This window comes from Coturnix japonica, chromosome 3 (assembly GCF_001577835.2).
Source record: "Coturnix japonica isolate 7356 chromosome 3, Coturnix japonica 2.1, whole genome shotgun sequence".
Taxonomy (NCBI): domain Eukaryota; kingdom Metazoa; phylum Chordata; class Aves; order Galliformes; family Phasianidae; genus Coturnix; species Coturnix japonica.
Genome location: NC_029518.1, coordinates 15,562,397 through 15,634,485, shown reverse-complemented (window position 1 = coordinate 15,634,485; position 72,089 = coordinate 15,562,397). Strand labels below are relative to the sequence as shown.

The window sequence follows — 72,089 nt, the reverse complement described above, 5'->3', positions numbered from 1 at the left end:
ATTGTTGGGGAGCTAGTTAGTGATGAGTTAGATCACTTCCATTTGTAAGTTAAGGCTTGGTTTTCCCAGTTTAGCAAACTGGATTATTGATAACTTGAATTTACAGCTGGGTGTTTACTAATATAGGGTGCAGGTAAGTAATAGTAAAGCTGAGCGGTGAAAATAGTTGAAGAAATTACTTGGTTGGAACCTTGATGGAAAGGGTTAGTTTAGGTGAACTTTTTTGGTTGCATATGTGAATTTTTTAAAAACTATTTACTGAGATCATTTCTATCTGTTCACCGTGTTCAACTTGCAAGAACTTCAGGAGAACTGGAGACTGTGAAACAGCTGTGGAGGATACAAACTATCTTGTCAGCTTTTCTGGTGGGGAAGAAAGTACAAAGGTGGTAAATAAACATACATTTTCTGAAAGCCAAATTGACACACAGCTGAGGGTATAGATGCGGGTAAAGGAAACGTAGTCTTGAAAACACCAGTTTTATTTTCTGAAAGATATTATATTTTTTATAAGAATAGGTTCCTTTAAGTAACAAAGACTAAAGGAAGAAGGAAGAACTGTGTTCAAATGAGATACAAAAAAAAAAAAGGTGTTTGCTACAGCTGTTCTGATGACAGAGCCATCGGTAATGGGTTTAAATTGCAGCAAAGATGTGTAAATGGACACTAGAAAAAAATGTGGATCGCTGGAACAGATTGGTTAGGGAGACTGTGGTATTTCCATTTTCAGAGTGCCTTTTGAGGCATGGATTAACGATGTCTAGACCTTGCTTTCCTAATCCCATTCTGAGAGGCTGAATTAGCTGATTTATTGAGCTTCTTTCCAACCATCACTTTATAGCACTAGAATCTCCTAGAATAGTTTCTGGAAAGCAGGGCCATACAAATTAAAGAGATATCAAAATGGTTAATAGCGTTGGGTTATTAATCGCTTTCTCATTTCGTGCTAATGGGTCTTGCTATCTTGCTATCAAAATAGTACATCTGTACTCTCTCATTTCCACTCCCAACCTTCAAAGAAAAGGAATATTGCATAACAAGGGAAAAATACTTTTATGAATCTTCTGGCTCGCTTCCACTCTGTGACTGTAAATATCTTCTAATTGATATGCTAAGCATATACCAGCGGCTACAAACTTCCAGAATAATCTTTCTTTGACAACTTCATACAGAATTTTGGAGACGCGGGTGAAATTGCACTCGTAAACCCCAATGGTAAGTTTGATAGCAAACTCTGAGATTTCAGACCGCTTTGCTCATGACTCTGAGTTAGGATTAAGATATGAAATAAAACATCCCCTCATTAGCAGATAGCAGCCTTTATCTTGCACGCCCTTTTTCCTAAAACTAGCAATTAACGTGCACAAATGAGAGGCAGTGTAATCTGGCAGCAGGAACTTGGACCTAGGAGACAGAATTGTCAGCATCTTAATCTTAGATATGGCGCCGAATTATGGTTTGCTGAAGGGCACGTTTAATTTGTGGCCCTGTTTTCCATGTGCAGCGTGTAATGCAATAAGGATTAATTTTTGTCTGTGGCTGCAGATGTGAAAGTTCTTCAGACACGTATCGCTTTTCTGCATTAAAAGCTAATATGTAAGTCCAAGCATTTTCTCATTCTTGGATTCCCAAGTTGTTTGGATTCTTCTTTTACAGTATCTTAGATTGAAGAAAAGCTAGTTAACGTTTTAGTAGCTTAAAGATATCCATCACAAGTAGAGTCACTGTTCCTGTTTCTCTTAAGCTTTCTATTTGGAATAGTACCATCTCTTTTCTTCCTTCACTCTGTTCCTTCCCACTACTGCTGAAAATCTCTTCTCTCAAAGAGTTCCAACACGTGGCACAGTTGCTTGACTTCCTTCAAGATCTGTAATGACTCAAGTAGTTTGTAGAACTTGTACTTTATTGCAATCCCAGTTCTCTTGTACCACCTCGCCTTTCTAGGTTGTGTCAGTGTTAACTGTGACTTGCACTGTTGGTACAGCTTTTTATTATTATTATTTTTTATTTAATCTGAAGTTCCTTAAGAAGCCGGGGGGCATGCTGCGATGACTTCATTCTGTTTTGACAAACCAGCAGTGCTGAGGAGTGAGAGGGTGTGTGGAGTCTTTAGGGCAATGAAATACCTTTCTGAAAGCTGATGGCATCAGCCTGAAATTCTTGCGGGGTTTTTTTTCTGCAGGTGTGTGTTTTAAGTTTGGACTCTACTGACGTTTGCATTCAGATTTATTACTACTGTGTCACCCTACTGGGTTTATAGTTCCTTCAATGTATTCTCTGTGAAAGAACTGGCATCGTATTTTAAAAGGTTATGTTGAAGTCTGGTTTCCACAGCACAAGTTGCCATGGATATGTCAGGGTCTTAATGTTTGTTTGCAGAGGAATGAAGGAGAGAAGGTTCTTAGGAGCTGTTTTCAAATTAGTGTTTTGCATCCAAATGATGCTGTTCTCACAGGGAGTCACCTGTCCAGTGGGCATTAATTCTAATGTCTGCTTTGAGAATGGATTAAGTTCATGCGGGAATGAGTTCATGCAGAAGTGTCTGTATGTATCTTGATTTTTGTATTAGCTTTTTAGTTGGCCAGGTGCATTTCTAGGTAACTTTTTTTCCTCTGTGGTAAAGTAAGCCTGCTTGTTTTGTGCCCTGCAGTACTTTGGAACCATGTCAATCAGTGTTTAAATAGCCCAGGAACTAAGGAATGCAGTACTGCCACTGCTGTATTAAATACAAAATACCTGCTGAATTTTGTGCATCTTCATGAAGCAAGAGAAGGTCCAAGATTTCCTGTGATGTGGAAGGATGGGGTGGTGATTTTTGTCTTGATTTTTGACATAGCGAGCAAATTAAAGCATGCATCTCCTTCATACTCTGAGATGTGAATAGATTAAATGCCTGGGAGAGACTTCTTCCTTAACACAACACTCAAAGTTTCTTTTTGGTCTGTTCTTTCCTTTTTTAACCATCTGCTTAGTTTCTTCCTTGCTTCTGATTAACTTTTTCCCATTCCAAAATAAGGATCGTGGTGCTGAATGTGTTCGTGCAAATACTCAGATCTTCCAGAGACACAACACACTGACTTCCAAGCCCGTGCAACCTACCTGCAGAGCATGCCAGAGCCTGCTGCTGGGAAAAGTGTGTGACGAAAACAGGAGTCAGATGGTGACTTGCCCATCGCCCAGATCACCTTGGTAGAGGCATGGTCAGGCACGTTTGAAATGCAATGAAAATGAACCCTATCTTTTTCAATAGAGAAGATACAAGTGGACTAAATACTGGTAGTATCTCATCCTTAGTTCTTCCAAGGACATGACTAACAATTCCTACAGGACACATGGCTAGTTTCCTTGTCAGAAGAAGCTGAAAGAGAAGCCAGAAGTCAAGAAGCAGCCCAGTGGAAAAGAAAATACAGAGTGGAAAAGGTGAATGTCTTCACGTGGCTGAGTGGGGAAGAACATGTTTTAAAGACCTAGACCTTTGGAAGACAGTTAACTATTTTAATGAGGCACATAAACAGCAGCGGTTTTCTTTGTAAAATGTGACCTTGCACATGTGCCATGAATAAAATGATTACTCTGGAACTCCACTGTCACAATGGCTTTGTCCCACACCACTTGATATGCAAAGGAAAATGTCTTTAGGGGCAGAAACTTGGACATAGTCTTCTGTTACCAGTGTAGTGTAGTACTGGGTACCAGTCCCTGCCCACTTTAATTCAGCTGTAGACCTTCTTTTAAAATTCTTTTGGGGGTAAAGCTTATTAAAGTTGTTTTTTGAGAAAAGTGTGATAGTCTTTTACCTTGTGTGTATCATAAACCTGAAAAGATTCCACAAAGGAGCATCTAGTGTATTTTACAGTGTGTAAATAAAACACCCTTAGCGTGCTAATGTTAGTGAGGTACATCTGAGCTGCATTTCCAAACTGATAAAACCTGTTCTATGCATTTGGTATCCATAGCAATAGCTGCAGAGGCGTCTGTCTGAAGTGATGGTTACAGAGAGATGTGTTATGGATTGTGCCTTTTATAGAGAGCTTGCTTTACTTTTATGTATATAATGCAAAATATCTTGAGTGATTCATCAAGATAAATACCACTTAGCAGTCATTGCTGTTAATATCTTCCATTTCCATTCAGAATCTGTAGCGTGTGTTCTCTGCTTCCTGTACTTGATTGGAGGTGCCATTAACAGAGTCTTTCCTCTGAGCCAAGCACCCAGTTACTATGTGTGAGGAAAGCTTTATCTTGCAGTACAGCAAGGCAAGCTATAGTTTTCTTGGACAACATTCAACTTCTTTTGGGAAGAGGGTGGATATGAATTGGAGCTTCGGGTAATCTGCTTCTTTGGAGGTTCAGTTTCAGGCCTCTTCTCTTAGCAGATTTCTAGATAAAGCCTTTTTATGTTTGTTTTTTTTTCTTCCTAATCATTCCACATGTCTGTTTTTCCGTATTTGGAAACGGTGCCGTAGTGAGAAAGGCCACTTGGGTTAGTGACAGGGGAAGAAAACCCGAAGAGCAGCATACATCTGCTGGATTACCTCATTTTCCATCGGTTCCCTTGGCCAGCTCCAGCAGCTAGCTGGCTTCCAAAGCTAATGCTACCAGCCCTCCAGATTGGGAATATTCCTAGAGCAGCGTCCCATAACTATTCTCAGATTTCCCTTAACATGCAGTGAGAAACCTCAGATACAAAGAATCATGTGAAGAAGAAAATCCTAAATGCGAACTGAATGCCCTGTTCTTATTCCAGAGGTGTGATTGCTTCTGTGAGCAGGAAAGAAGCTGAGAATGATGTTCTTGAGCTGTGCTTGTCTCCACCTTAGTGCTGCAAAACAATCTGTGTGATATATTGTGTCTTTTGAACCAACTACAGAAGCGAATAAAACTGTAAAGTGAGAACGCTAGATCTATTCAAGGTATCAGGTTCTCCTCCACTGAGGAAGGATTAATAACTATTCATTATTTTCCTTAGTACTTTCACAGATGGTTTCTTGTGTGAGAAACAAGCTTCTTCTATGGGCTGTAAAAATCAGTCTCAGAATTCTTCAGTATTGTTGATTGTCTGTAACCTGCTTTTGATGTGATTCTTTGCCTACGGGTGGGGGGGTGACCATGGAATGCTGGTTGGTGTATTTGCTGTTGAGAAGTTGGTCCCAAACAATAGGCCAGGCTTCAAACTGCCTGAAGTTCCCTGTCTTGCAGACAGGATGTGGCAGCCCTCTGAAAGCTCGTGATTTGCACTTCTAGGGGGAGCTTTTCTCTGGCTGTGTTGAGGAGATTCGTTGTTCTTGATCTCTACGGGTATTGCCTGTTTAATCCAGATGCTTTTTATTAATCTTATGTGCTGAGCGCCTGTAATAAATTAAGATCTGTAGGTATGTTCAGTTTAATAAATGAAGGCATCTTTGCAACTATCTGAGATTTCAAAAGGGGACGTCTTTGCTGGATAGCGTGTGACAGTTCGGTAAGGCTGCCAGGTTTTGAGAAAATATGTGCTGAGAAATGATATTGTTTATAGATACCTTCTTAAAGGGTGCACTTGAATTCGTGCTGCTCGGTCTTGACTTGTGTTATTTCTTCTACGTGGAATGAACGTTGCCTCAATGCTCTTTTCTGAAAATGGCGAAGAATAAATGCATAGACTTAAAGGGAGGAATAATTTCTTGATTCTCCTAATTTTCCATTCACGTTTCAATAGCTGTGCGACTTAATCATGTTGACAGTTGCTTTTGGAGACGGTTTAGCTGAAATTTTGAGAGAATTCTTTGCTTTTGATGTGATCACGATTGTCAGTAGTCTTCAATGTCTTGATGAAAGCACAGAGTCCTAAGGCTTCAGGTGGTTTCTCATACCTTTCTCATGAAACCTTACTGTGGTAGCCTGGGGTCTCCATTTTGCCGCACTATTGCTGTGCATGTTGTCAATGTCTTGAGGTACAGAAGATGGTAAATAGCTGCCATTGGAAGGTTTTGTACACATTTTCAGGCATTTTGAGAGACTTGTCAGTGTGTGTTGATTTTGTTTTTATCAGAACATCAGTATTGTCTGCTGTGGAAAGAATTATGTACAAAGTATCCTAAAAAGAATTGTAGGGGTAAATGGTGCTGAATGATCAATTCGCTATAGGCTGCTAAGAATATATGGAAGAAATCTAACTTGCTGACCTACCAGTAGGGACTGAAGATTAAACCAGCAGCAGAATGTCACGGCTTCTGGGTGAAAGGTAGATTTTAACAAAGCATTTTGTTTTGTATTCTCAGTTTCCCACCTAGGAAATTTCTTTTTGTTGAATGTACTATGTATACATATGTAGAGTTACACTTGCATAATGCAATGTAGTCTTCCTGTGGTTTTACAGACAAATTCTTTGGGGAAAGCTAAATTTCAGGCAAGATCTGTTACTGTGTGCCTTATTTGGGTAGATAAAGCCATCCAGTTTGCAGGAGCTTATCTTGTAGCATTAGCTTTGAGTCTTCAATCTGTTTGCAAAAGGAGCCTTGTAAACTTGCAGCTGAAAGTGCGCTGTAATTGAAGACTTCAGAGGCAATTAATTGAGCCTCCTTAATTAAATCTGTGGCTGAAACACTCTTATAATTAAATCTTTTAAAAGTATTCTCCGTATCTCTGTGCAGTGTTGTGACTAATCTATTCAGCTGGGTAAATGAGGATTGATACAGGCCTCTCTCTTGAGCAAAGTCCCTAGGCCGTAAAGCTGGCTAAAATAAATGTAGACATTTGGTTTTCATTAGCGTTGTAACTGAAACAAAAACATTTTAATGACTGATCCCAGAGTATTTTGAAGTTTGTGCAACTTTGCTGGGAAGGTATTTAAACCACGGTATCAGTTGCAAGTTGGCCATGCGCCAGTTGCTGTTTCAGAGGGTGAGGTTGAGTTTGCTTAGCGTTAGGAACAGGAGAGCTTGGAGAGAGGAGAAATAGTTACAGGAGAACTGGCGCTGGTGTAATAAAGCTATCTGCTGAGAGGAGACAGTGGCAACATTCACGCTGCAGCACAGGTTGCTGCTTTGTTGAAAGGCTCTCTCAGTTGTCTGGAAAAAAAAGAAGTACAATTATAAGCTTCAGTACTTTTAATTTAAGAAAAAAAAAGAAGAGTCAAGGCCTAACCAAAGAGTTTGTGTTTTGGGTTTGTATTTTTTAAATGGATTTTTCTTATTTTAAATCGAATGTGCAAAATGAAATCCTGCAGGCTTAGCCTTTAATAAACTAAAATAAACGCCGGCTTTACATTCATGGGAAGCTGGAGGTTGTTTCAAGTGCCATAAGGTGAGGGTTGCTTATTCTGTGTCATGCTGCAGGTGTTGTGCTGGGAGCTGCTCCTCACCCACAGCGTTTCAGGAGTCAGACAGGTGTCCATATTCTGCTTCACCAGGTTGGAAGTAATTGCTGTGTTTGGCACGGGATGCTCTTGGTGGTACCTACCAAAATGATGTTGTGTTTTGGTGCCTGAGGGGGTTTTTCTTGAGTGTTTCTTAGGGTTAAGTGGCAATTAGGATAAGACAAGTTTACTTCGTGTAGGCTGTTAGAAATTGATCACTAGAGCAAACTAACACTTCTGGCAGCAGCAACAAAAGACAAAACCCAGAAACCTAATCAGGTGGAACGACTGAATTGTTTGAACAGATGCAGATTTTGATGGGTGCACCTTCTTAGTGTAACCTTAATGAAATAATTTAGTAAAAGGAGGTCCTGATTTTCATAAGGCTTGTTGAAATGCCAGGTGTGTATAGAAAGAACAAAAGAGCAAGCATAAAGGAACAGAATAAACAGGAAGAGCGCTTAGTTGAAAAGCTGAAGGAAAAGCAAGTTGAAGAACAACAGGGAAAGTATATAGGTGTCTGAAGAGAAGTTGTGAGAGGATTTAAGTTAGTGGATAACAGTGAATTGGCAGGAGCTGCTGGCTCCCTTGGGGGCAGAGAGGTCTTGCAGAGAGATTTTGATAAATTACAGGGCTGGGCAGTCACCAACTGCGTGAAGTTTAACAGTGGAAGGTGTTGGATTCTGCAGCTGATATGGGGCAGCTCTGGGTGTTGGACGAGCTGAGGGGAGGCCTCATGGCAGCTGCAGCTCCTCACAGGGAGCGGAGGAGCAGCGCTCTGGTGACAGTGACAGAGCCTGAGGTGATGATGTGTAGCTGTGTTGGGAGGGCAGTGGGCACGGAACAGGCTGCTGGTGTTCAAGGGATGTTTGGATAATACTCTCAGGCACAGGGTTTAGATTTTGGGTGGTCTTGTGTGAAGCTGGAAGTTGGACTCGATGATCCTTTTGGGTCCTTTCCAACTCAGGATACTCTATGGAAATAAAATGTGCCCTCAATAGAAAAGGCATTTAAATAAAATAGAAATGAGTGAGTTTAATCGTTCTCATTCCACCTGGCTGCTCCCTAGCTAGGGTTTGATATCAGCGGCTGCCAGAAACTCTGGCAGGGGCTGTGCTGGGGAGAATCTGTTGAGCCTTTTATTTTGCCTGAATGGTTTAGAAGACACCTCCTCTTGGGTAAGTTTGACTACTGCAGAGATTAAGTACCTAGTGAGTGCTAATCATCCAGGCTCCCTTTATAACCAGTGAAGAAACAGTTACTCCTTTAAAACGTTCTGTACAAGGACAGTGGCAATACAAATGTTTTAGCAAGCAGTTAAACTCTAACTTTTCTGGGGTGAAGTAGTGTGTTGCAGCAAAGCTCGTGAGTGTGCACGCCAGCTCTGGCATGTGTGAGATCCACCTTTGAAGTAGTCAAAGCATGACGGACAGGGAGAAATGCAGCGCAGGGTGTTTGTTTGAGGTGAACAGAATGGTCTTCATTGGTCTTTGCTAATATTCCCCTGTATTTGCCAACAGAAGCAGCTCAGTTCAGGGGCAGATGGGCACCAGGGCTGGTGCAGGTAGATATGGGATTGGAATCTTTTCATTATGAATCTTATTGCCTTAGAGTGAAGTTATTTGTTATGGGTTTAGCCTTACGAAGTTTAAACATCTTTAACATCAGACTTGTATCTCTCTTGCAAGTCACTGTCAACATTTACACTATGAACAGCTAAAATGTTCTTGTCAGCTGTAAAAGTATGCGGTGTGCTGAATCTTTCTGTATTCCATGGTTAGCATTGCATGGCAGCACATTCTAAAGGCCAATTGATTTAGAAGATTTCAAAGTGCCAAATTCAGGTTTTACTGAATGTTCCCTTGTTATGAGCAGACAACTTGCAACTCTCTCCTCTGCTAGGCTGCAACTGGGAGCAATATTCTTACTAATGACTCTTGAGCATGTAACTCTAGTAAGAGAAATAACATCTGGCTATAATAAGATGTTGAGTTCTTTATCTTGTTTTGTGATGTCCTTGTGCCAAATGCAGCTTTGGTGGCTTCATCCAGCTTTACCCTGCTTCTAAGATGTGGGAAGAAAATGATGGCAGTGGATGCAAATACATGGGATGCAGACAACTGATAGGGAGAATGGATATAAGGTGAGACTATAAAATGCAAATCTCATGAATGTGTGAGCTTTGACTCTGAGACAGTTGGGAACGAAATACCCCATTTTCAAATAACTACTTTGTGTACTTATCTCATCTAGTTCTTGTCATGTGTGTTATTTTAATGGAATGGAATATCAGACATAAGCATGTTCTATTGTAGAGGTGAGAACACGGTGAGTGTCCATGTCTGATGGGGGTAGGACAGAGGTTCAGTGGAAGCTGTGGCAGGTGAGGTTCTGTAGGAGAGAGGGTGTGTCTAAGGTTGTGCCGATTCCTAACTTAACCACTGAGCACATCCTTGGAAGCAATCTAATTTGCCTGATCTGTGGATGTATTTTTCTTCCCCTTCTGTTTGCTTCATTGCTTGGGTAAGTAATAGGGGAAAGTCTGGTGTTGACTATAGGAATATTTACTTGAAATTTCAAATTAAACTGTTTTGCATTTGGCAGAAGGAAAAATACAGCTGTGTGGGTGAAGATGTTGGCACAGTTAGTCTGCAGAAATGGAAAACATAAGTTTGCTTTTTTTAGGTGACAGAGCATGCAGTAGTGCTTGCGTATATAACTTGCCTCTGTGTGCTTTTGTGCATGCGTGTTCATAGAACCCAGTGAAATGAAAGCAAGACATATTTAAACAGGCATTACTTAAATATCAGGCTAGGAATATTTCCCTTTTACATTTATAAGCAGAACAATATAATAGTACCTTGAGATGAGAAAAATCTTTTCTCCCACTGACCTGGCAACTTTCTGTTTGGCAGCTCTTTCAGTTTGCAGTTTTCATTTGTGGCTCTCCTGCCATTTTCAGCCCTGTCCAGGGAAAGGACAAGAGGCACAAATTGAAATAGAGGAAATTCCATTTCAATGAAAGAAAAAACTTTGTGTGTGTGATTGGGCAGTGGAACAGGTTGCTCATAGATGTCGTGAAACCTTCATTCTAGGAAACAGTGAAACTTGACAGAGCAGTGCTCTGAGCAGCCTACATTAATTCATTGTTCCCTCAACCACTCTGTAGTTCTGCAGCTCCATAAAGTGAGTTCTGATACAAAGTCAGGGGGTGCACAGTAATGGGAGGCTCTAGGATGATATGTTTAGCTTGGAAGTACAGGAGTTAAGAATTAGGGTATTATTGAAGTGTTGTCCCTTTAATTATGTATTTTTTTTTCACTTCACTGTTTATTTCCTTATAAAAATGAGTGTTTTTGCAGATTTTCCTTTCTGCAGAAATGCCAAGGGCTTGTGCTTCTTACTGAGGGCTTTGGAAGCGCAAAGTGCGACTGTCTGCATCCATCTGTGTTAGTACAATTTCATTCATGGCACAAGTCTTAATTGTAAAATTACGAAGTACTGCTACTGTGGGAGAAATGGCCTCTAACACAAACTACTGCTACAAATCTACGTGCTTTATGATACAGAAATTGCAGTTGTTGGTGGAAACTTGCAGCTGAAATAATTTAAAAAGAGAGGGGGGAAAACATTCCTTGCAGGGAAACTGCCCATGCTGTGGCAGTCATACTCTTGTCTCTGAAGAGTCTGATTTTGTTGTCTCGGAATATTTTGAGAAACCCATTGTCTTGTGAGTACATTCAGCACAACCATTCTAGTATTTCAGTCTTAAAATCAGAAGCGCATATGATTGCATATATAATTGGGTATGATGTTGGAGTTAATTTCTGCAAGGGAAATTACTCGATGAGCTGCAGAGAAGAGCAGTACCTTCTCAAATCCACGAATAAATATGCTTTGGCACCATTGCTAATGGTTTCTCATAATTTGGTAAGCGTTGGAAACAAGTATGCAAAATGACTTACTTTTAATTTCTCTGAGTGTGCATATACATGGATTAATTTTGCATATTTTCTACATGTCATTGTAGCCTTCAAGAAAAAAAGAAGTCCCAGATCATCTTCTGAAGCAAGGAAATTGTTAGTTTTTGTTACTGAACTTTAAAAGGTCTGCTAGCGCCACTGATGACATTGGATTCCAGAGACAGAAATTTAACGTGATTAATCTGAGACATTAAGCAGAGATTAGGCTTAAAACTTCTTAAGCATTCTTGGTTTGTGGAAAGTAGAGCAAATCAGCAGACTGTGAAATAGCAGTAGGGCTGCCTCCCAGTTTTAAGCTGGGAATGAGAACATTGGAATGCCAGATTTCTTCATATCCTCCCCAGCTCTTCTGTTACTTCTTGACACTTTGCACTGTACTTTTTCAAAGAAGGGTCACGAGTAGGAACGTAGTCCTGTGCTGTTCCTGTGTGCTCAGATGAAAGCCCCTCTGCAAGGGGAGCCGGGGAAAGAGGAGTGATAAACTGCTTTCCCTGTTTCCATTACCTCATCCCTCCACCTCCTTGTTCCTTTAGTATTAGCCAGTGGTTCCAGACAGGACTTTTTTCAGCCACTCTTTTAGTGAAGACCTGACTGTCAAATTGCATTGTACATTGGTTCAGTGCAAGAAGCCAAGTTTTTTGTTAGTGCTGTGCTGCAAAACTAAATGCACGCTGAGAATGTTGTTGTGTCGCTTAACAGTTAAGGGAGAAAATGATATTTTTGTAGGGCTTAATTTCTTAAGGCCTTGTCTTTCATAGCTCCATTAAGGGAAGAGATGAGTGGGACAACAGAACACTGCTCTTGCACTTACTTTCTGCTCTGTCTAGCGCTGCTGAAGTCTATGAGAGAATATCCTGCGTGGAGAAGGGAAGAGTTTATCAAATACATTTCATCTCTGTGACATTTAGTGGCAGCAGCTACTTCCGTCTGTATGCATGTGCAGGGAGAGAGATGCTGTTGAACAGGCGGCATTCATTTTCTTTTAGTGTGGTATGTGTAATGCTAGCATATGTTGTACATTTGGAAATCCAGAGTATGACATACTTCATCTGAAGCTCACTGAACAAAATATGACTGAAAAAGAGCATATTAAAAACAAACAAAAAGGCCAAACGAACACCACCCTGTATCTTGTTGATGTAATTTGGATACTTGACCTATTTGGTCATCCATCCGTTGCTGAAGACAGGTACATTATTTTCTTTTCTGCGTATTCCATCCTACAAATGAAATATTGCCTTGCGTCGAGATCTCCAGAGACAGAGCCAGAGCTGTTGGCTTGTACTTCCAGTACTAACATTGTACCCAGAGTCATTTTTTTTTGCAACTGACTGACGTCATCTGTGGCACAGGTTCAACCCACTGAGCCTCCACACCTTAGTCCACAAAATATACATCAACGCCCACACTTGCATGAATATATATAGTTGCTATAAATCCAGAATTGCAGATTTGTTTTCTTTATTTGTTTTTTTTTAAATACTCTGAAAAGTGAGAATTCTATTTTAGGATAAAGGCAGGTGCAGTTCTGCTTTGTCTTCTAAAAATCCAGATCCTATATAACAGCTGGAACTTTTGTTAGCTGAGATTGTGGTCAGTTGCCCTACACCTTTAGCTTAGCTGATGCAGCAAAGTAATAACTAACTTCCAAACGATGAGGGCAAACGATGGTGCAAGTCTAACTTCTGCTCCAGACAAAGTAGATGGAGTGAATCCTTTGGCAGCTTGGCTTCTGAGGAGAGGAGCTGTGACTTGCAGTGAGGGAGGCAGTGAGCATGAAGAAGGAATAATCGATGTTTAGGGTAATGTGTGCACTGCACAAAAAAGTGTTTTCTCCTTGTTGTCTGTGAAAGTTTCAAGTCTGAGAATAGAAAACTAGCAAGCAGAAGAAAGAAGCCAAGAAGTTGGTGTGTGATACATCAGTAAATGCAGTGTGAGCTGGAGACGTTAGACATGTGGATTTGACTGGGACTCGTTCAGGTGCGATGCTACCTGAGGTCAGTTAAAGAGAAGATGGACTGGATTTTACTGTACCCTGCAGTCTGCACAGAAGAATTACGAGCCATGGCATAATTGATGATTAAAACCATTCTAATTACATTAAGGTATTTGGAGCCAACAGTTAAGTTCTGTTGTCTGTAAAGAAATACTTATATATAGGCATAAATAAGGTCAATTGAAAAAATGAAAAGCAGGCCTGCTCAAATAGTCTGTCAGTGTTGTGTTTCTTATGCAGCTTTAAAAAAAGAAATAAATCTATATTTTATTCAAATGCTGTTTGAAGTACTGGCTTTTCCCTTCTGCAGCAATACACGTTATAGTGATCAGTGTAGACACGTCCCACTTTGAAGTGGTCTATGCTTAATTACCTCGCTGAAATTCCAAGCAGTGTAGCACTGAGAAGTTTAGTTGAGATTCCTTCCTGCCCTCGTGAGCCTAATAGGTTCAAGCTCTGTTTATTGTCAGGCCAGGTACAGCTACTTCTTTTAACTCAATTCCAAAGTTTTAAGAAAAAATTGGATTTATAGAAAAAAAAAACAACAAAGTGGCATGAAACTGTGATACTGACGATGAGAGACTTTGTTTGGAGCCTGTCTCTCATTGCCCTAAGTATCATTTGTGGAGATGTGGTCTTGGCAAATGCTCACAAACAACTCATATTAAGTTTTCCACCTCAAGTAAGGAACATATAAACATGAGCTCATATTCCTGACATTAATCAGTTTTAAGAGATTAGAAATTTGCCATCAGCTCACAGAGAAATATTTACCTTTTGATCATTTAAATTATAGTTTTGATTACATTCTGGGTGTAGAGTAAGTATTCATATCGTGGGCAAGGGCAGCGTGATGCAGGTTTCTCAGGCTACTAATTCGTGCAGCACCTTCTGCATACTGTGCCAAATACAGCTAGTGGCTTTGGCTGGAATATACCTGGGGGACTTCTGATGAAGGGATTGTCTTCAGGATGTGCTGAAGTAACTTTCATGTGGTATAATTGTTTGCTGGACCATTCAGCATCCAGTATATTTTAGTATCTTACAAGCTCTCAATACTTGTTTTCAGATTAGAAATCATTTAAAATTCTTATTTCTAATAGTATTTAAAATAACTGCTTGTTGTTGACAGCTGTTCTGTTTTGTCTATATTGTCTAAGCTTAATACAGAGAGTAAATGCAGTCTCATTTCATTTTAAGGACCGAAAGTTGTTGAGCTAGTAGTAGTTGAACCCCCTGGATAATAGCAGGGTGAAGTTACTTCTAGCCCTATGACTGGCTCAAAAATAGCAAAAAGAATATAGGTCTTTTCTGTTGAGACACCGTGGGTATGACTGGTTCATTGAGGTGTGTAAAGAGTGACTACAGCTCCGAACTCCTTTCAGAGAACAGCTCTGCTGTTTTTTGCTGTCCAGGTAGTCAGTTGCTCTAACAATTCAAGTGTACAAAGTCTCTGAGGAAGTTTTCTTCAGAAGCTACCAGCCATAAGGCTTTCAGGAAATTAAAGCATCATTTCTTACCTTCTGTTTGTCCCAGTAGCTCCAGGACAGATGCCTGGTCTTCATAGTCTGAGAACTTACCTATTTGCCAGGGCTGGTAGATAAGGGAACTGTTGTATCATGTCCAAACAATGGAAATTACCCTTAAATTTTACTGCTTTAGACAACTTTTCTCCTAGGCGAGTGAATGGCTTTCACATTCTATGCAATGCGTAACCAACTTACATGTCTGCTTCATCCCTATGGGCATAGGTATCGCTGCCCACTGTATGTCTGCTCCATTTCTTAAAGGATCCAGCCAGTGTTTTGCTCTAAATCATAATCCAGATGCGAGTGTCTGCAGTGAACAAATACAAGTTGTAAAACGTACACTGGGCCAGCTGGAGGTAGTGATGTTCTGCAAGCAGGCAGACGTGCTGCTGGCAGCACATTAGATGGTAAGCTCATTTCATAGGAGAAGAGGGCCAAAAGCTGTGCTTCAGGGTGGGCTTGAAGAGATGGGCATCTTCCAAGTCAGAAAGAGCTGCTCTTCCAGCTTAGTGATTTGAAGTACAGGGAGAATAATAGATGCCCTTTGTTCTTACATTCCTAGAGGTACAATGTGGAGGTAACTCCTGGTTTGACTTACTGTAAGTATCTGCAGCCATGTTTGTCTGTTGTTCTGAGAATGAATTGAAAATTCTTCTTCCTTATCGCTCCCAAAATACAATGGATTATATGTGTATGTGCACATGAGGGGAAAGGGAGGGATAATCTGCTGACAGAGGAATTTCTAAACTACATCTTAAGCTTTTCCTGTGCAAAAAGCACCATCAGGCAAGACTAGGCAAAAGTTCATGCTAACACAAACAAGATGCTGAACTTGGATGCAGAATGTTGCATGTGACAGCAGCCTTTTCAACACATGCAGGCAAACAGTGAATCAGCAGTGCCTAGATAACAAATGACAGCAATATCTTGGGACTCTAAAACTGCGTGTCGTGCTGTAAGATTTATGACTTATGAAGTCTCTGTGCTTTAAGGCCAGTTCCAGGATGCAAGAAAAACAACCAACACCCTACCCAAACCAAATGCAGAAAAGCAGTCCCTCTCCTCAAGGTTTGTAGTGTTGTAAAGGTCAACACGTGCCATGTAAACCCTTATTGGAACAGCAAAATTCCATATCGGGAGCTTGAGGCAGTCCATATTCAGAGAGCTTGTTTCAGATACTAAACGTTGTATGTATTTGCCTGCATCCCTGTGCTACCTCAGTCTCTTAATGTGCTGCCTTTGTTCTGTTTATTACTTATTTTAAGTAAAACAACTGTAGCTGGTAGAAAAACTGTTTTCTGTTTGCTCCATTTTGTATTGCTTGTGTTGCAGGAAAGAAGAAAAGTTAAATCAAATATTGCAAAATATTTTTCCAGGCTATGATCTGCAACTTTTGTTGCACTGTTGGCACAAAAAAAAATCCTTCCACAGCTATGGTAAATTAGTAACAGAGAAAGGTACTTTGTTACCTGTGGCCGGCTCCTTTTCTTTCTCCCTTCTAAAGGAGGGGAAGAGGTCATTGTTCCTCTCTGGCAGGTCTTGGCCAGATCCTTGTATTCCAACCTGATAATGATGTTCAGTCTCTGCTGTTCTACAACTTTACTCTGCTTCTTAAGTCACTTCAGCCTTTTAAGTCTTTTCGTGCTTTTCTGGAAACCTTTTGCTTTAATATGTAACTCTTTCAGCATGCTACATCCACACAAGTCTTAAATGTCTCCAGGGATAGTGACTCCTCTGCGCAGCCTGTGCCAGTGCATCACCACTCTGAGAGTAATTTTTTCTTAATATCCCACCGTGTCCCTGTTACTGAGGTTGTGGGTTTTATTTCTTCTCTCTCACCTTAAAGGCTGAGCCAAGCTGCCAAGAGTTCCAGTAACAGTGGTGGAGCTGGCCAACGGGCATCTTCTGCTGCCAACAAGCTGGAGATCCTGGAGGAGAAAGAGATCTTCCTCTTCTGGAAGGAGGAAAGTGGAGCAGTTCAAGGTGAGAACATCGCTGGTGCTCCTGTCTGGGGGTCCTGCTTTGTCATGTATGTATTACTTATTACTTGTCTGATGTGAATGTCTACTCAGCTTTGCTTTATTCTTCTCACGTTATTGAGAGGCTGTCCCGTAGCTGGTGATTTTTTGGCATTTAGCTCTGTTGACCTCCCATCCCAAGCTGATGATGTCTGAGTTTCTGGCTGCCAAGTCATGTTTTGATGCTGAAAGGTGGTAGTTGATTTACTTTCTGTTCTATGTAAGTAGGAATGTACTGAAACTGATGGAACCAAGCGTTTGTATAGGACCGGGTGCTTGAGCTCAAATTATAGCGTTGGTTGGACTGAAAACCTCAATGAGCTTCTACGCAGTGTAGGGAAGACATACCTGTAATAAACCCTGTAGTTTGTGCTTGACAGGAACGTTTGAATGTCACCATTCAGTTCTCTTGATGTTTAGGATTTCTAAGTCTGTGTCAAAACAACAGTGCTCAATTAAACTATGCACTTTTTATTTGGGTTGCCTGAGATCAATGGCTTTAAAACATATTTTTAAAGTGAAACTTTCCATGACACTCTAAAATTGAACAGTGTATTATATCATAAATAATTGTGAAAATTTGCATTTTCCTATCAGTATTATTGATAGTGTTTTGATACTTCTGTGATGAATGATTTGTTATGAAACGCTTTAGAACCACATAGGAAAGAGTTAATAAAGGTTAATCTGCTTCATTTTTCTTGTAAGCTTTTCAATTGGAAAGATGAAATAGGTAAATATCCAGATTGTTTCAGCACTGTCTAGTAGCGGGCAGAAGGATTTCCACTTCGGTGCTGCACTTCATTAAAGAGTTATAAACAGGAATGCTGCAGAAGTGTACTGTGGGCACGTGAGGAGATTTCTAATAACCTCAAGGCTGGCTTCCAAATGATCTTATTAATTCTGTGAGTAATCTGGGGAAAATCAGTAGGGTTTCTCTGACTTTTGCCCTTGAGGCTGCAGTTTTTACAGCTTGGAGCAACTATTACTAACAATAGCTCTTGAAGTGTAGTTTTAAAAACCCTAGGAAATGTGTTCCTGTTTTTCTTTCTGTTGCAGTTACAACTGGACAACTCCACTTCTTTAGCCCCTAACTCAGTGTGCCCCTGTTCCTGGAAACATATTTAGAATGCTGTAATGAAGTTTTTCACTTGCCTGAAGTACATCAGATGTTGTGCATGAGCATGGTTTCCAGTGGAGACTTAAATGTGCAGGCAGCTGCTGCCTGTGAGTCACACTCTTCCCTAGGTAAGGAAGGGAAGGACATTGCTCAGCCCCTGGGAACTTGGTGATTCCAGTTCTTGAGTGTTGGGAAAGTTTCTGTTCTATTCACTGACTGCTCTGAAGGAAGGTCTGGTTTCTAGATGCTGCTTCTCACAATGTATACAGAACTGTTAACTATATCTAAACACGTCTCACTGCAAGGCTGATCATTACTATGCAAATTAACCTTGGTTGCTCTGAGAACTGTTTCTCAGTCAAGGCAAGGGGTATTTTGTACCTTACCATGCAGCATTACAAGCATATTTCTTTGTTATGTATCCACATAACTGATGCGCTTGCAGTTTTCTAATGTTGCCTTATCTGTCTGCTTTAAAAGTCAGATTTTGCTAAAATATGCCCTTTCAAACAAGTTAAATGGAAGAACACATAATGTGATTCAACAAAGTTGTAAAGAAATTATTTGATACTATTTAATCCGAGGTGACTATTTCATTTCTAGCTTAGCATTACAATTCTATGATCTTCTGTTAAGAAGCAGGTTTTATTGAATCCAGGTAGTTGCAATAAGAAAACCTGCTTTCTTTAGCTTGTTCATGAACTAGATACACTGAGAGCTCATTTTTGATTTTTCTGCTAATTTCCATCCATGCGTCTGTCATTGTCCTTCTGATACTGCAAGACATGTTATGTCTATTTCTGATTTCAAGTGAAAACAAAGTCAACAGTACATTTGATACTTATAGCCCAGCCCTGAGCTGTAGGAAACACCACTTTTGTACTTAAGGCATTAGATATCAATGCGTTTTGCTTTGTTCTTTCTGCTTTTCATCTCCAACAATTAAAGGAATATGAAGTCAAGCTGCTTTAGAAAAGTTTCTTGGATACTGCTAGGAAGCATGTTAATGTCTGTGAGTATGCCCAAATGGGACAGTTATTGACATATGCAACCAGTAAGCAAAGGTGTGTTGTGAACTGGGTTTCCAATAGCTGCAGGGTTGAGGTAATTCACAGAGATGTGGAATCTGGAGTGTTTCATGAATATCATTGTGAATTCTGGTACTTGGGCCATCACAGGTGAGTTGGGAAATGGGCCCTTTATCCTTTCAGACAGTTTGAAGTGCAGGCTTCTGAACTGTTCACCTATGTGCACAGATACGCACAACTGTTCTTTTGTCTCTTTTAAGGCAACTTTGTAGATATGAAAAGCATTTCAGAAAAGTCTACATATAATATAGTGGCACATACTGCTATTTCTGAAGTTCTGTGTTTTTGAGGCTTACTGGTTTTCGGTATTTTCTCTGAGTGGTAGGAGCTTTGGTGATGAATGGCTAGCATTTTATTCAGTGATCTTCTGACAGTTGAAAGTAGCTGCCTAGTTTGATTTGATGTTGGTAAAGTGCAGTTGTATTCTAACTTGTTGAATATTGTAGCCCAATTGGAAAAGAATGATTTCAGAATGATTTTGAAGTTGATTTGGGAGGGAAAAAATAATCTATATGCTGACTTCTTTGAATATTAGTTTCTCTCCAGTCTCTAACAAAATTTGATTTCATCATTTGATTGCTGCCTCGCAGGAGGATAGATTGCTTTCAAATCATTTTAACCTAAATTGGAAAAGCGGAGACATGCCTCATAAATGAGCTTTATGATGCCTGACATTTCAGTGTTGTGGAAGATGCAATTGCAATGCAGTACGCTGCAGTGATGAAAAGGCAAAACTGGTTAATGGAATCCACAGAACCCGACTGCCCACAGAAGCTTCTTAGTTGCAGGTTAAAGCTGTCCCGCACATCTAAACTTCTTGCAGTGACAGATAGTGTTTATGCAGAGAGGTATTTTAAGACTGCCTACAGGACAGATCCAGAGAGCTCTCCTTCCTTATCTAGAGACTGCTTGCTGCTTTTAGAAATTAATCTTCAGAGTTTCTGCTTAGAAGATTTTGTAATTAGGAAAAGCCAGGAATGCAGGACATAAACACAGGAATAGAAAATGAGAGAGAAAAAACCAAGGGAGGATTAAATGAAGGAGATGCTGCCATGCCTGGAGCGTAAGAAGAGACGGTTACTGTTAGAGTGGTAGAGCTGTGTGAAATAGACTTGGCTGTACCAACTCTGCCTTTTAAATATTTTTTTTTTTTTTTTCACATTTCACAGAAATCAATCTCTTTTTTTTTTTTTTTTGTTTCCAGAGTTATTTTGCTCCATTAAGGTGAAAGGCAGGTTTTACACTTTGCTTCTCTCTGTTCTGCCTTAGCTATGCATGCACTTCCCAATGCAGAAACCTTGGAGCTGGATGGCAAGGAATTGCACCTCCATGTTCTGCAGAAGACTTCTACTTGTTCTCAGTTTTATTGTATTCCTCTGTCAGTTGTTGCATATGGATTCTTAGGGAATTCCCGGGTTTATGGTGATCTCATTTATTTGCTTATCCCCCAAGCTTTCGGTATCTGTAAGGAAAGGGGGAATCTAACTTTATCCGTGGAATGAACACACAAAGAAGTTTTCACTACAGTGAGGAAGAGGCTTGGAGCACAAAGGTTTTCTTTCTAATTGCATTTTAACTTGACCTTTTTCAAATAAAGGATTCTATAGTATACTGATACTTCACAGCTTCAGTTAAGACTCTCATGCAATGGCTGTAGCGGGTTTTCATTAGTCTCCTGTACCGTTACATTGCAACAGGAGGAATAAATGCCTTAGCAACAGACTGCTGTGAAGTTAGGAGATGGCAATTCAGTGCATACAGAATGAAAAAAGGATAACTGATTTTTGCTTCCAATTACTACACAGCACTCTTTGTTTACATCTTGTTTAGATGTTGCTGTAGCTCATCAAATGTAGCACCGAACAGAAGCTTTGATTGATAAATGGGACGTGGAACAAGTATCTTGGAGGTGGCTGAGCTGAATGCTTGGGGTGTCGCACACACAGCTGCCTGCCCACACTGGTGGCAAAGTTGCCAATGCAGACTCCAGAGCACTCCTTAGCCAGGAAACTGCAGCTTTGTTTTCCATGTGGTTCAGTCCTTGTGTTTTGTTTCTAACCTTGTTGGCTTTTCTGTTTATTTTGTTGTGTGTCTGCGAAGCTTTTACTTCTACTGAATTGTAACAGTTTAATGTTTTTGGAGATAAATTGCAATGGCACGTACAGCGAAACAACTTTTCAACAGCTTAGTGCTAAGTGCTTCCAGATATAGATGCAATTGACTCGCATCTACTCTTTGTGAAAAATTTAAGTCTCCATTTCTCTAAGGAATGTTTATTAATGCCTTCAGTGTTTATCGCTGTATATGAGGAAGGTGTACATAATCCCTCTGTGTTAGAAAGAGCCTTCAATTGGAATTTATTAAAGAGTAGTTTACCCTGTCACGAACAAAGTGTCCTCTAAATCCAATCCCCTCTCATGAAAGCGTGAGAATTTCTCCGCTACTTGTGGTCTGTGCAAATCATCTGCACTACAAAAGGGCAATGTCTCCTTCCATTTTAGGAATCTGGGAAGGGTAAATATTTAAAGTGCTGGCGTAACAATAGCAGGAGTAGAAGGAAATTAAAGCTTGGGATCCAGTGCTGAGATGCATTTGGCTTAAATTGTGGGTGGAACAAAGAAAAGCTTTTCAGTAAATTGGTTAAAGGTTATGATTTTCATTTTTGGATTAAGGAATAAGCAGAACTGCTCTATGTCAAATAGACCACACAATTTCCCAGGCAAGAAATCTATTTTGAAAGGGCAGCCTTTTTAGTTCTTAGTCAGATTGGTTTTGTTGCTTTTCTCTCAGTCGAGCATGTTTTTGATCAGTTACTCTATGATGGTCGCGGGAACTAATATTTTTCTGAGTTAAGGCCAGTATGGGAAATGAACAAGTCACTTTATGGACAGTAACTATGGATATAAAAGCTTTGTGAATATCAGGCTTAGATGATGTTGGATGAAATAAATGAAACAGAGTGAAATCAAGACGATGGTGTAGAAATTTGAAGAGTTTATTTTATAAACTTTTGTTTTTTAAGTTACAAAGCCCTTTGCACACTAATGGATTGTTTTGGATCCTGGAGAATTTCTAGCATCTATTGTTTGTAGCAGCTGTTAGATATTGAGGAAGGAGATTCATCTGTCCTCAGAGTAGGAAGAAAAATGTATTCTTTATCTTGATAAATTCAGTAACTCCGTAGATATTAAAAACAATTTCCCTGGTATATTTCACTTATCTTTGCAAGAGTTTTGGCACAGTGTTCAAGAAGCTGAATATACATGTTGTAAAGGCTGAAGTCTGTTTCTGCCAATATTTGCCATGTGACTTATGAGCCTGTATAAAGACCTTTGCAACTTCAGCTGATATTTGGCTCGTGATTTTGCGAGACAGCTCCAAATAATCCTTTGACTTAATTGTGAACTATGTTACATTTTTCGCAAAGAGACTGTACAGAGTTGGCTGGAGAAAGGTAGCTGTACTTTTGCAACCATTTTAAAAGTTCTGAAACTTGTTGGTTGGTTTTTGTCTCTTTGTTAGGCAATCTGATTTCAAAGTTAAAATGAGAGAATGCTAGATATCCATATAGAAAAGAAAAGGGCTTGTATCCAAGGGCTTGTATCCAAGGCTGACAGCTGCCCACAGGTGAGACAGCCTACTCAGTAGTGTTGTCTGATGCCTCCTGCCCCTTGGCTCTCACTCAGAGTGCTCTAGTGGTACGGCGCATCAGAAAAGGCAGCTTTCCAATTAATTCTCCTGGAAGGCTGTCAGACTTCACCATCATGCTTCAATATTTTATTTGTTACTCTTAATATAATTTTGATTTTTACAGTTTCCAGATGGTAGGTAATTCATTGCAGCCCCTGATGGAGTTAGTTGCGTTTTAGATCACCTAATGACTTGAAGACTAGCAGAAGTTTCTCTTCAGATTCAGGTGACTTTTGTTGCAAAGGGAGCTAGACCCACAGAATGCAAACTACAGTGAAATATATTTTTGTACAGTAATTTAAACTACTCTGAGATTTCAATGCTTGAATTTTCTTATGAGTTTCTCAGATACCTACTTAAGATTTTTATTTTAGTTTCATTTGTGGGAATGACACACTTTACTGTTGAAGTACTTGTCTGAATCTTATTGAATTCAGAATAAATTCCAGAAGATGGAACAGTTCAAAGAAATTCTTAATAAGACTATTCACTCAATTGGATATCTGAAAAGCTAAACCTGGTGCCATAAGGTAGATGAACGATGTGATGTTTTTTGCCATGATGATAAAGAATCTGGCACAGCAAAGAAAGCTGTTTGCCCACTCTGTTCAGAAGCCAAGCACAAAAGACAATGCTGAATCTTGGAGTTGATTATTAAAGTGATTTTTCAGCCTTTTACATCACTGTCTCTTACTGGGTAGTTCTTGTAATTGCATGAGATGTGTTAGTGGTTAAAACAAAAGCCCTGAAAATCTTGAGTGGTAAAAAGAGGAAATTAGAAAAGCAACTGTAAACTGAAGTTATACCATGAAATCTGCACTCAGTGGTTGTTTGGTTTTGTACTTACAAATCAATACCTCTTATTTCATGGGCGGTGGTCTATATGACACCAGTTGAATTTTGGTTATCTTTGCAGGGATCTTCTGATCAGGGTCAGTGGGATTCCCACATTTTTGTACAATAGCTTTTAGAGGTAAACAAAATATGTATAGCAGCACACTTCAAATTTATGTAAGGCGTGTGGAACTGTAGAACTTCTGCAGGTTCAGTGCTAACAAACATGGCACAGCTGCAATAACAAGATGGCATGTATTTTGAGGTGAGGTTTACTTAAAAATGGGGACTGCAAAATGCTTTTAGCTACTGTCATTGCTTCTGAGGTTCTTAGTCAAGTCTGACAACATCCACCAGAACTTTGGGAGACAACAGAGACAAAGGTGCTCATTGCACGGGGATTGAGAAGGAGTGGGGAGTTTCCTTCTGAAGAATTTCAAACTTGGATTTCTGATGAAGTAGTAGAGGCTTAGTTAATCAGCTTTGCCTGGATGGGGAACAGGAACATTCTTTGTGCAATTAGGGGTGCAAAATTTACAGGTATGGGGTGAGGAAGAGCACAAGCAAGGGAAATGCCTTTATAACCTAACGCTGAGGTCACTTACCTGGGAAGGAGGAAACACAGGCTGTACTTTAAGGATTGTGTGTGTTTTACCTGCGTGGAGTTTATGATTAGTCTTGGAAGCGTAAGCAAAGCTAAGCAGGGCCTGTGAAGTGATGGTCTGAACAAGTTCGGCCCAAGGTGCTTTGTAAATAATTGTGTGTAGCTTTAAAATGACATTAATGAACAGAATGAAGGTAAGATTTTGTACATACTGTTTCTTGTTTGTTTGTTTTTTCTCCAGATTCTTGATATTTATACATTTTCTTAATTTCATAGTGAAGAACTTTGCATAGTGAAAGTTACTTCTGTTTGTAATGCAAGATCAAGCTACAGTTTGTGTACTTGTCAGAAAGTATCCTTGGTCTGTTTTACGGTTTTAAGGTAGGAATGAGCATATTGAAAATCAACAGCAGTTCTGTATCCACAGATGTGGATGTAAAATGTTGAGGTAATAGTGGTGCATGCCAGCACTTGTGTATTGCTGAGTTTATAACTTTGAAGTGAAGAAAATGAAAAAGTATTGTACTATAATCAGGGCGTTAAAACAGGTTCTTGTGTTTACCTCTAATGTTGATAGTTTAAAAAACGTATTTGTTATTAGCTAAATTTACAATGGCAGTTTTAGGTTTCTAGGAAGCTCTAGTGACCTCTGTAAAGAGGTAATTCAGTGAACCTGTCACTAATAATTTCACTCTGCAGCTAATAGTAATGGGTTTAATCCAGAAATTATGAGCTGGGCCCCTTTCCCTGAGGGAAGTATTTCTTTCCATCTTAAATGTAAGGTGGGGGGAGCATAGTAACTTTAACAGGGCCTAGTTTTTCTTTTGTTTTTGAAGTGTAGGGGGCTTTTTAAATACTGTATGGCACAGAATTTTTCTTCAATTACCTCCATCTGAAGTCGCACTAATGCCATATTTCTTTACCCATACCATTTTAATGGAACACAGCTTTGCTTGCTGTTGCTTTCTCATGTTTACCTGTTCTTGCAAACGAGCTCACAGTGGCTGCAGTCTTTTAGAACCCTGTGAACAAGAGCCCTGACCATGTGAATCATGCTCTGACTGATAGACTGAAGGGCACTGATGCTTCTGACTGGTGTTATGGTAGCCATGCTAGTAGAAAGTAATGCAGCAATTGTGATGAAAATTTACATAAAATAATTATGTTGTTGGATTGTTGCAAAGCAAGAAACCCAGGAATAACTCCTTCAGTGACCTTACAAATTGTAACTATTTTTAATATTGGCTTTGAACGTCAATAATTTAGTTTTCCTCCATCTTGTCCTAATAAAAAAAAATCCCTACATATGGGGGCTGGAACTCCAGTTTGTAAGCATTTGAAACTCAGCTCTTCGGCTTGTTATTTTGTGAGAATTCCAAACTAGTTCAGCAGTAGCCTGTTTTATAGAAATGATTCAGTCAATAATTGTGCCTAATAAGTTGTGCCTAATAAGCAAGGCTTAAGCTTAGCCCTGCTTTGCAGTTCTGGTTTTGTATTTTATTACATTTTTTTTTCTTGAGCAAAATTTTTAAGTTTTAGCAAAATCTATCAACTCAAATGCTATTACTTTTACTGAATATGATATAACATACACTCTACATACATTTATACTTCTGAATAGACCTTGATCATCAAAGTCACTGAAGGAAGCGGGTGCCGCTGAAAGAGTAACCACTGTTTGTTCTTGCCTGATATGGTCACCATCCTTACGCCAGGAAATGTGCTTCTGCAGGTATACAGTGAGTTGTATTTGAGGAACTTACTGTGATTAAGACTAATCTGTGAGTAGGAAGGGAGGGAGGGTGATGTAGCATGTTAGCATGTTAGGCACTTGCATTATCAAATTATCACCTAGCACTCAAACCCCTTGTTCTATAACCTGGCACAAGCATTCCAGGCTCCTTTCTCTTCTTCTTTCACTGTCCCTGGAAATACATGCTTTGCCCTCACTCCTTCCTTAGTAGCTGAGGAACTTGAGGTCGCCTGTTTGCATTCTGCATACACAAATATTGCTAATCCTGTCCAATGTCTCATGCTTGGCCATACCACAAAGCCAAGAAGAACACAGGTGGGTATTTTCTAACACCTAGGAATGACTTCATGTGTGTCTGAGTGCTATGAGCAGATCCCTGTTATGCCTTAAAGTGAGAGAAAGAGCAGTGAATGTGGCATATAGGTGTGAAGAACAAGTCCTCTGAAATGGATTGGGATGTTTTCCTTGATTTTGTTTGCTTATTTTGTTTCTGTCTAACTTAGTTTCTTTCTAAAGTGAAGTCTTTTGGAGAGTGTGAGGTTTGTTTGCTTTTCTCACTGTTTTAGTAGAATTTACATTTCGTGCACTCGAATGAACGAATAAAATAAACTTGGTTCACTTTTCTCAGTTTGTGAAAATCCCTGATAGATTTGTACAGAAGTTGGTTCGGAAAGAGCACGTAGTGTGCAAATATGGGTATCTTCATGTAAATGGGTTGACTTTCTTGTTGCTGCTCATCAGTTCTCACTGATTGACTGGGCCTTGAGTCCTTGCTGGGAAGGTCAGTACCTGACGTGTGCATTGCTCACATTAAATCAGTATCTTGCTGGTGACTGTTAAATGCTCTAGACTAAACAAGACTGTTCTGTTAAATAAGATTTTAAATTGTAAAAAAATTTCACGTTTAACTACTTCGAGACTGGCTATAAAGATTCAATGGTGAGTAATAAACAGTTCTGTTACCTTTATTAAAATTAGCAGTGACCATGCCCTGAAACAGGTATGTATTCTAATTAAGTGAACTGGAAGGGAAAGAGCTGCAAAGGGACAAAACTTCTCATAGCCATGAAACTGCTTTGCAGCTGCTGTCATAATGCTGCCAGAAGTCTTCAATAGCTTCTGTCTGGTATGGAGGTGGGGGGGGTAGCACTCTGTACAACTGTACTACTGCTGGCATATACCCAGTCACTCTGGTTTGCCAGGATATATAAAAGGCTTTCCATAGTTTTACTCTGGAAAGACCAAAAATTATTGGTCTTCTCTTAATTCCCATACCCTTGTTTCTTATGCCCCAAACCAGACTCACTCCTGCTGCTTCAGAGTCCTGCAGTATTTCATGATCCTCAGATCACAGCTATGCAAAGGAACTGTACTCCTAAATACATTTCAGAGGCTAATCCTCTTCAGATTCCTTAATTCTTATGCGTAGAGAGTTAATCTGATACGACAGTTAATCTAAGGAGTAGATTTAAGTCTTGTATGGTCAGATCTCCTAGAAATGGAGCGTATTTAATACATATAAAATGGGTGGCATGTTTTAATTAGAAAAAGCAATATCTTCTAACTGAATTGGTGACATACCTCATAGACACTGTAGTATAAGTAATCAAAGTCTGATCTTGAATGTGATCTTTAAATAGCTATCCAACAGTACTTACTTGATTGTAAATCTCAGGAGTTATCACTGGATTTGAAAAACCTGCAAGTACGTCATCTTAGACAACTGTTCCACACTGGATGTCTTCAGTGCAGAAATTGTTTGTTAAATGGACTGCGTGTAGAGATATTGTACTTCATGGTTTATTTCTTACTAATACAATAAAAACACAATTGCTATACATCCTGTGCTTTTCAAAAGGTTTTTAGAATTCAGAACTAATTGATTGAGGTTTTCTGCTGACGAGAATATAGTTCAGAACTGTGACTCCAGAGAATCAAGTTTTTAAAGATACATCTCAATATCCTTGGGCATAATATAAAAGGAATCAATAGCTTAAGGGGGGGGAAAAAAAAAGAGGTAAATGTTAGTTGGATGTTTCATAGTTTAGACTTGTCTCAAGTTTTTCAGCTTAGAAGTGCGGATCAGACAGATGTGTCTCAAACTTACTTCAGAGAGCAGCTTTGGAACTGATGTGACTTATGTGTGGTAGACAGTCACTGGAGTTTAGCCTAAACAGCGTGAAATCAGAGAGTCCCAGAGAAATCTGACATCTCCTTCTAAAGGTGTGAAGGCCGATGCTGCGAAAAGTCTGGTTCCTCATGGATCTGAAAGTAGGAGATGTTCCCAGGCTCACATCTGTTTGCCAAGAGACAGTGAGAAAAGATTGACTTCACATTGCCTGCGTTCTGTAAGGGCAGCTCTCTGAAAGGCGAGCGGTCTAGTGAGCAAACATCGAGTTTGTGCTCAAATAACATTTTCTCTTGCCTTGTCTGTCAGGCCTTCATTAGTGTGTCAGTACAGCTCACATCAGATAAAACCTTTTCTATGGGCAGCAATGTTTACTCAAAACACTCAGATCTTTATTTTTATTCCTGAAGGAAAAAACGTCAGTGCTTATTTCACTTTGCTAATGAGGAGTGGTAAAGGTGTGATGGAGGCTGTGCACAGAGGGAGAGCAGAGGAGCTTTTTCATGCAGCGTTTGAAGACTTGGGCCATTACTTCTAGAAACCCCTTCAGAAAAAAAAAAAAAAAAAAAAAAAAAAAAAAGGATAATTAAGAAGTGGTAGTTTTTTTTTTCCTCACTGTTTTTCCGAAGCCAAGGAACTGCCTATAGGTTGAAAGCTGAAATTTCAATAGGTAGAAGTATGTCAGACTAACCAGAATTTGCTTTTAAGTGAGTAAATAGCTTTCTTTTCTTTAGCTGAGATGAAATGAAATCATAAGATGCATAAATGTAGTCTGAGAGTTTGATCTAGCAGTACTTTGGCAGTTACAATAAGTGTTAAAGTTACATTTTTGGTTTTCTGAAACTTGGGCACAAAACAATTGTCCCCAAGTTAAAAGTGAGAGAGAAAGTCACTTTTTTCCCCCTTTTTTCCCAGTTAAAAATAGTAGTTAGGTTTTATGGACTACTGCTGTCTGGATTTTTCTAAATGATGGGGGAAAACAGAGTTTTGTTATTTCCTTGGTTATATGCGAGTTAGTCGTAACATAGTAATTACTGTAACAGAAATTGGTAAATTACACTTGGTAAAGTGTATTTCTCCCTTTATTTAGGAGAACCTACTGCAGTAGGAATTTTCACCGTATCATCAGGATGGTGCTTGTAATACTCTTGTTGTCCAAGTGGTGGAATTGTTGCTGTTTCTTATGTCGCGTGTTTGTTTCTGTTCAGGTAAAGCATCCTGTTATTTTTCCCTCTGTGTTCGTTCTGGACTGTTTTACAGGTAACATTCTACATGCATGCGCTCACATAAGGTACACTGAAGTGTACTTTATTCATAGTGGAAAAGGTACACCTGTGAGAAAGGAATGTGCATGAGAAAATGTAACTGTGTAAACCTGTTTATGCAGCTGCATTTTAATGTAGCTTATTACTGGAGCTCTCTTTGCCGGATAGAACTGTTACAACTGAAGATAAGCTATTAAAAATTTCTCCAAAATGTTATGGACTTTCCAAATTAAAGCAGTTTTGCAGATTATTTTATGTGGGTTTTCTTTTTTTTTTTCCTTTTTTAAGATTTACCTCCATTAGATCTTCACAGAAAAAAATCATTCAGCTCATGTTAGTGTTTCTGTACAGTAAATAGGTTGAACAAGATAATCTTACATTTCATAAATCTCAACCTTTAACATGCAGTGGTTTGTGATAAAACCCAGAATCTCAATGAAAAACAGTTAAAGAAATACTTCAGTGAGTCATTTTTTAGTTGGGAAAGGAGGACTGCAAAATGTCGCTATTGTACTTAGAGAATCTTTAAAGAAAATCAATCAAAGTAGTTTAGAATCCTGCTTTATTTGTTTGTGGCATCATTGTCCTGACTTCAATTACACAGGGGACTAAGAAGATATTGTTCTAGGCACTATGAGGACAGTGAAAGTCATTCTTTGCCCTCAGAAGTGTGTTTGTGTGCTTTGCCTTTTTGAGGTCATATCATCTGAAGTAACACAGGTCCAGCTTCCAGAATATTAAAATTGATCTGTTGCATAAAATGTAGTGTGCAGATTTCCCAATTATGAACCAGCAATTCTTTGTTTACTTGATAGAGGGGAAGAATCTCCTAAAACACCACCAAAAGAAACTGCAAACCCAAATCCACCAACAAATAGATGAGGAATAGCAATAGCGTCTAATGCTTCTGCATTACTAGTGCTGGAGAAGACTGCTTTGCAGAGTTGAAGGTTTTTCAGTCTCTTCATTTGCTTCATCCACAGCTTTTTTTAGGGACGTAAATTATGAAAGATCTTGTGATGAAGTCTGGATGAGTGGAAAATAGAGAAGGACAGCCAACTGACTTCATTCACGTCATTCATTGATCAGGCAATATTTCATTTTCATGGGACTGGCAGTCAGGTGGGAGTCTCTGTACTTAAGGCTTCAGCTGGAGACATGATGGTACTTAATCCATTTTGCTTATATTGCAACTTATATTTATTTCAAATTTTGTCTCCTTTATCCCCTGGGGGGAAGAAAAAAAGTACAGAACAATGTCAGTGTAAGAGGATGTGAGTTCTTACATTTAGTACCTTGTGTTTCATCCACTTGTCTTCTTCATCCTGCATCTCAGAGAGATAAACCCACACATTTAAGTACGTTTTTTTACTCCAGGGGCCTTTCTTATTCTTTTAAAATATTCTCATCTATCTGTGGCTGTGTAACCTAGATTGTGAATTAGCTCCTCTGGCTGTTCAGAGGCTCCAGAATGCCAATTTTGAGTTTCCATCAGAGGAATGATGCTTGATACCTGCAGCTTCAGTTTAGGCCTAAAGCCACTGAATCGCATCTGTATGGCTGCAGCCTCAGATAAATCAATCTGTCTTTATAACATATTTCTAGATCCAGGGCCACTTGGGAGTATTGTGTGGAAACTAAGTTCTCTCTGCAGAATTATGTGGTGTGACACGACTAGAGCTGAATTAGGTCTGGTAACATGATGGATCAAGTTGATTCAGTCTGATTAACTTCTGAGTGCTGTGTTCGTTGACATCTCCTTGTCTACTGCTGTAATCTGGAAAATCCCAGTGTATCCTTCTGAATAATTCAAGTAGCTGCTGCTAGCTCAGTATTTCCTCAGATGTACAAAACTATATGTTAGCATGAAAAGTAATGAATGATTGGTTCCCTAATGCATTTCCCTAACTGCTCTGATGGATTTAAACTGCACACTGCCAGTACTAGGCCATAGCATCTGAGCTGCAATAACCAATATCATGGCCAAGAGAGGAAGTTTTGTAGTTGGATAGGAATTGTATTAAAAAATCAGTGTAGGTGTAATAAAATACTCTCAGAGCATGTGTGCTACATACAGTCCTCGTGTTGTCTTTTTAACCTCTAATTAGCTCCTTATTTCTATTCCATAGTCCCTTATTCTCTCCATTTTATTAGCAATTCAGCAGAATTTCTGCAGTGTCTCAGCTGTCCTTTGCCTGGCCTTCAAGGATTCCAAAACCTCTAAGATTTTTTTTTTTTTTTTTTTCCTGAGCGCTTGCATAGTGCTTTAGCATCAATCTGTCCCCAGATTTTTTTTTTTTTTTTTTTCCTGAGCGCTTGCATAGTGCTTTAGCATCAATCTGTCCCCAGAGCATCCAGAAAGAGCCACTGCCTCTCCTATTAGAGTTTAACATCATCAAAGTCCTTCAGCCTCTCCTGATTTGGTGTCTCTGAAAGATACTGCTGTTACAATAAGTATCTGTGATTAATGTCATTAAGCTCAGAGTCATGTGAAGGCATCCAGCCAAGAGAAGGGGATGGTTCTTGCTGGCATTGCCTGTTGTCTTCAGAAGAGGATGGTGATCAAGTCTGCGAGCCCTTCGTACCTCATCAGAATAGAGAGTAATCAAACTTCATACCCCATAACACAGTGTGTCAACCATACTTGTAAATACAACTCATTTTAGGCTAATCTTTTTATATATGTAGGTCGCCCTGAAAGTAATGCCTCAAATTTATGTATGTGGAAACAATAACAAAGAGAACCATTCTCAGAAGGAGTGGAGATGCACTGGCACAGGCTGCCTAGGGGGGTGGTGGAGTGACTGTCCATGGAGATGTTCAAGAACTGTAGATGTCATACTAAGGAACGTGGCTTAGTGGGCAACGTTGGTGGTAGGTGGACAGTTGGACTGGGTGACCTTAGAGGTCTTTTCCCACCTCAGTGATTCTATGAAAGTATAATTCAGTTAAATCTTGAATATGATGCTCTCCGCAAGTTTTTCTTTTTGTTCTAGAAGCTATCTTACTATTTTCACTGTTTTATATTGATGTTAAGCATATGATGAAAAATGTGTATGCATTTCCAGGTGGTAGATAGCATAGTGTTACTCATTTATCTTGTCTAGGTTTCCACAGATCAAGTCTGACATCTTCAATCTGTCTTTAATTTTTCTAAATGCTTCCATTCTTCTCCACCTTTCCCAGTTTTCCTGTGCCTGTACTCCACATGGTGCAGAGCTCCGTTTTATCTCCTAATTGTTCATTTACAAATGATGAAGTCAGCATGTGATGTCACTGGAGATGAGCAGCGGGATATGTAGAAACATTAAAAGCTAACTATAGTACAGAAGTGGACACTGAAAGGGATATTGGACAATCAAGGTTTTATGAGGATGGTATGTGGGAAAACGTTTCTTCTTGCAGCTGCTCACAGTGCTGAGTTTGTCTTTCAGATGCTGCGAAGCCAGTAATTGAATAGGTCTGTAACTCAAAAATATGACACAGTATTTAAATTTAATTTGCACAGGAAATGTTTTATTAGCGTAACCTATGAACGTACATTATATCTTCACTTTACTATCATGCTTGGGAACAAAGTACCTGCAGCGAGTTGATAAGTCAAGATATAGTAACACTGATCTGTGCAGTACATATAATACTGAGAGCTTTAGTAGGTTGTAATCCTTTTGATCTTTATAGCGCTCTTCCTCCCAGATATCAAAGTGGTGAGAAAACGTTAACAGGCCTTGAGATGTTTAGCGAGTAGATGTGGCACAGTATCAGCTGTAAACTGATATGCAGAAGTATTTGTGTAATTAAGAACTTTACAGTATTAGTGTTTTATTCACTAAATTAGTTCCCTGTAAAAGCAGTCCTGGATCACCGGCAGTGAATGGCTCCATGTTGGTGGAAGGTAGTTTTTCTATTGAAGAATCCATTCACGTCAGAAAACTTTTCTTCTAGATACGATGTTGGTGTTGTATGGAAGAGGGAAAAAGGGGGCTGCTGAACCCAGTAAAATTCTTTTTGGAAGTAAGAAAGGAGAGAAGCTTGGGTTTAAAAAATAGTTTCTTCCTTCAAAGTGTTGAAGGCTTTGAACATCTGTTAAAGGCCAGATCGTGATGAGCAGGGGGAGCTGTTGTGCACCTGAACTCAGTCCAGAGCTAGGATGCATATTTCTGGGGGAACACTGAGGCAACAGAGCCCAAGTGGTTCTTGTGGTAAGGGTAAAGATGCCTGTGAATGAGAAATTCCTTTTACTAGAACTGCATTCTTCACCCTACTGGGTCAACTTGGCCTGAAATCACAGCTTCATATGTTTAAGAGGAGGGAGAAGAGAGCACTTCACCACTGACAGCCCCAGGTGAGCGGGAACTGGGATTGTTCAATCTGGAGGAGAAGCAGGGGAGGCCTGTGGCTCTCTACATCTGCCTGAAAGGTGCTTGTGGCCGGGTGGGGATCAGCCTCTGCTCCTTGGTAGCAGTGAGAGGATGAGGGGGAATGGCCTCAAGTTGCAGTTGAAACAACTTCTCAAGAAGGGAGGTGATGCGGTGGCACAGGCTGCCCAGGGGGGTGGTGCAGTCACTGTCCATGGAGTTCTGCAAGAGATGTGGAGATGTGCCACTGGGGGACATGCTCAGTGGACTAGGTGATGTTAGAGGTCTTTTCCGACCTTAATGATTCTGTCATCTCTGGTTTCTGTTTGTTGTACCTTATGACCTGTAGGTAGACCGGCTCTCGGATTTGCAGCCCGTGCAGGTGGTTGACAACCACGGGGTGGAAGTAGGTGCTGGAGGTGGGGAGCAGGAGCTAAGGAGGAGCGAGGCAGGTTCCGAAAGCACTCCGAGTGACACCGGGCACTATTGTGCCCCCTTACCCCGATTATTTCCCTCGCTTGCGTTTTACGGGCGAGCTGATTTCACTTTCCATTTCTATGCAATCTTGTGTGTGTGTGTTAGGAGAGAGGTGAGGTCGCAGTGGGTACCCACCGCTGCGGAATATGGCTTTAATCTCCACGCTGGCTTTCATCAGAAGGATCAAAGACGGGCGGCAGCGCGAGTCCGAGGCCCCCATCCACAGCACGGGAGTGCCGCGCTGAGCCGGGGGGAGGCGGCCTCTCCCCCAGGGGGGCCTGGCCCCGCCGTGCCCGCCCCGGCCCGGCCCCCGCCGCCGCCGGCTGGTCGCTGCGCGCTGCTCGGCACCGGGCCATTGTTCGAGCGGGCGGCTCGGGGCTGCGAGCTGCTCGGCCAGCGCCTGGTAAGTGCAGAGGGAGATCGAGCCGGGTGGGAGAGAAAGCGTTAAGGTGTAGATCTCGCTAGGAGTACTGCCCGCGTTCGGGTTATTTAGGCTGAAACGCTGCTTTGTAGCCTAAGAGGAGCGCTCCGCTTGCAAGAGGGAGGCGAGAGAACAGAGAGAAGCAGCCCCGCGTCACGCTGCGGCTGTCCGAGCAGATCCGCTGTCATACCGACGGCGGCGGGGCCGTATTGCCGTCCTAGAGCAGCTGGGCACGGGGAGGCTCCGGCCGGGAGGGGAAGTGGAAAGGTCCTGCGGGAGAGCGTCGCTTTCGAAGAAAGTCGGTGTGAAAGTGCTTCCCTGCCTGGTGCTGCTCTGCTGCCGGATCCCAGCTTTGTACCTGTCTGAGGTGCCGTGGAGCAATTAGCGCTGCTGTCAGAACGGGGGGGTTGCTGTTGTTAGCAGCAGATGCTTAAAAGATTTCCCGGTGTAGATTTCCAGGATGAACAGAAAACCTGTTTTGAAACAGTTTGTCAAGAGGTTCCTTAACATGCGGTGTGAGGTGGTGGATGTGGTCAGGACAGTGGGAGGGTAGCTGGGGTTGTATCCTTAGGAGAGCTTCTTTTTGCCTCCGTTTACAGCTGTAATAATGTAAATGGCGCAGCAAGATGAGCCAGAAACCTGTCGGACTTTCAATACAAGTAAATAGTTTTAGATGAAGAAAGATGTGGGGTTGTGTGTGTGTTTGTGTGTGTTATCCCCCTGTGTAAGCAGGATTAGACCTATCTTGGGTCAGAATTTTTGCAATTATAAAAACTTAGATATCTTTTGTATGGTAATGGCAAGTCAGCAAGTTGTGTAAATAAGAGTTGGTGTGATGAGACCCTCCCAGCTGTAACCAGTGCATTGGAACTTGTAACAGATCTCCCTATATTGAGGTGTAGCTGCCTTCCAGAGCCAGGTATACTTTTCTTGTAGGATGGCTTGTTCTCATCAGGTCTTTGTCTCTCCCTTTCCAGAACTCTGGTTATGTGAAGCTCTTTCTGCTCTTTATATATATATGTGTGTGTGTGTGTGTGTGTGCCTATATATATATATATATATACACTTTTTTTTTCTTTATGCATGTATGTTTAACTTATTTTATAATAATTTAATCATGGCACTAAACTTCTAGAAAAGAATTTTCAGGGCTCCTTGTTACTTCTATTTTTGGCTTAATTATTATGAGCTCTGGCTTTCTAGCTAGAGCACTGTGATTGATTTCTTTAAGCAAAGCCTGGCAAATGATTTCTGTAAATGGTCTGCTGTTGTTTGTGCCAAGAAAAGTAACTTTAGCTTAAAAGCAAAATAGATTTTGCATTTCTTGAGCAATCTTTCCCACCCTCTGCAGCCTTTCCCAGCTCCCACAGCTGGTGGTGGTGGTGAGTGGCTTTGTGTGCCAGCTTGGCAACACTGACTCACCAGTGCCCATCTGCACCATGAGCTACGCGCTGGCGTGGGGACATCTGGAAACTCCCTGTCACAGGAATTGCCATTCCTCAGCCAGCCTGCGATGCAGGAAATGAAATCATGGTGGCTCAGGCTCAGGATGGGACTGCTTCAGAGCAGGTCAGGCTGTATGGAGGAATGGAAGAATTGGCTCCTTTTTTTGGGTCTTTTTTTTTTTGAAGAACTAGGTACAAAATGGAAGAGGGGAGATTTCCATTCTGGAAATCTCTTCTGCTTCCTAACTGTCTTCTAACTACTACCTCATGGTAGAAGTGCACAGACTGCTGAAAGTCTGCTCCTTACCGGGGAGACATTAATTGGGAAAATGTGTATTTATAGACTGCTCAGAAAATAGATGGACTGTAATCACTGCTCTCAAAAGTAGGAACTGCATCATATTGATCCTCAAAGTGCGGCAGTTGCATTAATCACATAAACCCGTGTGCTGGTGAAGGAATCTTCCTGAAGATAAACTGCCTGAAATGTACTTCAAATACCTGAGAACAAAGTGGAAGGGACAGGGAATCCTTGTTTCTAGCGAGTGCCTGTGTTTTGTAAAGTGCAGGCTTTTCAGGGAAGACCTAGTGGTTAACAGCTGAAACAGAAAAGCAAGAATCAGGGTATTGAGAGAAACCAAGCACCACATATGAATGCATAAGAGCTAGAGAATGTGAAAAATGTCTAGCTGAGAGCCAAAATGGAGATCAACAACCATAAAACATTAAAAAGCTGTTTGTCTTGCTAAAGAACACTGCAGTGATAGATAACTAGATGTCTCCCATTAAAAAAAAAACAGTATCAGACACCAGGCACCACCTGTTACTTCTGGAAATGCTAAGAAAAAGCAAAGATGCAAAGAATTTTGGTGATGCGAAGGAGGAGAAAACCCTCCTTAGAGTGGCTGTGTGCTCACTGGCACAGCAAATGAAGTCTGGAGAGGATTTATCCAAGTTTACAGTTTGAGACCACATAACCCATTTGCCACATGAAAAAACCTGTAGCCTCTTAAGGGACTGTAAGTCCATTATAACATTTCATCTGGATGGAGACTTAATAGGTAGCTATGGGATTGTTAAATGTTGCTTATTTCAAGAACGCACTACTTTATGAATTAAACTGCTTTAGATGAACTTTTGACATGAAAAGACTTTTTTTTCTTTTTTCTAATTTTTCTTTTTTTTTTCTCCTTCGGGCAGTAAGTTCACATCTGAACCACCCTGCTTTGTAGCGGATAGGTCTGAAAGGACCACTAAATCCAGAGCGGTTCATTTGGCTGATGGGTAGGATGCAGACTGCAGCTGCAAGGCTTTCTGTAACTCTTCAGTGAAACTTGAGTTTTGTCCTACCTTAAATTAAATCAATAAATAATCTTATAAAACAGTTTAGTTTTATTTTAGTATAAGGTGGAGATTTTGAGTATATGCATCTTTTATTAAATGTTCTTAAAACCCCAACAATGCAGAAATTAGCTCTTCTAACAATCTACCAATTATCTGTGCTAATACACCATGTTATACTAAATTTCCACTACATCCTTGCCTCTTGCTCTTGCACTCTTGTCATTCTCAATTGCAGGCATTATGAGTCCAGATGGGATTTGTTGAACCAATGTTTCTTTAAGTCTTTTTTTTTTTTTTAAGGAAACTTTAAAGTGAAGAAAAAAATAGTTCAGTTGAAGCCAAAGGAACAGGTGAACTTAATCCAAGTCTCAAATGAACACAGCAGTTAGAGAGCACCAAATCCTACATAGTTTCAGTGTGGTGCCGCATTACTTTATTTCCTGAAGGGCCTGCAATGTAGATGGCAGATGTCTGCCGAGTAAGCCGTGTTCATTGTTAGCTCTACAAATAATAAAGAGATTACTCCATAAAACCGTCACTGCGTAGCCCTGCCTCTGCAGGCTGTGGTGCTTTCCAGATATGACGCTGTTCCAAACTGTATGGCTGAATCTGTTCACTAGGTGAACAGAATCAGAATTATGTTGCTCAGATGTTGTGGTGCTGCTGATGGACCTCTGGCTTGTCTTTGAATTTACTGGTTTCTGAAGAGTCATCCTGAAGATTGTGTTTAAACTGAAAGCATGCAGGTAGATATTGTATCTGTTGAAAATAAGGATTTTGGTCTTTGATCATACTAAATATTAGCTGCAGGGCTGGCTGAAGTAAAAGCCCTAACTCCCATGTTACTGCTCAACAAGGCACAGACACCACAACCATCCCAAACCTGCACAGAGAGCACTGGTTCTGAGGGCTTGAGCTATAAGACTGTGCCTGTGCTGCGGATTCACCTCATGCAGAAATGCCTGCTTTCCTTCACACAATGATGAGAAACAGCTACTAAAAGTTATGGAGTGCTGTCTCAACTACTGCACACACAGATGGCCTGGGCTTAAAGTGAAAAGGATGTGGTTTGTCTTTTGGAAGGACTAGATAACTGCAGCATCTCCACGCCTCATGTTTGGTTGTGATAATAATTTGTGGAGCTGTAACTTTGGTTGGTTTACAGTTTCAAGCTATGATACAGTCGTGTCAAACTGGTTTAGAAAAAGAAATGTAACCCCACCAGTGTGCGTCCTAACTGTTACATAAGTGATGATGAAAATAATCAGCCAGCAGTGCCCAAAACACTGCCAGCCCATTCAGTAGGAGCTTTCTCTACTTGGCTATCTACTAAGGCTCTGTCCACTCCACTGGTCTTTGAAGCTGCCTGCAGTTCTGACCAAACTCGACTGTTCAAACACGGCAGCATTTCACATCACCAGTGCATCTCTTCAGCCCGAAACAAACTTTAGCTGACCACTTGAATTTACTCTCTGTGTTCTGTGAAAAGTCCTCAAGGCGCTTGACATGGGGAGGGGGTGCAGGGCAGGAATGTGTGGAATTAGACTCTGGAAAAACCTCCTGCGCCGAGTGCTTATCTAAATGCAAGTGACTTCCCAGGGAATCTGGCTCTGCTCATGATCTAGAACAAATAGCCCGGGATTAATTTTCGTTTCAGAAGTGAAGGATTTAGTTATGTCTCAGGGAGATCCCGCGCAGGGGGGCTGCTGGGGGCAACATTCCTCTGTGCAAAGCACTTTCTGCTCAGAATTAGCATTCAGGCAATTAAATAGCTCAGCTGGCTGGGCAGGCTTAGCGCTGAGCACTCTCCAAAGGTAGCAGAGAAGAAAACAAGTTAGAAACTTTCTTGCTTATCTGTCTTTGTGTTGTGTCTTTCTGTAAAGTTCAGTGTCTGTAATGCAAACCTTGCTGTTTCCACTTGTATTGTTGTTAAGTTCAGTATTAGGTAGCTAACATCGCTAGCCAAACTGCTTGTAATGAATTGTTTCTAGTTTTTAAGCAACTTGTGTTGGGTTATTCTTCCAGGTCGCATATATGTAATTAGCATCTGTCTTTCCTCATTGCTCTTAATCTTTTCTTCTCCCTCCCCATCCAATAAAGCTATGTTACTTGCAAAGCAATTTCTTTCCTAGGTCAATGTGATGTTTCGCCTTTCCTGTTACTTATCAAAACAATTTAACTTACTTCCAACTCTCATTAAAGCACACTTATAATTAACACAAGGAAATTGGCTATTCTAAATTTTGGTTATTGAACTAAGCTCCTTGTGCATCTTTCCAAAATTAATAGCTTTCACTGATTTAGGTTTTCCTCAAAAACAAAGTCCTTAATATCCTTTATTTTCAATACAGTGCATTTCTTAATTGCCTTTGGAATACGTCACGGGATGGGTGAGTTTTTCAGTCAGTAGTAATTGAATCCTAGGATCTTTTTTAAGCTTAGGAATGACATGTGATTGTATTACGAATGTTCAGTGTTGATAACAATTCATTATGAGCTTCTGCAAAAGACCTGCTCTACCACCCAACAATTTTGACAAAGGTTCGATTCATTTAAAGGAAGCGTTTTTAAAAGAATATCGTCAAAAATATGAATACTCGTGGTTTTCAGTAGAAATGGGAGGATGAGAAGGAAAGTTACCAAAACCACCACGTCGGTGATTATTAAACAATCTATGCTGTGTGGTCCTCTCTTCTGCTGGCTTTCAAAGAACGCAAGCAAACCGTGTGGTGCAAGGTGTGGATGGTTACGCAGTTTACACTGAAGTCTATTTTCATAAAGAGTGGCTGTTACTTGGTCTTATACAAAATGATCTTGTTCCCCTGCTTCTCTGCCATAACTTGTTGGCTGTGACCCAGAGTCTGTCATTTGAGTTATATAAATGTTGAGCAATTAAACCAAAACGTAACATTTTGTTGAACAAGAAGGTCCTTCAGAGCCTTCCTGACTGTATATATTACTCCTTTCCATTTGGCTGTGAAATGGTGAGAGGAGCTTTACTAATTTAAAAAGTAAAGTTATTTCTGAGTATCTGAAAACACAGCAGCTCTGTAAACTTCTCTTTATTTTTATTTCTTCAGGAACATCTCTCGTCCATCAAGAACTTGGAGCATGGCAATGAGTGATGTCAGTGAGTCTGTGGTCCTGAGCAATGGCAGCATCTTGTCAAATGCTACCAGCCCAGGTATTGTTGCGACTAATGATGGAGACGTTGCTTTCCAGCAGCTCCCATCCAAGGAAGCACCAAGAGCAAAAGCAAATCCAAATGGCTGCCTGCAATTTAATGGTACAATCAAACCATCCTTTCTGCCTTTAGACAACCAAAGAACTCAGCAGATGTTGTCACAATGCTGCCACCCTTGCCCATACCATCATTCTTTAAGTAGCCATAATAACAGGCAAGAATGTCATTCGGTGGTTGGCAGCTCAGCACCATCTCCTATGACTTCGTGCTGCATGCAGCCACATACTGAGTATTCAGCATCTGTTTGCCGAAAACACACACCCATATATCAGCCTGCCTGCTGTCTTCAGCCTTCCCCGTCCTTCTGCCTTCACCATCAGTGGCCTGACCATTTTCAGCATCAGCCTGTGCAACAGCATATAGCCAGGATAAGGTAAGCAGTTTGCTTGGTTTTTTTTTTTGGTTTTAGTTTTCAGCATTGGTAACTGTTTTGTAAATGTTTCATGAATACTTAATTACCTTAAAAACAACAGCAAAAGCAAAAATAAAATCAGAAGATCCAGAAGAGATGAATAGAATTTCTTCCTAAGTGTTCCTACAAGTTGATCTTTGCATTACTGGCATAACTTTTCTCAGAGGGCTCCAATTTGGGATCATGTTGTGCTACATGAATATTTTTGAAGCAAATTAGTTCTTTCTAGAAAAAGTTGCTTTTTCTTCCCAGGGATTGTTTGAAAAGCCCATTTCCAAGACACAGTGTTACACCTACATTATGTGAAACAAACAAATGCAGAAATAGCTGAGAGAGCAGCGAAAGAATGTGCAATGTCTGCGTAGTTTAACCAGAGCCCATATTTCCTCCAAAAGATGCGCTGGAAAATATTTTCAGCAACTCCAACCGTAAATGAACTGACTGTTTTTTCTTTGTCAGACCATCTGTTTCAGTGAGTTGCCCCCATGTGTTTTCAGCATATCTGCTAAACTGTGCTGGGACTGAGCAATTTTGGATTGCTCCAGGTTTTTAATCCTTTCTGCCCTCTACTTCACAGACACTCACCTTTTTATCTGTTACTTTTGGATATCCCAAGGCAGTATCTAAACTAGAGGAAGCAACAATCACAAGGGAATTCTACTATGGCCTCCTGGTTCTGGACAGTCAAGATTGCTGCCAGTCCAAGAGGCAGTTTCTAAAAGTTGAATTCCCTATGGCCATAACACACTTCTAAGCTTTTACACAAGGTTATTTTTCTTCTGAGTTGCACTTGTGCCAGGCTGAATGGTTTTTCACTGGGGTAGTAAATGTCTCCTTGTCTCCCCGTTGTCCAGCATCTGCATCCTTGCTCTGAAAGTTGGAGCTGCAAGTTATTCTCAGACAGTTGTACATATTTTGTCTTGTTGAAATGAACTAATTTTAAACTTCTGAGAATATCAGACTGGGAGAAACATTCAATGTGGAAAATGTCAAAGTGAATAAAGCTTTTTTTCCTTAAGGCGAAAGCAGATGAAAATAAGGATAATATGAAGTGCAAGTCAGATTTCCCCTGCCAGTTATTACTCTTACAAATGGAAAAATCTTAATTGTTCAAACAGCTTACCATCAAACTTGTTTTTACTACCCTGTAGCTGCTTAATTGTTAAGAAAAGATGAAAACTTCTGTGTAATGCTATATGCGAAGGTATGCAGGAGGTTGAACAGTTACTGAATCACTCAAGCGTGCTTTTCAGTGTCAGAGTGGGTGCACTAATTCTGCTGTTTTTCTTGCTCTGGAGCCAGGACTGTTAAATTTCATCTGTATCCCATAGTCTTGAGGACGGGAATAATGTTTGATGCGTAATCTGGGTTTCTGTTCTTGCTCTGGGTAAGAGCACTAAAAAGTTCTGCTTTCTGATAAATAATGATTTCCAGACTATTGCAGAAATACCGTGTGTTGGGTTTTTTCTGTTGTTTGTTTGAACTTGTCTGATTAGGATCTTGAGCCAAGATGCTTTTTTTAATCTCGCACTTCCTCCCCGTGACGTTAGCACATAAATTATAAATAATTTGATAAACGCTCGTCTGAACGTTAGCAGTCAAAGTAAGGGTAGAATCTGACCTTTAAACCATCTGTCTTTTTTAGCGTGCTCTACAGATCCCAATCAAAAGTTCACTGCTTCTTTTCTGGAATTCCTTGTAGTTAATGCAACTGAGTTTTCTCAATGAGAAGATGCTTGCAGTCTGCAGATTAATTATTTTCACCCATCTGCTAAAAGCCACCCAGCTTCTACTTGCTGTCACTTGTTTTTAGCTCAGGATATGGTAAATAACTTGGGTCCCTTGCCGTGCTGAAGAAGCTGGTATTATTGGCATGGAACCAAACGCTTTCTTACTCTGCATAATCTACAAGGTGTGTCTAAATGTTATATTCTCTTGTTGCATTGTGAATGCAGTTTAGCGTACTGTGAGACCACTGTCAATGAAGACATGTTGGTGGGAGTTAGAAACACAGTGCAGTTGGGAATAGCCTTGCAGAGGGATGGATGTATGCTCAAGAAGAAGCAATCTGGTTTATCAGTAATTACTTTGCAGTGCTAAAGAGATTAGAAATGCTGTATGTGACATATTTTTAAATGGCTGCTGTTCCACACTCTAATTTTGCTATAATTTTGAGCCTAAAATCTGCAGAACAGCTTCTTTTCCAGGCATTTTTCTTACAAGGCTCATTGGAAATCATCCAGTTTTATAAAATGTGCGTGTTTTAACAGGGTTACTTAAAATGCAGGTTCTCCTCTGTTACATAAATTCAGAATGTAGTCAAACTAGCTTTGGTTTGGGTCCTTTATATTTAAAGATACACATTAGAATACTGCTAGAGTTTTCGGTGGGGGGAATGATTCACTAGAGGAGGGCAAAGGATTTTTGCAAACTATCACTCACGCTTACGGCTCTGGGCAGGTAACCAATTGTTTCAGCACGACAGGTTTTGTCAGGCTTTTAAGCCCAAGGCTTAACATTTGTCAGTGAGCTAACTATAAAGGAATGTGGATCTGGTATATCATTGTGAATTGGAGTGCATAAAGAAGACATTGAAATAATGCCACACTTGTCCTGTCCTCTTAAAGCTGTCTGGATCTGGAATTTTGTAGTGCTCAGCTTTGAAGTTTATAAATAAAATTGTATGGACATGGCATCTATATACAATAAGTTGAATGCCTAAGGAGGAACTGGTATATTTTTAGGTGGGTGAAAAAGGCTTCTTACATAAACAAAACATTTTTAGTGGTTGGTGGTATACAATGTGATGGTGGCAAAAAGATCTTTATTATGAAAGCTGGTAAAGCAATTTGACTGTTGGTCATATAATGGTTCTAACTTTCAGATAATTTTCTGAGGTTAGAGGATACTGAGCAAAGTTGTTGTGATATTTTGGGCACACTTTTAAGATGTAGTTCATTCAAACATGTTCGTCTCTCTTTTCTGTTGAAAAGGGTATCTTGACTGCACACAGTTCCTGTGAAATTCCAGCTGTCTGTCCACATCAGAATGTAACTGTCCAGGGGACTCGCTCTGCTTTCTGACAGCTTCTAAACTGATCAGTTCGAGTGGTACAATTAGTTCTTCTGTGTAGGTTAATACTGCACACCCTGTCCCTTTGAAAGGCTTACGTTCTGTGTCTGAAAGCATTTGTATAACAACAAATGTGTGGGGCTTGGGACCCCTGAAAGGTGGGTGGTTATTGCCCTTCCTTTGCCACCATCTGCTTCTGTCATTATCAGCAGCCTTCACTGGACAGACCGTAGAAATGAAGAGGACCCAAGCAAGGCTGTTAATCTGTTGTTAAGAAGTGATGAAGACTGATGCTTGACAACTGGAAGGACCAAGTTAGGAGACACTAGGGAAGGGTAAAAATGTGCAGGCTAGCAGCATGTTTAGTGGGATGAAAGCAAAGTAAAATAAATAGTACTGGGTTACATATTCCATCAGAGCTAAACACTAAATAAGTATAACATCAGAGAGCTCTTAGAAAACATTCCTTGTATTCTTCAAAATCTATTTAAATCTATAAATCTATCCATACGCATGAATTCAGGCATGTCAATAGGGACAGAAGAGGAAGAATGTGCAGGAAAGGTTCAGTTTCAGATTTGTGGAAAGCATGTGTTAACAATGTGTATGGCTGCTGTATCTGATCCCAGTTAAACTGCTTCTCTCACACTTTTATGTGAACTTTTTAATGTGAAATCTCAGAAAGTACCTGTATCCTTACTAATCTTGATGCTACTTCTTTTGAGATCTATCTTTTGTTGTACAATAAGGAAAACTTCTTTGTATGGATTCAGTGACAGAAGGCAGGGAAGGAGAGGTCAGGGAGCTGCCAAAAGTGGTGATAAGGAAACTGCCAGGGCAGTTTTGTGCTATGGATATATGTTCGAATTCTGCTATATCTCACAGAGTTGTGTGCCACACACAGTTTAAACACCACTGCAGCTCTACTTCAGTACGTACATTTTGATACTTCAGAAAGGAATTCTATGAAAACGCAAAGGCTGTGATGACGGAGCATTATAACCGCCTCTTACACATGTAATATTTTGTTTCTAGTCACATGGCACAAATAGAACAGAAAGAAATAAAAAGCTCTTGTTTTTTCAAAAAACAAGGAGCTGTTTGCCAAATACCAATCTTAATAACAGGACTTTGTTATGAAACAGCTCCCTGCCTAATTCCAGGCAAAGGATAACTGTTATCTAGTACGTTTGGCCTGGCTTGCAGAACTGATTATACGTATACACGCATATACAATAGTTCTAAAGATAGTTTTTTTATGTCAGCAACATTAACTGCTCATAAGAACTACACAGAGATTTTAGTATTTTCCACCTGTCAGCTTTCCAGTTTTGAAAATTGTTAGCTATATTTAACACAGAGGATGCTTTTCACTTCTATATACAAAATATGCATTGATGTCTTTCATATAATGTGAATGTTGTATAATAGATCAGTTAATAACTTAATTCCTTTCCCACGGGAAGACTGAAAATACAGATCTTCAAAAAATAAGAAAACCAAATCCTTTAGATTTTTTGAAGGTTGTTTCTGAACCTTCAGCTGAAAGGCAGAAGCTGCTGCTGCTGCTTCATTCAGTGTTTCGTATGTTGCAAATATGCTGAGCTTGAGTTGCTGCATGTTGGTCGTTTCTGTGGAAAGAGTACAAATTCTGACTTTAATCTCGTTTAAGGCATTTACTGCATGCTAGAATAGGAATTCTTGGTTTCCCATCATTTCCCAGAGTGGAGTGGCTGGAGGCAAATGGGAACCACAAATTAGGTGCTCCCATTCATGCCACAGCACATTGGCATACTTGGATTTTAATATAAATGATGAATGGGCAAGGAATGTATAGGAATTTCATGGTTCTTTTTTGTTCTGTGTCTGAATCCAAATGCAGATAATCCGTTGTACAAGTGTACAGGAAGAGCTCTCCCTGAGATCGAACAAATGGTTTCTTTCGTGATGCTCAACAATCAGAGTTGTGTTTCCTCAGTTTTATGGTTTTTTTGTTGTTTTTTTTTTCTTCAATTTTACTTAGTCTTAAGCTGATAATGTGAGAGCTTTATTCTGGTTTTATTAATCCATTTACTGTTCCATTGCTAATTATTGTTCTTTATCAGCTATGCAGACATCATGCTGCACTTTGTTAGTCTTGCACAGAGCTGAAAGCAGAGAACAGAGTACTGTGACCAGAATCAGAGTAAAAAATGTTATTTATAATTCAGTGGTCAATCAAATTAAAAGTAACACATGTAGAAAAAAATAAAGTGCACTTAAAAACAAAGCATAGCAGCTACTTCATTAGGCGGTCCAGGAGATTCTTCTAGGCTTTTAATTGTACTAATTAAGCTTTAGGTTTTGTCTAGAAAAAAATGCTGCTTTGAACCAAGCATTAATGCAATAACAAAGAAGACAGGCCAGGCTGGTGCTCTGCAAAGGAGCAGCTGGGAGATGATGGGACCCTCATCTCTGCCACTTAGAGACTCCAGGTTCTGCATGCTTGAAAAACAAATATCCTGTGCCCCAAATCTCTCACCTTGTCTTGAACAACAGAGTAGTAGGGCTTGAGTAGCAGTCTGCATTCCCAGCCTCATCCAGTAAAGAATGGAGATTCTCCTTTTTCTTCCTTTTACTGCTGATGTATTTGTAAAAGAGTTTCTTGTTCCTTTTTACGCCAGCAGCCAGGTTGAGTTCAAGCTGGGATTTTGCCATTCTGATGTTCTCTCTACTCATCTCAACAACTTCACAGGACTTTTTCTAAGTCTCCTGTCCCTTCTTCCGCAGGAGGTAGACTCTCTTTTTCTCCTGGAGCCTCAAGAATAGCTCCCTATTCATCCACGCCAGTCTTCTTCCCCACCAGCTCATTTTGCAGCTCAGGGGGACAGCCTGCTCCTGCACCTTTAAGACTTCCTTCTTGAAGAGCAACCAGCTGTCTTGGACCCCTTTACTCTCTAAGACTGAATCCCAGGGGACTCCCCCTACTAGTCTTCTGAACAATTCAAAGTCCGCCCTCTGGAAGTCCAAGGTAGCAGTTTTGCTGCTTCCCCTTTTGACCAGGGAAAGTTCCAATCAGTCAAGTGGATGAACTTTTGCGAACTTATTCCTGAATGGTTTTGATTCTGTTAAATTTGTGTTACAGTCCTGATTTATCTCACAGTACTTTTTTGGCATCTTAGCTACAGTACTGAAACCATTGAAATGGACTGTAAATGTTTCTTTTTTGCTTGTTTTCCACTGGGTAAACAAAACAGATTTACTCTCAGGAAATGCGGAAGGTGATGCCACATAATGTATGCTCAGTTTTTCAGTGAAGTTACCATATTCCAAGGAGCCTTTTTTTGTAGTTCCATACTAAATCCTTTTTAATCTCTTAGTTGTGTTGAACATACATTTGCTTTATAGCATCTTAAAATTAGGATGCTCTAAGTGACTACATTCACAAACATTGGAATGGCATCATAATGTTAAAGTGTTCATTTGGAAAGCAAAATTAATTCATGGTATTTTCATTTACTGCAAGTTGTTAAATATGTAGAGAGGTTAAAATTAGGATTTATCCCAGTAGTCAGTCTAATATTTTGGAAAAAATTGGGAATGTATGCTGTCTGAAAAAAAGAGAAGTTCTGTGTTCAAAGGAGGTCTCCTAAGTTTCTGAGAGCAAAAGTGATCCCTCTGGTGACTTACAGCCACAGATTCCTTCATCTGTCCAGGAAGGAAGAGCAAAGCTTGTGCATGTTAAAGTAACATATATTACACTTGAAGTCCCCCTATTCCAGTGGCAAACTTAGGTACGCTTAGTGTCACTCATTAATGCCTATAAGAACATGGGTTACATCCTTTGTGGAGAAATACCTTTACAAAAATAGGTGTTCTTGTATATCTCATTCTCCTTGGTATTGTTGGATGAAACTTATAGTGCTCTGTATGTTGTTTTGTTGGGTCATGTTAATTTCCTGTCTGTCAGAGAAATACAAGACGTGACCATGACCTTGCATTCCTCCATTCAACTGGGAAGTGTAATAAAAAAAGCTTTGAAATAAAATATATCTAAGGAAGGAACTTTCTGCCAGTAAAGCTGCTGAAAACTACTCTGATGATCATTTAAATCCCAGAACATATCTATTAATTTCACTGTAATTATAGAGAAAAGAAAAAAAGACTAACGGTTTTAGACTTGTGAGGGATCTTGCAATAATATTAGTCTGCTCCAAATTAGCTGCTGGCTTGTTTTCAAATAATGATTCATGGTGGTATTTTCCTAAGCCGTTTTTATTGTCTTGAATAGTTCAGAACTGTTGTTCAACTTGCCATGCGGTGCTGTATGTGGTCCTGCTTTTGGTGCTTCAGAAATTAAGAGAATATATATGTACGTCTTTAAATGAAACTTTTGCAGAAGAATATACTTGAAATTATGTATAATCTTTGCCATTTAGAATCGGGGCAATCCATTTTAAGTGTGTTTGATGGCAGTGTTGTTATTTGTATTCTGAGAACTGTGTATAAAAGTGGATTCAATCATCGAAGAAGAATTTCTGAGGGAAAGAAGAGTCTAAGAAAAATAATTGTAGGGTGTATATGACATAGGTCCCTCATACGCTGCTGGATTTTCCTACAGGGAAGGTGTTTACTTCCTGTTCAAGACAAGTGAACAAGCTAGACTCTATTAAGGAACAGAGCTACCTTTCTTAGCAGTTGATAATATTTAGTCAGTTCTTGAAGGTGAAAGAGAGAAGACATCAGAAGTCAGCAAAAATGAAGTTCTAACTTAAGCTGAAGGCTTTCAGTAAACACAGGCTCCTGTGATGTATTCAGTCCGAAGGAAAAAAACATGCTAAGAGCCTAAAACCTTGGAAGTGTTTGTAGTCATTTGCATGCTAAAATTTTATGGGTATTTTTAGCATATATGAAATCATACTGGGATATTAATCTTATTGAAATAACTTCCAAAGTGCGTATATGGGATGCATAGACCTTTTCCCATATATATGTTGACTTGATGATAGAAACATATTTTCCTGCTCAGTTAATCTGTTGTACGTTGCCATAAGCTGGAAGTTTGAGACTGAGAGATACCAACGCTACTTTTCACTTTTTCAAAAGGAGGTTAACATTTGTTTTCAATATTTAATATTAATTTCAGAGCAGAAAGAGTGATACCAAAACCCTGTCGCAGTTAAGTAGGGTTTGTCACTGATTTTAAAGACGTCTTTTTTTACCCATTGTACATGCTATAGGCCAACAGAATATCTACTTTTAGGCTATATTAACTATTAACTCAAGATTCTTCAATCCAAGTGTCACACGGAAATGATTTTACTACTGGTGACATCTTTCTTACTGTATTTTTTTTTCCTTTGAGAATGATAGTATTATTTATTCATACTTCTCATAAGCAGAACAGATCCTCAGTTGGAACTGAGAAGTTAGGGAAGAATACGTGAAGAAGAGACAAGAACCTTTAAACAATGTGGTATCTGAGCTATAAAAATGTGAACTGGCAAGCTGTTGGTTTTTGGTTTCTGCTACAAAGTCTTCCATTTTGTTGAAAATTATGCATAAGAATAGTCTTAGCAGAAATAATTCATAAGTATAATGTTAGTCAAAGGTGCAGCATTGAAATGTCATGAAATAACAGTTAGTTTCACATCATCTCTCCCTGCCATTGTAGAGAGAAAGAAAAAGTAAAATCATTTTGAGTTGTTCTGGACATTATATGGGAAGAAAGAAAAAATTTAATTTGGAGGTTTGCTTTTTTTAAATTACAACTTAATTGCTTTGTTTGTTGCTTGAGTGTTAAAATGATAACGCAGGAAAGGTGTTGTGTCTCACAGAGTGTCAAAAGCCAGCTTGATATTTTAGAGCAATTAAAATTGTTCTCATGGGTCAATAACATTCTAAAAAACATTAGGATTTTCTTTCTCTGCAGGGATTTACTTTGTATTGCGTGTTCTAATGGAAGGTGTACAATAAGATGCATATCTCATTCTGTCCTGCAGGGATTTAGCTTATCCTTCAGTATAATAATGGCAAAAAGCTATGTTTTATCGCTGCTTGCAACCGGATCTACCAACAAAGGGAATAACTCCCCTCTGGCATGGCAAAGCTTTGAGGTTAAACACCTCATAATCCTTGGACAGAGGAAGCTTTATGTTGATATTTTTTTCCAGTAAGTAGAGCTATTTGTTGTTAATTTAACATTCACGTCTTTTCAGTAAATTAAATGCAAGCCAGCAAAATTAGTTTTTTATGTTACTACCTTTTCATGATTTTTTTTTTTTTTAACCACTGCCTTCAGGCACCTGTGGTATACAAGGTGCCTCAAAAAGAAGGTACAGTTTTTGCCCTGAAGATCACACTGGTTTATAAATGTACTATGTATTTCTTTTCTGTTCTACACTTGGAAATATGTTTGGGCCCTCATGTTACAGTCCATTGTAACCATTCCTGTTGAAATGCAGCAGAGCATGGATTCCAGCTGGACTTCTTGAATTTATCAGCAGTCATTACTTTGACATCTGAGAGCAGTTTCCAGTTTCTGCAGTGGAGTTGCAAAGCCTGGTGTATGTCTATTTGAGATGCTTATCCTCCATTTATCTGGAACCGTGCAATAAACTTCTTAGTGGGGAATGGCGCAAAGAAAGCAGAGCATCCTCAGGTAGTGCTGGTCCCAGCTGGAGCTGTCTGAACATCAGGCAGCAGTTTTGTGCTGTGCACATGACAGAGCACTGGCACAGGTTGCCCAGAGAGGCTATGGAGTCTTCTCCATGGAGACTGTATGTGGGACTGGGCAGCCTGCACTGCATGTCCCTGCTTGAGCAGGGATCTGATGGACCCAGAGGTCCTGCCAGCCTCAGTTAGTTTGTGGTTTTGTGCAATGGCAACTTTTAGCCAAAGCTAGAAGGATTCCTTTTCTTACAGAAGTACCTGCACTGACACTTTCAGATTTGTCTGTGGTGCTTTGAGTTCTTGCATTATACCTCAGACTAAGGCACAGCAATCCCAATCATTGCCTTAGCGCTGCCTTGTGTATGGGGTGGAAGCCCCACATTGTGAATTTCAGCTCAAAGCCTACCTTGTTTCTTATTTCTCCATGGAACACAAGGGAAAAGCCCATCTGAGCTTCAGTCTTTACATCTGTGCACTGCGTAATAGAAATTAATTGCATCTAAGTGTCATGAAATAACTCAGAATCCAAATATTTAGCCAGAGGAATATGTAGAGTTGTGACAGGGATTTAAGGTGTTTTAAGAAGACATTGTTTGGCCAGCTTAGTACAAAAGCATTGAAAGTTTTGAAATGTATTGACCCTCTTTAACTGACTTAGTAAAACTATTTACATAAACAAGTACGCAGGAATGTTTATATTCAAAAATCATATTAGTATCTTTTTCAATCTTTTAACTTACAGTATCCCCCTACACATTTAAAAATGCTTGTTGTTCCACATCAGGTAGAAAAAGCTCTTCTAAGTATGTATCAAAGAACAATTTTCAATGCATTTACTGTGCCATAGACCCTTTCTGCAGCATTTCTTGCATAAGCTCATGGAGCAGCTCCTGTTATTTGTGGTGTGAGGTGAAAGTGGTTCCTCTAGTTGATAACTTTCTTGCGATCAAGATTTGTGAAGAAAAATTGCAAAAGAATGTCGTAGAATATTTAAGTACTTTTATTGTCATCTGATACTTTCTGGTTTGTATTCCCATGAAATGCAGTAGATAAGCAAAACAAATGCACTGCATAAACAATAAACCATCCATAATTTTATTATTAAGTGTTAAATTCATTTGAAACAGTTACATGCTGGGGAATATGCTCATGAAACATTGCTTTGTGGCATGTAATGTCCAACTAATGTAAAGGCTGTAGAACTAGATTTAATCATACTTAAAATTTCCAAAAGCTTGCCTTTTTGCAGTGGTTCTTGAAATGAGGACCGAGCTCTCCTGTTACAACCATGGCAATCTACTAACTTGCATGAGAAAACTGATTCAGTGCTGTAGTTGCACGGAACTTTGGCCATTCTGAGAAGCAGAAGGCAGGATGTGGCACTGTGTGTTCTGCTTTAGGAAGATGGAGTACTTGTAGTGTTCTCTCTCAGGTTGAACAAGATGTAAAACAGTCTTTTTTTTTTTGTGTTTGTTATTTGCCCACTTCAAGCTGATACATACACAAGGATGTGAATGCTTTCTGTTTCCATACTGTTCAAAATATTGATAGAAGTGCTGAGCGAGAAGTGCTTGCTCAGGATGGATATTGAATAGTAGAGTTGTAGTCATCCAGTCCAAACTGGTGTCCCAGTCCTCCCTGCTGTTACTTGTCATCACCTGCCATAAGCTGTCTGAACTTATGGCAGTGCTTTTCAAAACCAGCACTCCTCCTTTTCACCATTTTGTGCAGAAGCGTGCCAGGCAACAAGGCAGATTTCACATCGAGAAATGTACAGGATTTATAACCAGTCTATTTATCTTCTCATTCTATAGTTCCTAATGGTGTGAAGTTCAGTCTAAACTAACCATTAAAGGAGGAAAGCTTGAAGTAAAGCATCCATTGAATAGAGCCAAGGCTTGCAGTAAATGGTAGTAGAGTATAACCTGTGCTTTTCTTCCCCTTAACACAGTGTGCATTGGATTTTAATGTGACTGTAATTTATGTAATACCCTTATTTTTTGCTAGTCCTATTATAAACAAAAGTGATCGTCACTTTCTGCTATCAAATATCTGAGAAATAAGTACAAGAGTAATTCAATACACGCATCAGTTTGGCTTTTGTCCCAACACAGTTACGGAATTTGCCATTTCTTTCTCATGAAAACTGATTATTTTTTTCTGTCTAGACTTATTTTTTTTTTCAGAGCTTAATGGTGTTATTTAAACTGACTAAATGGGAGTATAATGCCCCAAAAATTAGACACAGCAGCATTAATTAAGTGGGAAAGATCTGGTTTTACCATGCATTTCTGTGTTTTAGAGCATAACTAAAGAATTTTTGTGCGTAGTTTACAGGGATAACTTTTCCTATTGCCTGATATAATAGAGTCATCACAACAGCTGCAAAGCATTGGTTACACTGCTGGAATTCACTCTGGTGTACACAGGTTTCTTTAATGCATGCTTTTCGAAACAAAACAGTATGATAGCAGGTGTGACCTTTAACCCTCTCTAACTTTGAAGAACTTAATCATCATCATTTGTTCAGCTCTGAATATATTTTGCAGGTGGAGGAAACAGAGGGAAATGTAGTTTGGTTTTGTTGGGAAAAAGAGAGGGTATGAAACGACTGCACTGGTGCTTGTGTTCTTTTTATGTGCATAAATTAGGCAAGGTTGATCTTGCAAGTTTAATCTTAAACAAATCTTAAATTCTATTGAGAAAATCTGACTTGACATATAATTGTTACAATGGCATAATTGAAATACAACGTGTATTTTTATGAAGGGTTGGGTTTGGGGGATGTGTGGGCATGCTTCTCCAGATGAAGCAGCCAATGCTTTCTTTATAGGGTCAGGGAGATCACTGGTCAAGGTGTTTTGTTGTGTGGAGAGCAGTGCTGCATCCTGGGCAGAGGAAACCACTCTGTCTGGGGGAGTTAGGCCTCACATAAAGCACCTGCTTGGTTTTTCTACCATGTAGGTTGACACTGTTGGAAAAGTGGGCACTAAAATTGACAAAGTCTGAGCATACAGAAGGCAGTTTAATCTGTCAGTATAAACTGGAATTGTCAAACCTTAACACACATCAGTATAGACCTGAATTACAACCACCTGCACTCATCCTTGCATGGCTGTTTGTTCTGTTAAATAGCTGTACGGTGGTGTTACTTGTAGTGAGGTCCATTAGGGCACAGCTGAGGAAGGGACTGACTTTCACGGGTAACTTGATATATATGGAAATGCAGATCTTTAAAAATGGAAGATAGAAATAAATCAGAAATAAATCTTTTAATCACTCTGTTTACAGTAAGTATGTGTGGGTTTGTTTCTCTTTAATCTAGAATCTCAAGAATACATGCTGCTATTACAAAAGTGTGTTATCTGACTCAAGCTTTGTCCTATTCCATACAGGCTTGCAAGCATGGATTCAGCTAGTGCTCTTGGTGCTGAATGAAAGGCCTCCCTGTTGCGATATTTGTCTCCATATAGAAAACTCCCTTGAGACTGGAGTTCAGTGGTTTCTGACCCCAGTGCCTAGTTTCTTATCATTCACGCTAGTCAGTGTGAAGGTGGTTTTGTGGCTGAGACTGTAGGTGGGATGACAAGAAGCCTCTTGAGCCTGCCACACGGCTTCTTTGCAGCCTCAGGCAACTTACTGCTGCAAAAATCACTTCAGAAATCAGTTTATTTGGGTATCTGTAATAGCTGACAAGTATGCTATTCTTCCCTTGGCACCAGAAGTACGAGGAAATGTTTGGTATTAGTTGGAAAATGAGTGTGTTCAGTATCTCTGAACTAAAACTACAGGCTAAAAGTTGGTGACATTTCATGAATTTAGCCTTAGTTTCTGGGACTAAATTTAACAGAAAACTCTTGTCTGTACCTTTCCTCAGTGTTTGAGTTACTGCAGCTGCAGACTGGGGAATCTCCTCTCCTGCTCCCCTTCTCCAGCCTCTGAGGGCTGATAGGAGTGATCTGTGCTACTGTTCTTGTTCCCTTTAGCTGCTACAATGCTTTGGTGGGTTGGAGCATTTCCACACTGCAGTGGGAAAATCTACAATTCTTATGTGATAAGAATATCACAGTTTAATTAAAACAGAACTTTGTTTCTTGAGGAAATATGTTGAGAGACTTTGTATCTCTTGATGAAATGTTCTGTCACCATTACGTTTGTGCCGTATTGCCTGAGATATACAATGAATGAGCACAAAGAGTGAAGGAGGGCTTTTTTCTTCCATCCTTTCCACTGAAGAAGGGAATAAAAAGAATGCTAGTGTTTATATTACTCGGCCAATTATATTTTTATCTTTCCTTTTGCTGTCTTGTTATTTGACAACACTTAGCTCATGCATCTGAATTAGACTGTGTGTTGCTGTGTTAGGAGCTGTTTTACTTAGGTTATTCTTGTTTGATGTAATAGACTTTGATTTCGAGGCTCACTTTTATATGAACTAGAAGTAGACGTAGTCTGAGCAGTCCTGTCATTTTGTACAGGTGTGGTTGCAGCTGGTTTGAGGTGGTTATGCCAGAATGGCTGTTCCCTTGGGCTACAGTTTCAGAACTGTGTGGTGAATCTTACTTTCGAATGGCAGCACATCTCATTCTCAAGCACTGAATTTGACTACAGGCTTTCAAGACAACCCACAAAGGGTCCAGAGTTGGAGCTGTTAATCCAGTGGTCTGGAAGTATACAAATACTTAATTCTTTGGAAACCTCAGTGCTGATGTACTGAGTGACCTATTTTATGTAAGCAGCTGTTTCCTAATTCTTCGTTTTCTCTGCTTTTTTAAGAAGTAGTATTGAATATACCCTTAGTGGTGAAACAGTTTCATAACTTAACCAAAGCCTAAGCATGGATATTGTACATAGATACTGTACATACTGATGGTATGTCATGTTCGTAGATTGGAAATTCTTGGAAGAACTTACAGTTTATTCATGGGAATCTGGAATGGGAATAAAGTGAAATGTATGTGGGGGTTGCTTGATCAATAGATAACAAAATGAAGTGCTTGCTGGATGGTTGCAGGTAAGAATAATTTGCATTTGGGTTTGCTATCTCCTCATCAAATTGTTTTTATTAGATTTTTAATAAGCAATAGAAAATCGCACAGGTTATTTTATATGGATACTTGCGACAAAAGAAAAGCTATGTCCAAAACCATTTTTTTTGTTATGGAATTACAGATGATAGTTAAGAGGTTTCCTGAATTGCAGTTTCAGAACATGGTGTTTTGGTTGTTCTTTACCATAATATGTAAACGTTGTCATGATTTTTAAGGGTATTGAATTTTAATCTTGTTTGTTGACTCTTTTGTTGAAAACTGGAACTGACGCTTAAACAGTAATCACAGAAATCAGCTGCATGAAATTTTACTTTCAAAAAGCCAGCTGTCTTTGTAGCTATAATTATTCCCTGAATTATATGTTTGCAAAGGCTCAATTGGGTGTGATTGTATGACTTAAAAAAAAAATAAATCAGATTCTAAAATGGCTGATTTTTTATGATTTAGTTGCTATCCTTGTATGGGAAGAATTAAAAGAAAACTTGGCACATTCACATTTATTTCATATATTCTCAACCACTCTTTTTTTCCCTCTTTTCCAGGCCAGCCAGACCATTCAAGTTACCGAAAAGGTGAGGTACAATAATACTGTCACATGAAACATTTACAGAATCATAAAGGCATAAGGTGATGGCAAAGCTGTTATTCACCACACAGTGTAAGAGTAGGGGGCATTCAAGAAAAATGGTAGGCAATCAAATTTAAAAAGGTTTTTTAAGTAGGTATCTCTTTACACAGTGGGTTATGAATTTTGGAAACTTCTGGAAGAATTCATCCTCAGTGGATTCCTAAATAACCACTGAAAGGATTAGTCAGGGTCATGCTCCTTAACATCCCTAATCAGGCATCTGTGAATTCCATTGCTTGTAGTGACCTCTTTACTATCCTGAATCTGTACTTGGTGTATTTCTGTTTCTCTGTGTGAGACTGGGGCAGTGGTTAAACTGAGTATGTCCGCATATAGGTGCTGAACTGATTTGTTTGACGCTACCCAGATTTTGTGCCTTAGCTTAAAATGGAAGGGGAAGCAGGATGCTGTCTTTTCTCTTTTTCCTTTTTAAGAAACTACTTTCTTGAGACCAGTTTTTGGTGGCACCAAAGTGGTGAAGTCGGCATAGGTTGGATTCTGTATTATATCTCCTAAACATTTTTAATTGTTTAAATCATAGGGGGAAAAAGACTGCAATGTTGAAAGCAGCGGATAAATTGATATAAGTAAAAGATTCCAGTTAGTGCCTTAAACATCAGAAATTCATCACACAGTACTTCAGTAAATGGGGGGAAAGAAAAGATGGTGTGGGAACTTAGCCGTATGCCCAGCTTATTACACACTTCTGGTTTTACTGAGGCATGAAGAAGTATGGGGTGTTATCCTGATTCAAATGTACATGCTTAGCAATAGAGATATACTTCATGAACATAAGTGGTGCCTTAACTGAGGAATGGCTTTAGAATGGACTTTTCTCTCGGACTCAGAAATGATCAGATGTGGAATCTAAGTGAGGACATTGTCTTACTTTTCACAGAGAAAATGTAATTGGACTCATTTTCTGCCTTTTTAATGGGCCAAAAATAAAATAACTGCCATCTGTTTGGCCTTTTCAAGTAAGCTGACAGGGCTGCCTGTAGGGAACTTGGTTGGATTCAGAGCCCTCAGCAATACCGAGTCACATTCAGATGAATAAAATTAAAATTTAGCATGATCAGAGCTGTTATGTTGTGGTTCAGGTCAGCTTTGCTTATCTGAATGTTGGCACCTGCTGTGGGAAAAAGAACATTGGTGCAAATGTGAACAAATGCTTGCTGTCCTCCTAGTGTGGCTTGTTCACTTTCTGAACAATTCATCTCAGATGCAGTTCATGACTGAAGGATTTTAAGCAACTTCAGAGCTGCTCTATTGAGAGTGGAAGCAAAGGAGATAAGATGCCGAAGGGCTAAACCTGGCACTACTAGTGATGAATAGGAAAATAAATAGTTTAGGTAAGATTTTATGACTTCAGAGCAAATGTCTGTAATAGCTAGTCAATGTAGCACTTGGTGTTTATGAAAACATTAAATCCTATAAATAGGAAAATTCTATTAGGTCATTTACTTCCCTTCTACTTTGTACAATTGGCAAGCTGCCCCTTTGTGATTCACCTTAATAAAAACTAATGCTTCAGACTGCTTTTCAAGCTTTTGCTAATTAACCTCTTGTGTGAGACTAGGATTATTCCACATCTCCCTAATGGGTTATTGGGATACACCCTGTACTTTAGATTTCCTGTCTCCTTTATGCTACGTTTGGACCCCTTGACCATACTTACCTACTTCCCCATGCTAGAAAGTCAACTTGCTCACAGCTGTTGGTATTACGGTTAGAAAAGGGGGAAGCTGTTCCTGGAGAGAGGAAGGAGCTGGGCATTACATCTCATCTTAGGAATGGGGTGGAAAGTTTCTATGCAGCAGATAATCAAATTGTGATTAGGTAATGGGTTGGTCTGAAACAGAAAAGGAAACATAATCTGTTAAAATAGTAGAAGTACAGAGAGAGCACTGCTATAAACTTACTTTCATGTTACATTGCAGGCAAGTTGAGGAGGAAGTGGTGTATAAATCTTCGTGATCAATATTTAGTGTGTAAAGAGACAGTAAGCACAGAATGATTCATAGCCTACAATTATTTTTAAATACCTTTTAAATTTTGTGGGACTTTCTGTGCTCTTTGATCCCCAGATTAGAGAATGTTGCCCTTGGAACATAAGCTGAGTGAGTTAACCCTTTACTTAAAGAGAAAGAAAAAAAAAAGAAATTCAGATTTTCGGTTTCATTTTCTTTCCTAATGCTCTTCTGTCAACTTAACAGAAATTAAAATGTCTACCAGAAGTGATGGAAATAATATTTTTATGTAAAACGTTTTGCATTGTAAAAGTTGAGCACAAGCTGGGAGGTGAAATGTAAGGATATGCATTATTCTAGAAGATTGAAAAATGAATGCTGATTAGCTTATGTATGGTATTGCAACTCCCTTTCACCTTTGAGTTTACAAGGGATTTTATGAATATGTAGAATATAGGCTTTGAATATTTCTTCTCAGTGAGTGTTTTGAATTTAAATGTTTTCTTTTGGGTTCTACTTCAAAATCTGTTTGTCCTCTGATATTTTTCTTTAAAAAGCTGAAACTTTCAAATAAGAAATGGTAATGTTTTCTATCCTAGAATCTTTAATGAAACATCTGTTTTCTAGGTAATATCCATGCCAGACTTTAAGTATAAGATTAAGGAAGAAATAGTCATCTTGAAAATTTGTATTCAGACTTGAGCAGTTTTCATTTCACATGTGCTTGCTTTGCATTTTTAATGTAAAAATGTTATATGAACGATTGCTGTTACAGTTTTAATTGCTAACATGTACTAAACAACAGAAGCCTGTCTTTCAGTAGCCCATAATTTATCACCTCTGTAGCAGCATAAAGGAAATCTAAATTAAAGCCATTATTTTTCCTGTGCCTGAAATGGAAAGCTTTTTTATGTGTGAATAGGAAGTTTCAGTCAGCGGGAGATATGAAAGCAAGTGGGGGTTTTTTGTGCATGACTTTTATTTCTGTAACATCTCTTTTTCCGTGCTCCTCTCCCTGTAGCTATGCTGCTCTGATAGCTGACTGGCCCGTGGTGGTCCTGGGCATGTGTACTGTGCTAATAGTGGTGTGCGCACTGGTTGGAATATTAGTTCCAGATCTCCCAGATTTCTCTGATCCGTTGCTGGTAAGTAAATATTAGTCACTTGTGCTGCCAAATAAGTATTTTTGATTTACTATTTTTTCCATATTAGCAGTAAACAACATATACAAGTACTGCAGCTGGTGCATTCCCCCGACTCTTAGTGTGCCAGAAGAGATTCCCCGTACTTTGAATCTACTTGGGAGTCGATTTTCAGAGAGATTCTAGTCAGTAGTAAAAATTATTTAATTCATATTTCTATGTCACTTTTGAAATTAAAGACTTGCCTTATTCTTGAAGAAATAGAAATATAGAATTTAATAATTTTAAATCATATTTAATCAATAAAGACTAATGATTAAGATACAGAAGAGGATGTTTATAAGCACCGTCACACTAAAAGGTAAACTGAATATTTGGTTAGAATAAATTATCACCATTTCTCAGAGTAATAAGAAGTATATACAAGAATTTGTAATCCCTTCTCAGTTGATGTAGTGGGTCATTATTTCGTCAGGCTGAAAGACTAATAAGGCCCGTTATAAAGCATTTTCTTTTTAAAGCAGATGCCTGAAGTAATGATGATTTGTAACAAAAACTTTCCATCACTTTGGTTGTGTTTACTCTTGTTTAAGCTAAAAGATGAAAAGTATTAATTGTATTTTATAATTTTCAGGGTTTTGAACCAAGAGGGACTGCAATAGGACAGAGATTGGTTACATGGAACAATATGGTGAAAAACACAGGGTACAAAGCAACACTAGCAAATTATCCTTTTAAATATGCCGATGAACAAGCTAAGAGGTAAGAATTTGTATTAAAGATCTGCTGTTTTGTTTTGGTTTTGTGTGTATGTACATAACTCTTGCTAAAGTACTCTCAGAAGTTACTGTATATAATGCCAGTGTTTCAGTAAATATTGGATCTGATCACCTACATTTCTCAAGGGTTTAAACACTTCCCATCATAAACTCTTTAAAATGGATTGTCATTTTAGTTTCTTCTCTGAAACTCATGCATTTTAGTACTGGACTCAATGAGATGTCCCCTGAAGTCTCTATTAACAAAAATTACAGTGAATGTTTCAGTTCTTGAATACAAAAGTCACATTGTAACGTGAGAGTTGTTAAGATTTGTAACTTGTTGAGGTACTTCTTTTTAACAATTTCTTTTCTAAGCTGAGTTTAAGCCATTTATTCTGTTTTAGTCATCAAGATGACAGATGGTCAGATGATCACTATGAAAGAGAGAAGAGGCAAGCAGAATGGAACTTTCACAAGGATACCTTTTTTTGTGATATTCCAAGTAAGTGGAGGAATTATTTAAGGCAAGTGAGCTTCTCCCAGTTGAATGATTTTTGAGCTCTGCTGTCTCTTGTATACTCAATCAGGAAAATAGTTTTTAATTCCTGACAAACACCTTCCTTATGTGCACAGAAGCCTTTGATGAAATTGTTCTAAAATGTTATATTGTATTGGTTCTTCCTAGGAAGCAGTTGTTTAAGTTCTTAAAGTGTAAGAGCAATGTTATGTGTGCCTATCAATATCATATCATAGAACCATATCATAGAATGGCTTGGATTGGAAGGCACCTGAAGGATGATCAAGTTCCAACCCCTCTGCTACAGGCAGGGCTGCCAACCACTAGATCAAGTACTAGATCAGATTACACAGGGCACCTTCCAACCCGGCCTTAAAGACCTCCAGGGATGGGACATCACAACCTCTCTGGGGAAGCCTGTTTCAGCACCTCACCACTCTCTCAGTAAAAAACTTCCCTCTGACACCTAATCTAAACCTCCCTTCCTTAAGTTTGAAACCAATCCTCCTTGTCCTATCATTGTCTACCCTTGTGCAAACTCCAGCTGGGCCTCATGAGAGCAGAGGGGGGCAGTCAACTTCTTCATCCTGCTGGCCACCACTCTTCTGAGGGAGCCCAGGATACCATTGGCCTTCTGAGCTGCAAATGTGCACTGCTGGCTCATGTTGTTTTTCATCAACCAAGACCCTTAAGTCCTTCTCAGCAGGGCTACTCTCAAGGAGTTCTTCTCCCAGTCTGTATACATATCTGGGATTACCTTGATCCAAGTGCAAAACCTTGCACTTTGCTTTGTTGAACCTTGTTAGGTTCACAAGGACACACCTTTCCAGTTTATCAAGGTCCCTGTGGATGACATCCCTTCCTTCTGCTGCATCAACTGCACCAATTAGTTTGGTGTCATAGCAAACTTTCTGAGAGTGCACTCGATCCCATCATATATGTCCTTGATAAAGATGTTAAAGAGCACTGGTCACAAGGCAAACCCCTGGGGGTCACTGCTTGTTACCAACCTCCACTTGGACATAAAGCCATTGACTAGAGCCAATGCTGTATCATCTGTTTCTGCATCATCTCAGTTATGGCAGTTGTGAAGGAATTGTGCTTCTGTGGGAGTCTGCCAGTTAACTGTATGAAGAAAACAATTGATTTCCTCTTGACCCACATTGATCTGTTTGGTGGCCCTGCTAGACATGGGGGTTGGAACTACATGATCTTTGAGGTCCCTTCCAGCCTGGGTCATTCTGTGATTCTGTGATTCTGTGTGTGATCATTGGTATCTTTCTTAGTCTTCTCCAGGATCAGTAGATTTCCATTTCCTTGATCCTAAAAGCACAAAGATCATAAAGCAGTATCTGTCCCCAAGTCTTTTTATTGCATTTCTGTGAACGGCAACAACTCTGCTTTTTTACAACACTTGGGAAAAATTCAGCCTTTTGGGGTTGCGAATATTGTAATTAATGTGATAAAGTTTCTTAACGCACGGTACCATATTGTGTTACTACATGCCATACGTTTGTGCGTGTATGTATGGTTCATTTGTTAGCTATGCATAAAGATTTTGATGTTGCCAAGTAAAGATTTTCTTTCCTAAATTCTGTCTTCTAATAAGTGTAATTTAACTGTCATTTAAGCTGTATGTGTCTAAATAGTAAAATTATTTAAAAAGGCCTTAAGGGTATCACAACAACTTCCACTGCAGTCGTTTGCTTCTAAAGCAAAAACAGTCTTGTAGAAACATCTTTATAATTATTATTTATATTCCAAAATGCCTTACTAAATTAGCCTGTGATTACTATTATCTATGCACTACTATTATACAGTGCCAAAATTTCATAGTTTGCTGATTAGATCTTTTGACTTTTTTGTGTGTTTGTCATAGTTCAGAAGATAGACTGCTTGAATAGAAGTCTGGAGCTTCTAAGTGGCATATAATGTTTAAGATGCCGTATTTACAATAGGCACTTTAAATAAAATGAAACTTTCATGTGGACTGAATCTTACAGATAAATAGATTGTTTTGAAAATGAGGTGGATTCCTGTGGACTGAAATGGATGTCACTGGCATTGTTTGAGTGGTGGAATTCTGATATTTTTTATATCAGACACACACAAATAGTCCATAAGCTCTTCTTGTGTAATTTCAGGTGATCGCTATTCACGAGTGGTGTTTACATCAACAGAAGGAGAGAATTTATGGAATTTGAATGCAATTAAGTCGATGTGCAATGTAGATAACCTAAGGGTAAGTAAAGCTGCTGTTTAATTTGACTTATATGCACACAAGAAGTATTCTTTTGAGTGTTTATATACTGTCCACTGTCCAGCAGTATGTGTGAACACTCCACATTGTTTGCACCCTTGCAGAACGGTCAGTCTGCTTATGAAGGAAGCTGAGAAACCACACTCTATACTCCAAGACTGTACAGGGAAATTTATTTGTTTTTGCTACTAATGCCATCCAAATAGGGGTGGAGGAGTGTTGCTTTTAGAATCTTCTGTACAGAAGGGGCTACCTTAGCAATTGCTCTTTCTTCTCTGAATATTATTCCATGGATTTTTGTGCTTGTTTTCCATAAATTATTTCCTTGCTTTTTCACATTCAGGTATCCTCATAGTATAAACAGGTTTATGGGGTCAAAAGAGAACATGTTGGCAGCTGGACATGAAAGAACACAGAGATAGTAGCTAGATAAATAGTCCAATTAATTAACTGATTTTCTGATAAGATACCAATTTCTTTCTCGTCCATAATGACGACAGAAAATAATTAATAAATAACATTTCTTTCACAAGGAATACTTTAACTCTTAATTTGTTTATCACTGCCTTTCAGACAACTCTTTTTATTTTGCCAGATTCCCAAAGAACTTTCACTAACAGATGGCATTTTCTTGCTAAAAATGTTGAGCTGTAGTGAAACACAGTGTAATGAATCTCCCTAGAAGCCTTCTGGCATGCATTTTTTTGCTGATTGGCCTCTGCTGGTATAAGTGGGTTTTGTCCTCACATGCTCATGAAATTTTCCTCATGTCCTCATCAGAGATTATTGCTCTGACATTATGGCTCGTGTTATTTACCTTTATCTCTTTCAGCCAGAGTGAGCCAGGAGAAAAAAAGTCCAGTATTTAAACTAGTTCAGCTCCATTTCCAATTACTGGAGCTAGGGAGTCATCTGACTGGCTCAGTCAGGAAATATGGTTAAGAGTAACCTTTTACAACACTGAAAATTGAGTTAGGGAGGACATTAAACTTTTGTTGTTGTTGTTTAATGCTTCATACTTAAAATAACTTTTTAAAACAATCCTAACAATTTGTAACACGTTTTAGAGCTCACAAAGTGCTGAGATAAGCCCCACTTCTGAATGCAGAGTTCTGCTAGTTACCAGACTGTAGAGAGAATGAAAACTTGCCCTGTAACTGTCAGAAGAAACTGATGACTTGTGTGACCTCCCAGTCTTACAGACTCTTCTCTGTCTGTAGTTGGTTTTCTTGTTGAATTGCTTGTCGAGGATCTGTTTCTATTCAAATAACCTTCTGTATTCAAAGATTGGATACTATATCCTGGAAATGTAAGCCTCGTAGTTTAGGTAATTTTCTAATGGTAAGCAAGATTTCAGCACACCTATAATTAGCGTTAAATATGAGCTAACGGTATATCCCCTGTGTTAATTATGTTCCCATCTCCATGTAACTACTTCAAACTGTATATTTTTTCTGACACTTACAGGCTCTGTCTTACAGCTGTTCTGCATGTACTAGTCGTATAATCTTCATGGAAGTATTGTATACAAAATAGCTGTAGGAGGCATTCTGATTTTTAACTACTTGGATGAGATGAGCCCTTTCTTTCACCTGGTGATTGCAGGATGTTTTTCCTATAAACCATAAGTGTTTCTTTTATAAATTTCAAAGTCTGTAAATGATCTCCTCAGACTGCTTCCCAAAAAACCTATAGTTGTGATCTCTGTCACTGTGTATACCCATTTGGGCAGGTCTGCCTGTGCATAGAGCATGTGCACTGCTTGGTTTCTTCTGTTGTTCCAAAGTAAATGGAAATCTTGCCAGCAGCAGACTGAGTTTGGCAACTGCAAAATGGCCTTTGTGATACCTTTGGATCACTAACAAAGCCCAGTGCTACAACATATTAACATTTTACACAGTATTTTAATAAGCTTTCCCAAGCTGAATTTTGAATTTTAATTTCTAATTTCCAGCTGCTAGCCCGTATTACTTTATCTTTGGCAACAGTTACTTTACAAGTAAATATTTATGGCCTGCAGCAAGTGTTGAGGAACAGCATATAAACTTTGTTGTCCCGTTTTGATGTGAATATGCAGAGAAGACAATACAATCCTTTCCTCCTGGTTTTCCTGCTTGACCCAAGGGTTTGTCTATTATGTCCTCGCAAGATAAACTTGGAGGCGTGCCACAAAAAATACAGATAAGCTATTCCAGTGCTTCCTTTTGTTTAGAAGGTTGTTCGGTTTTTCCTGAGTTTGCATGTGTAAGTGTTTCTATCTGGAAACAATCAAATGTGAATTATCCTGTTTTTTTGGAATGCCAGTTTGTTATTGTTCAGAAACTGGTTGACAAAATTAAGTCCATGTTAAAGTTTTTATAACTGTCCTGAGAATTCCCAAGTGCAGGGTTTTGTCTGCATTATAAATGGTTGCTAATAATAAACCCATGCAGTTTTGCTAGAAAAGCTAAGTAGTGTGTTTTAAATTTGGGCGATGTGAAATATACATGGATAATGATTTCCGGCCCCAATCCTATAAACTCTTAATCACATAGATTTAGTCACTTTTATTAATACGTGTTCATTGTATGCAACTTGATTAAGACTGAAGTTATACATGTATCTAAATATTTCAAGAATTCATTCTCATTCATCACATACAAGCCAGAAGTTTTGTATAGAAGCAGACACGAAGTTTTTAAGGCTTGAGTTCTCTGCCATGTCAAGATGGAGCTTTACCAAGATGAGGAGATTTCCATGATACAGACTTGTTACTTAGCAGTTTCAATTCTCCTTTAAAGGTGCCTTCTTTTCTCCTAAAAGAGCCTTGTGCCTATCTAGCTAAGTCCTACATTTAGTGGTTTCAACTAAATCTGAAATATTCTTAAAGTGAAAGAGGAGTGTCCATACAGGGGAGTCGTGCTCATTTATTAAAGAAGTTCTTAACCAAAATGCTAAAATTGCCATCATTTTCATGAAGCTCTGATAACAGTTCGTAGGCTTAAGACATTCACTTGAGGTTCACATGACACAGAGGTTCTGTACTCTGGGATCTCTCTCTGCTGTATCTGCACGTAGCGCCTGCTTGTCCCTGTAACTCCACCAGCTTTACTGCTGCTGCATCTTCCTCTGCACTCCAGAACCACAGTAGTGTTAATGCTTCTGCCAGTTCTATGCCAAGTTACTGCTGGGTTAATCTGGTTCATGTAAGAGGATGCTGATCAAAAGCAACGTGCATGGGAAGAGGAATTATATGTGTTATAAATCATATAGCAGAAAAAAAACACAAAACCATAAGCTGAATTTTTATCACTTCAGGTTTTGTGTGTGTGTGTGAATGTTGCTAAGAAATCACACTGTTGTATTAATATGGATTTTTGCACTGCCTGTCTTTATACAGATCAGATCCCATTCCCAGTTCGGTGATCTCTGCCAGAGAGCCACTGCTGCTTCTTGCTGTCCCAGCTGGACACTGGGCAACTATATTGCCATCCTAAACAACAGGTCATCATGTCAAAAAATTGTAGAACGAGACGTCTCTCACACCCTAAAGCTGCTTCGCACGTGTGCCAAATACTATTACAATGGAACCCTGGGGCCAGACTGCTGGGACATGAATGCCAAAAGGAAGGACCAACTCAAGTGTACAAATGTGCCTCGCAAATGTACCAAGTACAATGCTGTTTACCAGATCCTTCACTATCTAGTGGACAAGGATTTTCTAAGCCCAAAGACAGCTGACTATGTCTTACCAGCTTTAAAATACAGCATGCTCTTCTCTCCAACTGAGAAGGGAGAAAGCATGATGAGTATTTACCTTGACAACTTTGAGAACTGGAACTCTTCTGATGGTGTGACAACCGTCACAGGAATCGAGTTTGGAATAAAACATAGTTTGTTTCAGGATTACCTGTTGATGGATACTGTGTATCCTGCCATAGCCATTGTTATTGTTCTGTTAGTCATGTGTGTGTACACAAAGTCCATGTTTATCACGCTGATGACTATGTTTGCAATAATTAGTTCCTTGATCGTTTCTTATTTTCTGTATCGAGTAGTATTTAATTTTGAGTTCTTCCCATTCATGAATCTCACTGCGTTAATTATTCTTGTTGGGATTGGAGCAGATGATGCTTTTGTCTTATGCGACGTTTGGAACTACACAAAATTTGATAAACCTCACGCTGGAACTTCTGAGACAGTGAGCATCACATTGCAGCATGCTGCTCTTTCCATGTTTGTCACCAGTTTTACCACCGCTGCTGCCTTCTATGCGAATTATGTCAGCAATATCACAGCCATCAGGTGTTTTGGTGTCTATGCTGGCACTGCCATCTTGGTGAATTATGTTTTGATGGTCACTTGGCTGCCTGCTGTAGTTGTGTTACATGAACGTTATCTTCTCAATATTTTCAGTTGCTTTAAAAAACCTCAGCAGAGGGTATACAACAACAAAAACTGCTGGACAGTGTTGTGCCAAATGTTCCACAAGGTTATTTTTGCAGTCTCAGAAGCATCCAGGATATTTTTTGAAAAGGTTTTGCCATGCATTGTTATCAAATTTCGTTATATTTGGCTTTTCTGGTTCCTTGCCTTAACGGTTGGTGGAGCATATATTGTGTGTGTCAATCCAAAGATGAAACTGCCGTCATTGGAGCTCTCTGAGTTTCAGGTATTTAGGTCTTCTCACCCCTTTGAACGATACGATGCAGAATACAAAAAGCTTTTCATGTTCGAACGTGTCCATCATGGAGAGGAGCTCCACATGCCAATTACGGTAATCTGGGGTGTCACGCCTGAAGATAATGGTGACCCTTTAAATCCTAAAAGTAAAGGGAAGCTGCAACTAGATAGCAGTTTTAATATTGCTAGCCCTGCTTCACAGGTTTGGATTTTACGCTTCTGTCAGAAACTAAGAAATCAAACGTTCTTTTATCAGACTGAAGAACAAGACTTCACAAGCTGCTTTATTGAAACGTTTAAGCAGTGGATGGAAAATCAGGACTGTGATGAGCCATCTCTTTACCCCTGCTGCAGCCACTGGAGCTTTCCATACAAACAAGAAGTCTTTGAGTTATGTATCAAGAGAGCTATAATGGAGCTAGAAAGAAGCACAGGGTACCATCTAGATAGCAAAACTCCAGGGCCTCGCTTTGACCTGAATGACACCATCAGGGCAGTGGTGCTGGAGTTCCAAAGCACCTACCTCTTCACACTGGCTTATGAGAAAATGCATCAGTTCTACAAAGAGGTGGACTCGTGGATTTCAAGTGAGCTTAGTTCAGCTCCTGAAGGTCTTAGCAACGGTTGGTTTGTGAGTAATTTAGAATTTTATGATCTACAGGACAGCCTTTCTGATGGTACTCTGATTGCCATGGGTCTGTCGGTTGCTGTTGCATTTAGCGTAATGCTTCTTACAACTTGGAACATTATTATAAGCCTTTATGCAATAGTTTCAATAGCTGGAACTATTTTTGTCACTGTAGGTTCTCTGGTTCTTCTTGGATGGGAGCTAAATGTACTAGAATCAGTCACTATTTCTGTGGCTGTCGGCTTGTCTGTGGACTTTGCTGTTCATTATGGAGTAGCTTATCGCTTAGCCCCCGACCCTGACCGAGAGGGAAAAGTGATTTTTTCTCTAAGCCGAATGGGTTCTGCTATTGCAATGGCTGCATTGACGACATTTGTAGCCGGAGCAATGATGATGCCCTCTACAGTGCTGGCATACACGCAGCTTGGCACTTTCATGATGCTAATAATGTGCATAAGTTGGGCTTTTGCAACATTCTTCTTCCAGTGCATGTGCCGATGCCTTGGACCCCAGGGCACTTGTGGTCAGATCCCGCTACCTAAAAAACTGCGGTGTAATGCCTTCTCTCAGACCTTTTCAGGAGCCCAGGGGAGCAGAGGTCAAAATAAATCACATCCCATTAGCAAATACCAGCTGGACTCCAGAAATCAAAAGCCAGAAATGGAGCATGAGCATTATGAGCTGGAGCCGCTGGCATCGCAACCAGGTATCTGTAACCCCACAGAGAAAGTGACTTATGAAGAAACTCACATCTGCTCAGAACTCTTCAGCAGCAGGCCCCAGAACACGTGTATGCCTATGCATTCGGTATATAATAGTGAAGTGAGCAAAAGCATTAAAAACGTTGCTAGTTCAGCTGTGCTACAGTCGTCTATTGACCAACATGCTCTGTGCCCACTCTTCTCTCAGAACAGGCAGTGCAGCTGCCCAGATCCATATAAGCAGGTAACAGTAAAGTGGAGCCCACACTCATGTCAACAGCTGAGCGATCCCTTCTGTTACCAGTGTTCTCCTTCGCCCGGGGCCATGCAGATCCAAAGCTCCGTGACTCCCATAAATACTTTACAGCAAACTGCTGAAGGTTATGTGCATCCTGTCCAGCACGTCCTTCACTGCAACTGCCTTCAAGGAAGGCTCAAAAGAACGATGACACAGAACTCGCTGCCGAAAAATTTTTTCCTCCAGTCAGTGCAGCAGTTCCAGGCACATCAAAGGGTGAACAGGACAGATTCACACACTCACCAAAACCCAGAGGAGAACATAAGAATGGTTCCAAAGGTGATGAGCTCCTCACAGTTTCTGTGCCGAAACGTAGGGCCTCTGATCGTGCATTGCTCTGAATGTGAGAACAGCATATCTAACAACCAAAAGGGACTCTGTCAGAAGGCAGATAAGTGTGATGAAAAGGGCGGCACAGAAGCCAATGGGGTTGAAAGCAAGAAAGCCTCTATGTCAAAGCAGAAAAAGAAAGCCGAGAGCAAGATAGATCAGTGTTCTTTACAGAATGACCAGGTTTTGAAGGGTGACAAAGCTGCTAATAAACACCTCCTGAACAGGTCAGCAGGAGAGGCTCACTGTGAGGGTCGCCATGAAAACTCACACTGTTGTAGCATGGCTGTAGCAGTGAAGTGCAATTCTGTTGACTGTCAAATGCCAAACATTGAAGCCAATGTGCCTCCTATGTTAATGCGCCCAGAACTTTCCAATGAAAGTTTGTTAATAAAAACGCTATAATAAATCTTTAATTTGGCCATCCTGTCTTTCTTTTAGAAGTGTGTTCGAGACACTAAACAAGAAAGAACTGAATAAGTATGAATTATAATTGCATTTTGGAAAGAGAAGGGTATTTTATAGAAGAGTAATATTTATACGTTTCATAAAGCCATTACACATAGTAAAACCAGATGTTGTCCAGAATGTTGGGGTTTTTTTTGGTTGTGGGTTTTTTTTGTTTTTTTTTTTTTTTTTGCTGTAGCTCATAAACTGGATTATGCTTAATTTAACTTTTGCCCTGGGGCACTGGAGCTTGAATTTTCAGTATAAATCATCTTCAGAAATAAAGCATTGCAAAGAAACGCTCCCTTCTCTGAAGCCAGGGCTTGTGGGATTGACAGCGTCTGGGGTAAGTGTGAATGCCACCATGTTCCCTGAGTGTGTCACTTCCCCTCATCCACTCAGCATGCTTCTATTCTGAACATGGTGTGAGCCTTGAAACGGGGAGGACTGTAACTGTGTTAAGTATTGTCTGGAAGACCAGAGAGTGTAGCGTGCTTGGGGAGCATTTTCAACCATTAATCCGAATAAAATCCTAACAAAAAGGAAATGCTGTTGTGGAGGTCAGTAGCACTTGTGCTGTCATTGTTATGAACCTATGTATATAGTGTAGTAAAATGTTATAAACTGCCCTTTCTGGCAGTTACTGTATAGACTTACCATTGAATACTGGAGAATACGAGGGGAAACAATAGTAAGTAGATGTTATTTGCTTCTCAGTGATGACAAGAATGATATAATTTGTGAATATGATGTGTATAAAATCCCGATTCATAAAATTGGGCATAAAGAACTGTGCAATACTGCACTTCTCCCAACAAAGTATGGAAATGAGAAGTAACACTACTGTAGAGAAAGGCATAGGGAATGTGTGTGTGCTGACTGCTTGTAGGATCAGATGAAGTCAATTTAGAAGGCTCAAAGGCATAAATGGAAATGTGACTCTGTCTTTTGCTTACCCAGAAGAGTTCTAAGGTGTAAGTACAAATATTGTCCTAAACCCCGTGACTGAGAAACTGGATTTCAGACACTGTATTTGTGTACCTGCAGTGTTTAGTCCGCTGACAGATATGATTTGGTCGTGGAGACACTTACTAGTCTCATCCATCAGAGAAAGTGGATTTGAGAGCTGGAATTGTGTAGTATGTCATAATTGGTAGGTACCGTAATGCCAAATCTCTCCATAGGTAGTAGCTTTATTATGTTGATTGTGTTGATTTATCTGGTGTAGTTAATGGAAGATCGATTTCATAGACTGATGTGAAATCATATACTTGGTGTTTCATGAATCACTGGAGGAGAAGCCTGGCATTTTCTGTTCTTATGTTCATACTGAAGGGACGTAGAAGATGAATATTGCATGGTAAACCAATTTGGTTTCTCTGGGAGTAACCATGATAGTGCTTATATATCCCAGTGATGAGACGAAAGTAGGAATCTGAACTCTACAGAAGAAGCTGGTATGATTTTACATGGTTACTTTTAAGTAGAGTAGCAGTCTAGGTATGAAATAAAACTCATTCTTTAAATGAGTCCTTTAAAACCCATAACTCAATTTAGAGGCAGATTCCTTCTAAACATTTGTAATAATGAGAGCAATTCAAGGATTTTCTGTGCACCATGGAGGCTATTAATTATAAAGAGTTAAGACACGTGGTCCTAGCAATCTAAAGAAAATAAAAGGGTTAAGAAATAAATGGGACCATTGCCATGTGTGGAATTATCCAACTTTCTTCCTAACCATTGCACCTGACTGAATGCAGTTTCTGTGAGGCATGTACGTAACATGCTAGGGAATAAATCTGTTAGACAACACTAAGCCTGAAATAAAAATGATGTTTTGATAGTTTAGTTGACCTCCAGTCAGGCTTTGCCAAAGCAGCGTGTAATGCTTGCGTAGTGCTTGTCATATCAGCTGTCACTCACAGCTGT

General features: G+C 39.6%; 1 protein-coding gene across 4 annotated transcripts; it reads left to right on the top strand.

The window, feature by feature from the left end:
- The first annotated feature begins 16,678 nt into the window (after positions 1-16,678).
- On the top strand, positions 16,679-70,129 carry DISP1 (dispatched RND transporter family member 1). Of its 4 annotated transcripts, XM_015857271.2 has the most exons (9): positions 16,679-16,824; positions 40,467-40,570; positions 40,703-41,003; positions 56,359-56,388; positions 59,436-59,559; positions 60,191-60,318; positions 60,722-60,819; positions 62,979-63,076; positions 66,474-70,129. In XM_015857271.2, exons 2-9 carry the CDS (start codon positions 40,498-40,500, stop codon positions 70,116-70,118), a joined length of 4,497 nt encoding a protein of 1,498 aa, XP_015712757.1. In that variant the 5' UTR covers positions 16,679-16,824; positions 40,467-40,497; the 3' UTR covers positions 70,119-70,129. The 4 variants fall into 4 exon arrangements, with proteins under 4 accessions (XP_015712757.1, XP_015712753.1, XP_015712754.1 ...); XM_015857267.2 differs by having other exon boundaries at positions 40,467-41,003; XM_015857268.1 differs by lacking the exon at positions 16,679-16,824 and adding an exon at positions 34,487-34,579 and having other exon boundaries at positions 40,467-41,003.
- Positions 70,130-72,089: the final 1,960 nt, after the last annotated feature.

What these genes read in the sequence shown, in the direction of transcription:
- DISP1 (XM_015857267.2), top strand. Translation starts at nt 40,498, where the DNA reads ATGGCAATGAGTGATGTCAGTGAGTCTGTGGTCCTGAGCAATGGCAGC. An exon ending in CAGCATATAGCCAGGATAAG is followed by an intron (nt 41,004 to 56,358) that starts GTAAGCAGTTTG and finishes CCTCTTTTCCAG; the next exon opens with GCCAGCCAGACCATTCAAGT. An exon ending in GCAATGTAGATAACCTAAGG is followed by an intron (nt 63,077 to 66,473) that starts GTAAGTAAAGCT and finishes GTCTTTATACAG; the next exon opens with ATCAGATCCCATTCCCAGTT.